This window comes from Rhipicephalus sanguineus, unplaced genomic scaffold, assembly GCF_013339695.2.
Source record: "Rhipicephalus sanguineus isolate Rsan-2018 unplaced genomic scaffold, BIME_Rsan_1.4 Seq546, whole genome shotgun sequence".
NCBI classification, from domain to species: domain Eukaryota; kingdom Metazoa; phylum Arthropoda; class Arachnida; order Ixodida; family Ixodidae; genus Rhipicephalus; species Rhipicephalus sanguineus.
In genome coordinates this window covers 14,441-86,529 of record NW_023615484.1, presented here as the reverse complement: position 1 = coordinate 86,529, position 72,089 = coordinate 14,441, and the positions used below count along the sequence as shown (strand labels likewise).

General features: G+C 46.9%; 1 protein-coding gene across 1 annotated transcript; it reads right to left on the bottom strand.

Annotated features, from left to right (window-relative positions):
• Positions 1–22,694: 22,694 nt before the first annotated feature.
• Positions 22,695–55,134, bottom strand: LOC119377700 (formin-2-like). Its single transcript, XM_049411630.1, is given in 20 exon segments — positions 22,695–25,043; positions 29,574–29,676; positions 30,643–30,791; positions 31,358–31,506; positions 34,800–34,920; positions 36,240–36,299; positions 36,386–36,459; positions 37,155–37,212; positions 37,785–38,009; positions 38,676–38,737; positions 40,067–40,154; positions 41,132–41,267; positions 42,417–42,537; positions 45,898–46,312; positions 49,270–49,593; positions 51,761–51,853; positions 52,868–52,929; positions 54,269–54,413; positions 54,964–55,013; positions 55,016–55,134. Coding segments are annotated over 20 exon segments (2,619 nt in total). The 5' UTR covers position 55,134; the 3' UTR covers positions 22,695–24,977.
• Positions 55,135–72,089: the final 16,955 nt, after the last annotated feature.

Sequence of the window (72,089 nt, the reverse complement as noted above, 5' to 3'; positions counted from 1 at the left end):
GCTGCTTTTCATTTCTCTATCATCACATTTAGGAGACGAGTGCTTCAGACTTTGCGTTTGGTCACGTTAGCCTAAAGGAGTACTGACACGATTTTGAGGCACCCCAAAAGCGACATTTTTCGTTTCCGTGATGTGCACTATCAACGCCCTCCACACACGGGAGCCAGACAACACGTATAAAACATTTTACACTGACTTTAAAGTTTTCGTCACCCAGCGTGCGCAAGCCAGCCCCACCGCAATGGACATTATCTCGACGAGTCAACACAGTTCACTGGGTTGGCGAAGTCTGCGTCCTGCGCGCAGCCTACATCGCAGAAGTTTCAATACACGGTTACCGCAGGAAGTGCTTGACAAAAAAAAAAAAAAAAAAGACATGCTTGAGGCCATCACGCCTGTGTTTCTTACCCGAAGAAATAGTCATTAATCGCAATAGGTGAGAAAATAAAGCGAGTACCACTTAGCAAGCCACGGATTTTTAGTCCCAAAGTCATAAAAAAAACGCTTAAACATGCTACTAAGAACTAACATACACATCGCCCCGCCACGGTGGTCTAGTGGTTATGGCGCTCGACTGCTGACCCGAAGGTCGCGGGATCGAATCCCGGCCGCGGCGGCTGCATTTTCGATGGAGGCGAAAATGTTTGAGGCCCGTGTACTTAGATTTAGGTGCACGTTAAAGAACCCCAGGCGGTCGAAATTTCCGGAGCCCTCCACTACGGCGTCTCTCATAATCATATCTTGGTTTTGGGACGTTAAACCCCAAATATTATTATTATTAACATACACATCCCCTTGTGTCATCAAAAAAAATATGGAGCAAACTCTCGCTTTACGATTGTTACAAACAGGTGCTTACCCTTCACGTATCATTTATTCACGATTCATAAGTGAAATAAAGCCGGGTTGCCTTCGATGTGGGCTCCCGAGATGTAATTTACAAATATGCTGTGGCAATGCCCCATGCTGCGCGCGGCTGCAGGGTCTCCAGCCACTGAAGAAGAATGGACCACTCTCCTCACCAGTCCCCAAGAGGACGACCAACTTCGGGCTGTCCAGAGAGCCCACGACCTGGCCGTCGAGTTTAACCTCCCGGTCCCGTCGTGGACGCGGCCCGCGGACGAGCCCTGACTCGCTCTTCTCAGGACCAAATAAAGTTCAGTTCAGTTCAGTCAGCGAAGACAGTCATCTGCGGGCCGGGCCACCATTGAAAGGTCGATGCGCCGCATGCAGCTCACGTGCCGTGCGGCTTGAGACCGCTGATTTACAGCATTACAATGGGAGAGCACCCGCGGCTGCCCCTGCATTTGATATGTTTGACAGAAACGGTTGACGATTCCGTGCACTGTGCAGGAGCGGTAAGCTGTGCTTCATGGGTAGCATGTGTTCGGAAAAAGTTTGTTTCGACGTAGGACGCTATAAGAACACAGTGGGTACAGTGTTTATGCAGGAAGGACAGTAACGCATACAAATAACTAAGTACTACGTGCATGAATTTTTTTACAGAAATGTCAAAGTACACATTATGTCCATAACGCATGCTAATAAGAACTAACATACACACGTTTATCACAAACATATCTTCACACAATATACATGACTCAGTGAACATGCAGGCATATATGTGCAACAGATGTTATAGTGAATGTAATTTACGTAATTGTACAAGAACTCAAACTCAAACTAAAAAATTACGACACTGCAGAATGCCCAGATATTTTCCTGTATACCGAGAGCGTTGTGACACCTAGTATCTCTATGGTGGGGGACCATTGCAAAGTCAACGTGATGTTAATACGTCCGGCAGGGTTTCCAATGAATAAATACTGACTTTTGGCGAGTTTAAACGAGCACCGGAAATCACACCGAAGTGGGAAAAGGCATTCAGGACGTGCTGCAGTGACTGTTCGTTGTTTATGTACAGAGTAATATCATCGGCATATGCAGTTACTTTAACTTCAGTGCGGCCATGGAGGGATAAGCCACGAAGCTGTGGATCTCGTTCGATAGCCTTTAAAAAGGGTTCCAAGGCAAGGACGAATAAGACGGGGGAGAGAGGACAACCTTGACGGACTCCTCGTGTAACCTGGAATGGGCGGCTCTCGCGCGAATCTAGGAAAAGGGTACTCTCGGAGCTAGCGTACATAGCATGAATGAGGCGGATGAACTTGGTATTGGAAAACGGAACGCTTGTAAGACGTTGTATAAATAGGTATGTTCAACGAAATCAAAAGATTTTTCCTGATCTAAGGAAACCAGTAACCCCTGGGCGCATCGTCCAATGGTGTACTGTATTATGTCACGCGTGAACCAGGTATGACTATGAACAAAGTCCTTCAATGCTCTGCTATGAATGTCGCGGCCTGGAATGGAACAGACTTGGTGGGGAGCTATTAGCGATGGAAGAGACGGACTGGTGCGGCGTACCAGAATGTTAGCGAGGAGTTTGTAATCCACATTTAAAGGGCCCCTCACCAGGTTTGACAATTTTGAGCTGACGAGCGCAATGCATGCACTGGGCGTTCACGATTACGTCTGCCAAAATTTGCAACGCTACGCGCCACGTAAATGGGTCAAATTTCAAGCTGAACGCCGCTTGCCCTTCTTCTCGCGGCCGCGCGCCCAGAGAATGAGGGGATGACGTACATGAGAGAATGGCCCTACGTATATGGAAGTGCTGTGACGTCGTCTCTCTTCGTAGACGACTGTGCTCTGACGTCGCTAACAGTAGCACGTGACACTGCAATAATTATTTGACACACGTGTAGTTGGTGTAATTTGTTGCTTGATTGGATAAATAAAACTTGAGAGCAATAATGAAACACCCAAGCGGAATGTGCGTTTTCTGTTTTCATTTTAACTGCGAATCGCAGCGAGATTCGAGACTAATCTACCTCCGTTTCGCACGCGTTCGTGTTCTCGCGCTTTGCGCATCGTGCAGACGCCACCGTTAACAAAAACTAATTTTCTAGTGCGTTCCAGCACTCATTAGGCTCATTTATCCTCCCGCGTCTAACTAGATGTTCCTGCGGCACACCGCTAGTCTCGCGTCCGTAAAAATGTTGCAGCTTTCGTGCTCAGTAATAGGTTGAAAAGCCAAGTGATCGGCGAGGGTGCATTCGGCATAGCTTGCAGAGATGAAGCTCAAAGAACGCCGCCACAACACAGCTCGCGTCTCGGGGGCTCGGGCTGGTTCGGGCACGTCATGCGCTCGTGACATTTGTGCGCATGACGTGTTCATGCGTATGCGTTATGTGATCCTCCTGCTCGCGTGCCGAAGAGGGCAGGGAAGGGATTTGGCCTGCGAAGGCTACGCGGGGCGAGCGGCAAGGGTTTGCAGCTCGCCTCCTCGCATCATGGTTTCGCGCCGCTACAAATTATTGTTTTCTCAGCTTCTAACCGACCGATTAGAAATATTCTTGTGGCATAATGCTCTTAATTGGGCTCGCGACAACTTGCAATGTCTAACTAAAATTCTTTAGGTCACCTGGTGAGGGGCCCTTTAAAAAGGTGATGGGCGCCAATCTTCGGGTCGCGTGGGTTGGGAGTCTTTCTTGGGTATCAGTGTGATACGCCCGCTACGGTACGATACAGCAACACCGCGGTTTTACTGCTCATATGCCGACACAATTGCGGCACGGCTAGGTATACGTTATTTTCAAAAGCCGCCATTGTCGTTCCAGTTCATTCCGCAGATTTTATCCAAGTTTCTTACTAACGTTAAATTATTTACATACAACTTAAGAAGTGGTGGCGGTTTGCTTTTCGCTTGCTTGATATCCTTTAAGCTAAAAAAAAAAAAGATGAATACCTTTCTAAAGCTTAGAACGGCAGAAAGACGCGCTAGTTCACAAGTATTCATCACGAAGAATGGTGGGCGCGCAAAGATGGACCCAACGGAAGAGAACGCGACAACAAATTTAAACGCCGGAAATTAGCTGAACGCGACGCACAGTGGCGGGAAAGAATGTACACACAAACTCACCTGTGCGTGATTACCAAGTAAGAAGCGCCACTTGTCTATCGGTCAAAAATGCGGTATTACGCGAGAGATAACTCTCGCGTAATACACAACGCAAAGGACAAGGGACGGTTGAAAAGGAAACAGGACAGGCGCTGACTCGCAACTAAGATTAATCACATACGATCGGAATATATCGATCGGAACAAGACACGCGAGTCAGGGCCTGTCCCGTTCTCTTTTCAACCGTACCTTGTCGTTTGCGTTGTTCAACATGATGAAATATGCTTGCTGGCAAAACCTGAAGGCAAACTAGTGCAAGAGCGGAGACCCTTCGAGGTAGCGTATGCCATTATAGATTCTTTATTACAGGGTGCTTCAAGAAATGTTTCTGAAGATCATCAAAAATAAGGGAACTAGACTATTTGCTCACTGCCTTCATAATTACTTTTTTTCTGTGGTGTGAGACATCTTGAGATGACTAGACACAGCGATTACGACATCGTAAATGTTCTAACGTATCATATAATTAATGCTAGCGTCGATAATTGTGACCATTTTAGTGTCACTTCGAAACGCCCGCCTAAAATAATAATAAAATAATGCCCCACCGCAGTAGAGCGATTGAGATCACGTGCGCTCAAGTTGCGGTGACGTTGAAAGCGCTGTTTTCAAAACGGGGCCCTGTAAAGATGGAAACGATGTGGGGTGCTTCAGTATGAGTTAAGCTTGTTAAATGTGTCACCTCACGAAAAAGAAAAGCATTCCTGGCCTAAGCAGCGAGAACTGCCTTGAGAGCAGTCCGACAACAGAGCGAGAGGGTTGCTCGCCAGCTGCCAGTCGTGGTATTGTGTGTGCCCCGCAAGTCTTTTGTGGCGTCGACTCGTGGAACGTCACTATATTCTAGGCACTATATCATCACCAGTGTTGTATGCGTTACCGAAAAAAGTAACTAAATACGTTACTCGTTACGCTAAAGAAAAAGGAACGCGTTACCGCCCTGCGTTACCCCCCAAAAAAGTTAACGTGTTACCGTTACAGTTACCGAAAAAAGTAACGGACGTTACTTCTGCCGTTACCCCTTAGTCAGAAATCTTAATCAGTATGTCCTCGCCCCAAGAACCTACAATAGCAACTTTATACAACTCATATTTATATGTCACATTAAAGTTGTCACCCAAACAAAATTTACCCGAAATACTGGTTAAAGGGACACTAAAGACAAATAACAATTCATGTCAGAGTGAAAGCTCAATATATGACAACTTCTAAAACGGCAATATTATCAACAGCAGTGCCCTACTTACCGAGAAATTAAGCTAAATGTATCACATGACGAGCGCCACGAGTGGGACATTTTCGAAGTGATCCCGATGACGTATGAGAGTCTGCCTACAGTAAATCCCTAGTTATCAAACTAGCAGCAATAAAAAAAGAACCTTCCGTGCATCAAAATACGTAATAAAATTCTGTTTGTTCATTTCCGTTTGATTCATGGAAAAAAGGACCTCTGTGGCGTTGCCATGGGAAACGGCGCGCGTGGTTCAAAGGTTCCGTTTTCGCCGAACTGCGCTTCGCCCGGCGCCCTGCTTCGCTCACGCGGTCGCGTCTCAGTGGTAGTTTTGGGATCGCGTACTGCCGCGTGTGTTTTGCGCGCTCGTGAAAATCGCTCTGACAGAAAGTTCGACAAAATGCCGCATGCAACGACGCCGGCACTTCGAGCCCTCAGCAGCATATCGCGTTCATCGGGGCTCAAATCGCTGAATTCGAGCCCATCGTCGCGAGCCAATGTCTCGTTGTCAAATTCTCCGTCCATATCAATTGCGGCGATTGCGGCAAGCTTCGATGGCTTCGATGGCCGTTGTTGCTGCTGTGGGTCCCGCTACTTTCGCTCTGCTGCTACGAGTGTCGGCGGCCGCGCAGTAAAGGCGGACAACGTTGGGCACGGCAGCAGTGACGTATGAAAGTCGGATTTCAGGCGGGTGATTTGAAGTGCGCTAACGCGATGCGGACCACTAAAACGTGATTTTATTTCAAAATAAGCACTTCCTTAGCATAAAAGTAGCACTACGAGGTTTCTGGACCGCAATTTCAACAATCAACGTCGACTTAAATTTGTCTTTAGTGTCCCTTTAAACGAGAACAAGTTGCACAAATCTGCCGCGTCTTGGCAGTACTATAGTGGCCTAAAGTTGCCTGTATAGTTACATGTGATCGCTTCTAACTCTGTGGCTAGAGTTAGATAAACAGTGCTAGAGTAGTGCGGGAACAGTTTCCTAATGTAACTACAACCGCTGAATATAAGCAACAGCTGCGTTTCAAAACTTTGATCGGTGAGCTTGACTCGCTTATTAGCGAATACGTCCGCGCCTATGCTCACTAGGAGACGACGGACGCACTATATGGTACTCCTGTATTCACTTTAAGGAAGAGTTGGTGAACGCGCGGAATGCTTTCCTTGAGCCCGCTCATGGCGATGCCATGTGCAGGCAAAGGTATCGAGACAGTCGCTCATCTTCAGTTTTGCGATCACGTTCAGAAGGCACTTCCGAAGAAGTCATCCTCCTTTGCGCGGGAGCTCACACCGAGTATTGATGTCCACAAGCCGAGCAGGTCTCGACAGCTCGATTTGACGGTTACGAGGACAGCATTACAGTTCGCTTCATCGACAATCAACGACAACTTGAATCTCGATAGCAAGGTAGCCGAAACTATAGCAGATACATTCAATAACTTTCAGCAATTTGCTCCCTATTGCAATACCCCCCCCCCCCCCCCGCGCAAGAAAGAACCCCGTGCGGGGTCGTTTTGTCGCTTTGTCAACGCTTTGCGGGCCAAGAGCAGCCTGCCGCAGCGACAAAATAACGTCGGGCGAGCTCTGAGAAAGACGCTCCTACAAGACTAATGAATTTTGTGTGAGACTGCGAGGATAATAGGAATGAAAAGTAACGAGTAACGTGACACCTAACGTTACCGGAAAATGATAACGAAAGTACGTTACCCGTTAGAGTTCCGTAATAGTAACGAGTACGTTACTAAGTTACTGGAAAACGTAACGCGTTACCGGTAACGCCATTACTTGTAACGCGTTACCGCCAACACTGATCATCACACAGGGCCGCTATCTGCGTCACACGAGTGGCGATGTCGCGAGGTGCTGCCAACTCAGATGAGCACTCACGCTTACTTTAAAGCCAAATTAAAATATCTTAAAGGCATAATAATATCTACGTCTCAAAACCACGATATGATTACGAGAGACGCCGTAGTGGAGGGCTCTGGAAATTTCGACCACCTGGGGTTCTTTAACGTGCACCTAAATCTAAGCAGACGGGCCTCAAACATTTTCGCCTCCATCGAAAATGCAGCCGCCGCGGCCGGGATTCGATCCCGCGACCTTCGGGTCAGCAGTCGAGCGCCATAACCACTAGACCACCATGACGGGGCTCTCTTAAAGGCAACGTTCGCCACTAATAATCGGTCAGAAGAGCCCACGTGTACAAGACAATCAAAGAACACAAACATGTGGAGGTTTCAATTTTGGTGTCAGGGGTCCCTAAAAGAATGCAGTAATGTAGCGAAGCGTAATGGGTCGCCCTCTCGAGCGCTTTCTAGTGGGTCGTCCCCTTCGGCTTCGCTCCTCGCGCTCAGAGCCCGCTCTCTGTCTTGACTGTCGCCGTTGTGCTTCGTCGACTAGTGCTGTCAATAAACGCCTTTATAATTTGGTGGAGAGTGCTGCGCCGTCCAACCAGCTTCGGTCCGTTCGATGCCCCTGGCGCTTCGATCCCGTACCGTGCCCTCTACCATGCCTCAAGACGCCGCCCAGCAAACGCTTCCCCCTGTACCGACACCATGCTCCGGTTCCCCCCGCATCCGCGACCCTCCTATATTCACCGGCGCGGATGGCACTGACGTGGAGGACTGGCTCGCGATATACGAGCGCGTGAGCGTACCCAACAAATGGGATGAGGCAGGAACTGAGCAACCTGGTTTTCTACCTCGCGGGTGTGGCAAGCCTGTGGTACAACAACCACGCAACCGATTTCCTCATGTGGTCCGATTTCAAGACCGCCATCATCAACGTGTTTGGCCGACCTGCCGTACGTAAACTGCAAGCCGAACAGCGTTTACCGCCGTTTGTTGACGTCGCCTCCCATACTACGCCACTACGACCCTACGGCTCCTACAGAGGTACACACAGACGCTAGCGGTGTTGGCCTTGGCGCTGTCCTTGCGCAGCGCAAACCAGGGTTCCCTGAATATGTCGTGGCATATGCAAGTCGTACGCTTACTAAAGCCGAGACCAATTACACCGTCATCGAAAAGGAATGCCTGGCGATCATCTGGGCCCTTACGAAATTCCGACCTTATTTGTATGGTCGCCCATTTGATGTGATCACCGACCATCATGCACTATGCTGGTTGTCGTCACTGAAGGATCCCTCAGGTCGCCTCGCCCGCTGGGCACTTCGCCTGCAGGACTACGATATCCGCGTGCTGTACCGCAATGGACGCCAGCATGCTGACGCCGACACTCTCTCGCTCCCCCTTGCCTGACGACAATACCCATAGCTCAGTGTCTCACAATGCTGTTTCTTCTATCGACATTCACACCATCGCTACTGAACAGCGCAAGGATCACTGGATCGCCTCATTGATAGACTTGCTGACTGATCCATCGGCGACACCATCCACTCGCGCGTTGCGTCGTCAAGCCCACCATTTCGCCGTTCGCGACGACCTCCTCCACCGACGCAATTACGGCGACGGCCGCCAGTGGCTACTCGTAATACCCCGCAGTCTGCGTTCCGACATATGCGAATCGTTCCACTCTGATCCGCAGTGCGCACACTCTGGGGTATCGAAAACCTACCACCGCATTCGCCAACGGTACTTTTGGCGAGGGATGTACCGCTACGTGCAGAAGTTCGTTCGCTCCTGCATTGATTGTCAGCGCCGCAAAACATCAACGCACCTGTCGCCGGCAGTTCTGCAACCTCTGCCTTGCCCTGACCGGCCGTTCGGGCGCGTTGGCATAGACTTGTATGGACCACTTCCTCTAACGTCGGCTGGTAACCGCTGGGCCATCGTCGCTGTTGACCACCTTACGCGATACGCCGAAACTGCCGCCCTCCCAGCGGCTACAGCGCGCGATGTTGCTTCCTTCCTGCTTCACCGATTCATGCTGCGTCACGGTCCACCCCAGGAGCTGCTCAGCGATCGAGGTCGTGTCTTCTTGTCGGAAGTCGTCGAAGCCATCCTGAAAGAGTGCAACGTTGTTCACCGGAAAACTACTGCTTACCACCCGCAGACGAATGGCCTCACCGAACGCTTTAACCGCACGCTCGGCGACATGCTCTCGATGTACGTCGCCGCCGATCACACCAATTGGGATGCCATTCTGCCTTTCGTCACCTACGCCTATAATACCGCCCCTCAGAGCACTACTGGTTTCTCCCCCTTTTTCTTATTGTACGGCAGACACCCGTCGCACACAATCGACACAATCCTTCCATACAAGCCGGATCCGTCTGAGTGTGCGCCTATTTCTGCCACAGCCAGACTTGCTGAGGAGTGTCGGGAGCTTGCCAAGACGTTTACTACGCATGACCAAGAGCGGCAAAAGAGCATTCGCGGTGACACCACCACTTCTTCGCCCACGTTCAACCCTGGAGCACTCGTATGGCTCTCAGTCCCTACCACTGCACCTGGCCTCTCTTCCAAACTGCTGCCCAAGTACGACGGCCCCTACCGTGTCGTCGAACGCACATCCCCGGTCAACTACCTGACCGAGCCCATTGAACCATCTTCGGACATGCGCCGTCGAGGGCGCGACATTGTCAACGTCGAGCGCCTTAAGCCCTATCATGACCCGCTCATAGTGACAAGCAGTTAGGTCGCCAGGCGGCTCCCTTTTTCGTACCCGGGGTAATTGTAGCGAAGTGTTGTTAGTCTGTAATGGGTCGCCCTCTCGAGCGCTTTCTAGTGGGTCGTCCCCTTCGGCTCCGCTCCTCGCGCTCAGAGCCCGCGCTCTGTCTTGACTGTCGCCGTTGTGCTTCGTCGACTAGTGCTGTCAATAAACGCCTTTATAGTAATAACATTTTCGGGGTTCACTCACGCTTTACCACTACATTTTTTTAGGCTCTTGAGGACTTAGTATTTCAAGTGACTCAAAACAATAAACTGAAAATTTTCATATCAGTATATCCTTTAATTGATGTAAGTCCATTACTATAATCCCATTGCTACCAAGCCTGCACGCAGCGTACGTAATTTGTCGCGCGCATGCGCGTGAGGAACCGTCGTCGACATTCCTCGGGCTCCATGGCGCCGCCACTCCGCGCATTATTCAACGGGTCTCGCTACCGGCATTTCAAGCCAGCGGTGATGAGCCGGACGTCGCCAGCTTGGCGCCCGCGCGCGGTACTCTTTTTCCATGGTGGCCAGACCAGCCTGGCGGGGGTGAGGCAATTGCAACCACCGCGAGAGTACAGAGCGTACATAACGTATATCCTCGTGTTGTGGCCGCACCCGTGTAAAAGCCGCACCCAGTTTCTCTCAAAAAGTTACGTGGCGCGGCAGTTCGCCAACATTGTACAACATCTCACGGGAAGGTGGCCGAAAGCCAGACAATTTAAAGACATTTTTAGGTAACATGCCTTATAAACAGTTATGGAACAGTGGGAGGCACAACTCGACAGCTCGGACCTAGCACTTCTGAGTCGCGTTAATAATAATTGATGGGGTTTAACGTCCCAAAACCACGATATGGTTATGAGAGAGGCCTTCTGAGTCATGTTAGGCGAGCAGCGCAAGCCAGTGGGGTTCTGTACTTGGGGCCCCCCCAATATACTGAGCTCCCACTTTTCTACCCCTTCCATTAAATAACTTTTGTTCTTCCGTTTCCCCAAAAATATATATTCAAAATTTTGAAGGTACGAAATCATCAGGCGCCACGTAGAGTGCCCATTATGTGGATATTGGCTTCGAAGTGCACTGACACTATGATCGAAAAAGTTGATCTACGTTAACGCACTCATGAGTCAACTCACTCAGACTCAGATCGAGCTGTGAGTCCGAGTCTGAGTGAGTCCGGGTCAGTAATATTTTGGTGTATTTGAGTCCGAGAGAGTCCGGTTGAGGAAAGTTTTGGCGAGCCTGAGTCTGAGTGAGCCCTAAGCAAAAACGGGGAAAAAAAACTCACAGGGTCCCTTTTGTATTAGCCTAAGACGACTCGAAAGCGAAAGCCATCTTCTTTTTCTTCTCAGTTGATGCATTGATCCTACCACGACCCCATCCGAATGTTTTCTGCAGTTAACGTGGTTCTCGACAGCCTCCAGGATCGGAGGCATTGCAAGCTCTCTGCATCTCACCTGGCCTCTGCGATCGGCCCACCTTCGGCCAAACGACGATGTCGTGTGATGACGTCATCCTGTGATGCGTCACGTTATGTCAAATCATGATGACGTGGTAGTGACGTCGTGATGACGTACTAAATTTTGTCGATCTGTGGCGTCATCACGTGACAATATTTGTATCACTCGTCCTAGCGCCACCTACGGTCAATTTTCATGTTTGATGAGCCATCTAAGGCTTTCACGTTAAAGGGACACTAAAGAGAAACAATGAATTGGTTTAGATTGATAAAATGTGCTCGGAGAACTCTTGTAGTTTATTTCACCACCATAGGTTTATTATTAGAGGAGAAAACCAAGTTCAAAGTTTCATTTTTAAATTTCGCGCCGAACTTTGTAATTCGTGACGTAAAGGATTTCAAAGAGCATTTAACGTATTTTGGCGCCACTGGCTCGACGAAATTTCCACAAACTCGTTATGTCAAGTCTCTGGCCACCTCAGAGGACAATGTACTTCGATTTAGCCGATTAGGAAGTACGTAGACCCAAGCAGGCGCCGTCAAAATATGTGACTCACGGCAAATGGTGCGGGAATTCCAAAGTGGCGTCGCCACCTGTATTTTCTTTTTGCGCGTTTTCTCGCTTATTAAGCGCCTTCTCGCAGCAAGCGGGGTGTTTTTGGTATCGTGGAAGGCTACTTTACTAATGCGAGAAAAATAGTTTTGCTCTTTAGTGTCCCTTTAAATATATTCCTTGAGTGAGTCCGAGTGAGCTCCACACTTTTTGCCGACATACCCACGAGTATATACGGTATGCTACAGAAAAACTGTAGCGAGAGGAGGTCCCCGCTCGCGGAAGAAGAATAAACGCGTGATCCGCTAGTAGTAGTAGCAGCAGTGGCAGCGTCGACGTCGTACACACGCACACGCATCCGCCGCCGCGGAGGAACTTTCGGCGTCGGCACGAGAAGAAGCGACGCCACCACCACGATGAATGAGCGCCGCCGCCGCACCCAGAGAGGCTCCGAGGGTGCGGCACGGAGCTTCCCTTTTTCCTGGCGTGGGCACGCCGCTTAATCCGTCGGGAGGTATATGGCTCTGCGCGGAGTGGCGCTGCGCGGATATCGTCATTAGAGTTTGACTGTATAGTATGCTACCTTTAGGTAGCAGATGCGCATAGGTCTGGCTAGCAACCACAGCTATACGGTGAAGTCGCACTCCGTTTTTGCAGGCGACATGCCTACCGTGTCGCCGATTAACATGTCTGGCGGGTCGAAGACCGGCGATAAACATTGGCTGTCGATGGCTAGTGTTAATTCGGTTCGCTGCAGCGGCGGCATCATGTATGGTGAGTCATCCATGTATCATGGATGACTCTGGTGGCTTTTTATCACCATCCAGGCTACGGCCGCTTGAAAATAAATGCGAAACAGCAGAGAATGTAGATGCCGCATGTTCGCGTTTCTTTCCATCCCCACAGTACATACATTCATAGCTTCCGAATGCGCAAAAAAAAAAAGAAGAAGCGCGATACCCCGAGAGAAACAAAGGCGCTTGTCTTGTGTTGTTCTGGTATCGAGTATTTTTTGTTGTTGTTGTTGTTTTTTGCGCTTTCAGAAGCTATGGATCAGCACCAATTAGCCCGATCTCGGATGCTTGCTAAGATACACATGGGCGTGCTCACAAAGTGTGTGTGTGGGGGGGGGGGGGTGTAGCGCCCCCCAAATGATCTAAGGGGGTTACCAACTGCTCCATACCGTTGCTCAGTCGGACCTGTGTGTAGGGCCAGGAAAGCCCAGGACCAAAGGCAGGCCGCTGAGAGCAGCGTGTCGTCGCTTAATGTTGCTTTCTTATTTCAGACTCGGACAGAAGAAGAACCATGAATACATTATTGGATGAGGCTTAAGCTTCGCATTGAAGCGCAACGTGACAGCATTTCGGGCCACGTTCGCAATCGCCTCCTCAACCGCGGACTGCTCAAACCGTGCAGTGAGAAAAGCAGCGTGTAAGTACTCACATATTGGCGCATTACAGGGAGCCGGCTACAACGGAACAAAGAAGAAGGAAGGGATCAGCGCTTGGTCACTGTTCCTTTTTTCTTTGTCCCGTTGTAGCGCTGTCTACCCTAGTTCAATCGGTACCCGCCGGCACACAAGATTCTGAGTAGGAAACAAGCGGTGACCGGAAATTACCCGCATGGAACTTGATGCACGCAATGTATCCAGGGGCCTACGGGCGGCCGGAACTGCATGTTTTCACCACCGGACACGCGCAACAACCTGCGCCACATGGGCTGGAGTGCAAGAATCATCCGTACCTACATCACCCCTACGCGAAACGAAGAGAAGGAGCGGATATCCATGAAGAAGAATTCGAAGATCAGTGGGAGGCTTTGCTGGAGAAAAAGAACCTGGCAACCAGCTACGATTGGTGAACAGGGCTCGGGCAGCGGCAGCGATCCATGACTACCTGGACTGAGCAGGCTTACCTATGGCTGAACTACAAGAAGCGTTGTCAAAAATAAGGTTAATTTCTCTCTCTCTCTCTCTCTCCCCTATGGCGGCTACTGCAAGTACAGTTTACCCACTACGCCATAATTCACTATTTTCGAAGTAGCGAAGCTGAACCTGAGCTACCGTGGGCTAGAATATAAAACATTCTAGTACAGTGCAGTATATTTCAGTGCACTGTAGCTGAACCCTTTGTAATATGCGGGAATTTTCACACAATTCACTCCTTAAGGCCTCACCACACGCGCGCGTTGAAGCGCGTGTCGCGCAGCTTCGTGTAGCCGCGCGCCCTTTCCCTCCAGGGAAAGGGCGCGGCGGCGTGTCTACACGACACGCTGCAACGGCTATACGTGAGGTCAGGCCTTTACGCAATTCACGCGGTGTGACGCCTGGTGCGACTCTGTACGCTTCGGCCACCGCGATAGTCTCAAACACTGCAAAGTTTTGGGGAAAAACTAAATCTCGTTCACGCGCACTTCATTCAGCGCGTGCAAATCGGCGCACGGCCACTCCAAACCGCCGGACGGGCGCAGCTCCCGTCACCCTGCTCCCTCCGAGCGGCGGGCGGCCGACAGACTCTCGTGTGCCCGTAGAGTGCGCACTCTGGCACACGAACGGGGGACCACACCCTCGAATATCGAGCCCTGCCGCCACCGCATCAACGGTAGGGAAAGCGGATGAAGGAGGAAAAACAGAATATAATAACAATCGAAGAAGAAGAGATGGCGTCACACGCAAAAGAACAAAGAGAGGGAGAGAACGTGCGAAGAAAAATAGTCTAAATGAAGGAGAGGCTGCGGTGGTATTATAACTATGCGCTTGCTTGCTCTTGAAAGCGGCGGATCGCCGCCGCTGATAATGCGACGGGATACGCGCCGCACTACCTGCAGCGAGCGAATATGCGCAGCCCCTAATAGAGGGTGGGCCAACAATCGGGCTGCAGGAATACATCCCGGACGTAGTTCCCCGACGCGTCGCCGGCGCGATTCACATTGGCGCCGGCGCCACTATGTCGGCGAGCGCATCACTTTTTTTTTGTTTGTTATTTTTGCAGTTGTATATACTCTCTAACGTCTCAGGCCTGTTTTTCTCTTGAATATTCTTAGCGATCTTTTCTCCTCGCCTTTCTTAAAGGTACGTATTTTTGCTCACACCATGGTTTTACCGTGAAAGGTTAAACAAAAACAAATAAAGCGCATTCGGGCCGGACTCGAACAAAACACCGGAATTGAATTTTATAATATTGCATGTGTAGTACAGAACAAATATGTAATGCCAATAATATACATATACATATATAAAGAAATTGGCTTCACAAAATGTTACGCGGGATGTAAAGGGTTAAAGATATGCAAGCTCAAAGCAAAGAATTCAAAGCGAATAACATTAGTTGACTCACTGTGTTGAAAGCTCCGGCACGACGATTTTCACATCTATACTTGGCTAAAAAATGGTCGAAGTGCATGTCTCCATGGCGTTACACCAGACCATAACGCACAACTGAACGAATGAAAATTGAGCGGTAACCTAAAGAGACAAAGGTTAACCAAAAACAGTATGCTGTGCCAAGAAGCTTAGTCGAACAAGGTGGTGACCCGTGGTGCGGAGTGCCTCGGGGAATTCTGTTTTGTTGAATCCCCGTCAACCAAATTATCGCGATCAAATCATTATTCGGAAAATTGGAGAGGTATAACTTCCTCGAACAAAGCACTACTTCAAAAAAAAAAGAAAGAAAAAGAAATCAACTACAGCGTTTATCAAAGGGTGCCCCGTGCTACAACTGACCTGCCGAGGGGGCGAGAGGGGGGGGAGAGGAGGTGGGGACTCTTCGTTAAATATGGTGCCCCCCTCCCTTGACTTTAAGCCCTGCCTACACTACGGAAGTACATTTGCGTGAAAAATATTTTCAGACCACTGAATGAAGTTTGTAAACCGTACGAAAAAAAATTACGAATTTGAGAAAAATCTTCATTTTGGTTCAACTGTCCCCGCAATTTACACATGTGATGCTCCATTAAAAATCGGATTTATATCCCAACGTTCTTATATGGCAAGTTTTATCACTAAATTTTTTTTGCTTAAGGAAGAAAATAATTTCTGAAGGTCGCCATAGGCGGCAATGGGGAACTTCAATGAGGAAGCTGTCGTATAGTGATAAGTAGGGGAGCTGGCAGTCAATGGGGAAATTCAGAAACCATTTCCTTCCTTAAAACGACAATTGCAATTGCGCAAAAACGGGCGCCTTTTAACGACGGAGCTGTTGAAAAGGCCGATGGTAAGTCCGTGCAGAGCGAACGGAAAAACCTCATCACCGTGAACAGGCACGCGTTCTCTTCGTCCTCTTCTTCATCTTCGCACACAGAACACGGCGCCGATTTGTCCGGCATGGGATGCAATCACGTGGAGCAAAACTCTGAACAATAACACCGGGCCCGTGCCCCTACCCGAATTTTTTTTCCATGAATACAGAGCACAAAATGACACTCGACCCACTTATCTGTCCAGACCCAATGCGGATCAAGGTGCCCTCCGAAAAAAATTTCTGCCTACGCCGTACGGGAAGTGCCGGGACCTCGGTGATAATGAGTACGCGAGGTAGTGGACTGTTATAGTTGCGCGGCAAATACTCTCCAAATACTCGATTTTTCTTTTCTTAGATGTGAGTGTACGAGCGCTAGTGCACAGAGAGTAGCACGGGGGGGGGGGGGGGGGGGGGTTAATCATGAATGTTGGACGCGTGGCGCCACCTGTCGGAGCAGTATTGGGTAGTGCAAAGTCCGACTCCCTTGCAAAGTTTGCTGTGGAACCAGGTGCAAATAGCGAGGCGAAACAACGACTGAGCTAATATTGCGTGTGTTGCGCATTTAACACCGAGAAAGAGAGCTATGAATTTCTCTCCGCTAGTCGGACGCGCCACCGAACCGCCATGAAGTGCTTGCATGGGTCGCCGGATCACTCGCCAGAACGACGGCGAACACAAAAGCAGACGCGCTACGAGGAAAGCCGAAATCGACACTACTGTTGCGTTGTGAAAGAGCACGGACGCAAAAGGCTGAATAACAACGTTCAGTTTTACCGATTTCCATAGCTGTCGTACGAAGCAGAAAGAGCGCTAGCTGGGTACAGGCCTTTGCGAACGCGTTGGATAGGGAATTACTCGCGCGCTCCACAGCCGGTCGCACGAGAAAGTGTGACGATGTGGCTCAGCTGTTATGTTTTGCGTAGCCCTGACGGAGAACCGTGGTAACCTTGACTACGAAGCTCAGCAGAGCCTCTGACCGCGGTGCGTGCCGTGTAACACGGGTGAGCAGCTAGATGCAGACTGAAGGCGCGTGATAGATATCACGCCCGCCGCGACCTCCCACGCACGTATACGTTTTTGAAGGCTCAAAGTTCCGGTTTTAACTAGCAACGCCAACACGTGCGTCATAAAAGTAAATCGCAAAATGTTGGGCGCAAAACCTTCAGTTTCGTTTTGCCCATGGCCTCCGTGATTGCCGGAGCTAATCTCGGAGGCCACGGTTTTGCCTTTTGTTGTGTACCCCGCGAAAGTGGACACGCACGTATCCCCATTTGCAGTATATACAACGGAAGCAAACCGACAACAGAGCATTCGAGGGTGCGTAAAAAAAACAGTCCAACGCACAAGAAGCGAGAGCTGAAGGAAGAATGCAACTGAAAGGCGAAAGTCGCCGGGGCCATCGTCCGTGGGCGAGCTTTGTGCCACTGATCGTAAGATACATAGCTAACAAAATGTACTTCATCGCTTTGGCATTATGTAATACCCAAATTTAAAGCATTTAGGCGCTACAGAACGGACGTCGAAGGGCTTGCTTCGAACTCGATGTCGTGCGATGTTCGCTTGTACTTGCGAGTTACAGCGCGCCGAAATAATTGAAGCTTCTTTTGCATTGTACCCGCAGTTCGCTTTGAGACCTTTCTGCTTTTCTGAAGCGCTGATTGGCGGCAAGAAGCTTTTCAGGTCCTTGATTTTCAGGAAACCGTGCCTCGACACCCTCTATACAACAGAGGGGAGGGGGGGGGGGCAAGTCTGTTCCATAGCCTATTCAGTCGGACCTGTACCGTCATTCTTTAATGCAGTGTTATGGCCATGCAGGTTTTTTGCCATAACGGCTGCTGAGGACCAAGTCCCGTAGCCAGGAATTTTTCTCGGGGGGGGGGGGGGGGGGGCACTTTCTGAGAACCTTGACTATTTGAGGAAAACACCTATGTTAATTATTTATTTTTGGTAAAAAGACGTACTTCATCGATTTTTTTTTTGGGGGGGGGGGTGTCGTGCCCCTAGACCCCTCCCCCCGGCTGCGGGCCTGTGAGGACCCCTGATGTTGCATTGCATTGAGAACTGCTTACAATTCCCACCTATACCCTCGGAAAGCCGGGAATCGAAGGCAGGCCGTTGTGAGTAGCCCTTCATCGTTTCATTTTAATGCTTGCATGCAATGCGAAGCTTATGTTTCTTTCGCACTCGACGAATATAGGTGGGGGCACTCGGAAGGGGAGGCGGGGGGGTGAAAACTGCCCCCCCCCCCGTCCCAAATGGAGAACCCTCCGCATGCCTATATATGTAACCAGGATCACTTGTGTTCAAGAGCAGAAGCCCGCAGCAAAACCCTGGAAAGTTCTTACCTGTAGTTTCTGGGGGAGGGAAATTGGTCCTCCTGGCGACACCGCCGAGTTACGTAGGGAATGAATGTCCGAGGGGCTCCTTCATCCGCATTTACGGATGTGTTGGTCTCCCACGTCCACGGTTCGACACCCATCACAGCTTTTTCGGCTTCGCATGTTCGTTTCTTTCGCATCTCTATGCGTTGCGCGCGTTAGAACCTGGCGAAATGGCGCGCAAAAATAAACGTGACTCCCACGGGACCAGCTTCGACGTCATGACGTCACTACACGCTTCCAGGAAATGAAACCGAAACTGAAGGTATCTGAGGCTTGCTGAATGGCGTTTACGACTTTGATGTCGCAAACCTTCGATTGCGACAGCACTGCTTTAAAAAACGTTCGAGTTACAAGGTTTGATTTTAGAGAAGGCTCTGGCTAATAGGGAATATTCATAATGCTTGGTGCTCCGTAGTAGTGCTACGGCAGTACAGTGGCTACAGTGGCTAAACGGCAGCACTGGGCGCGTCCGCCATTTTTTTGTCGGGCGCCGACGCGGAATCGTCTGCTAGCGTCTCCATTAGGAGAGGCCATGGAGAGATTGAGCCAGGCACGTAGCCAGGATTTTTTTTCGGGGGGGGCCCAAGGCCTAATTGTTCGAAAGAAAGTCTTTCCATGGCAAAAACAAAAAAAAAAAAGTTGCCTGGGAATATAGAAGGCTGGAAAAATTTCGGGGGGGGCCCGGGCCCCCCGGGCCCCCCCCTTGCCTACGTGCCTGCATTGAGCCGCAGTCGTTCGAGAAGCTTTCGGACAAAAAAAAAAAAAATGCAGCTGTTTCTTTCGTCATTCAACGCCGAACGGTCAGGCGGACCTCATTGCGCTGCCACAAATCAACGAGAACTCAATATCGGAGCTCTGCGCGCTTCAAATCTCATTCGGACGGGCAGCTGCAAGAGGAGCACCGCTTCGCAAAGCTGATTTACCGCGGACGCGCGCAGCAGCGTCTGTGGCACTGCCTAGTGCCTACACACGTTTATATACGTAAATCATTGCTTTCGTCGATCTGCAACACCGTCAATAAGCTAATTTTGATCAACCATGCTCCTTCGCGCGTGGTGCGACGTCGGACAGCGTCTATTTTCAATGCATATATCTGATGTAGTGTTCTGCAAGTCTAGCTTATGTTGCATGCAGGCTAGCAACGAAATCGCACGCTGAAATAAGAAACCCAGGTTGAAGAGCGCTGTTCAGAACGGTGGTCATTTCCGAACCAAAGCACAGTGGCCAATCCTGTAGACGAAACAAGTTCGCATCGGTACATAAATTCTTTCCTTCGTTAGGCACGGCTTGGCTGGAGGCGGCGCGCGCCTCCAGACCGGCCGTGGTTCAGGTAACTGATAAATTCAATTAAATAATAGTGTACCTTGTTCCCGGCATTGTCAGGGCTTCCTCGTTGCCTGACAGCGCTCGAAGCATTGGAAAGTCTCGCAGAACGAAGATAAATTCCAGTAGCTAGGACCTGAAACGCTGCGATACGCGTCTGGTATCGTTTTCGCGCCCAACAAAACATGGCGGTTTGAGCCTATGGGTTTGTCGACAGACGTCGCTGTAAATATCCCTGCGGCTTTTTACCTCGTACCAAAACACAGTACGCAATCATGTTTGTATTCTGCGATCAGTAGCACGCACACACAGTTGGGGACAGTCGAACCCAGAACCTTGCACTGCTTCAAAATACAATTTGTAGGGTTTTACGCGCCAAAACCACTATGTGATTATGAGGCACGCCGTAGTGGAGGGCTCTGGAAAATTCGACCATCTGGTGTTTTTTGACATTGCACAGTATGGGCCTCTAGCATTTCGCCACCATCTAAATGCACCGGTATCGAACCCGCAACATTCCAGTCAGCAGCCAAGCACCGTAACCATTGTACCACCGTGGCTAACTACATAAATGTTAAGAAAGACTGATTCAGACACTATGCAAAGCGTGTAAAGAGCTTTATTTGTCTTTAAAATATTATAAATAAATATAAATTAAATAAATACATCTCGAAGGAATGAACGTCGTGCGTAAACAAAGAAAAGAAACAGTGGAATGTGCTTCTCGTCAAAGTCAATAAGTGCTGCCTTTAGAAACAAGAAAGCTTTCGTCACCCAAAGAGCTCGTGCAAGAAGAAGCTGTTACACAACTACATTCCCCAACCAAAACTGCCTGGCACCAAGTTAAAATAAAAAAGGTTCAGAGTAGAACATCTTTGGCAGAGTCCACCAACGTCTCGTCGAAACAGCCAGCCATACTATACATCGCAACATTTACACAAGCTTAAAACAGCTGCTGCAAGACAACTTTTGCGTACGATCAAAAATAGATCATCTAGAGCACGTCACTCATACACTACAAAATATCCCTTATAGTGGAATGCACTGTACAGTGTTAATAAGGGCCCTCATTTTGGGCTTTGAAGTTTTCGATTAAGTGGGGGAGTAAGAAGATCAAGCATTATTTTAATAGTACGAAGTCGCCGAGACGCAAATTTCACTAGTTCCCAAACTAAAATCTTCCAGTTAAAACTGTGTGAAGCAAAATGTTACCAAAGAGAACCAAAATCGGTGGGCTCCTGTAGGGCATGACAAGCCTCATCACCCTTAAGTGTGTGTTAAGTCGTGACGCTGTTCATTTTAACAGTTTGTAGTAGGGATAGGACTTTGACCTCCAGAAGTAATCTCTTCAGGGAAGAGCTATGTGCCAGTAAATTTTACCAAAAAAGAAAAATCAGCATTCACAACTCCTGGTGGTTAGAATAAACTGTCACTCTTAAGTGTACATTAAGCGCGATGCCACTTATAGCTTGTAGTAGAGGTAAGACATTTGACTTTACCAAATAATCTTTATCAGGGGAGAGCTGAGCAGCACCAACTTTTACAAAGGTAAATTGGATTTAGCACTTTTGCGTATCACAAACTTCATCACTCTTAAGTGTGCATTAAGCGTGCTTTTAGAAGCCGTCCCGGAGACGACACTACTTTTAAGATGAGAACAATAAACTGTGCTACTGTATCATTAAATGACTACAAATAACCCAATACCAGTTGTAATTCTTATCAAGTCAGTTAAATGTATGCATTAATTAATGAAAGAAATCTGGTCTCGCCCAGAAATGAAGGACCCTATTTACACTTAAAGTACCATTCAATGCCAAACCATTAACAAATACAAAATGAGGAAAATCCATAGGAGCACTTCACAGATGCCTCAGAATGATATGTCGGCCATTTGGGAAGTGGCCATGATGTGGTATTTCTCGTAGCAACAGTAACAGAGAACTCTGAACAACGTAAAGTGATCACAGTATAGGGGGCATGTACAAATTATATGGACAGAAACGTTTTCATACAAAAATGTAACTTTGATCGCATGCAATATGTCGCAGTATAGCAGTGAGAGTATTCTTGCAGATGTACTACAGGCATTTCTGACAAAAAGAATAAAAAAAAGCTGCTAGTGACAACGCTGCATTGAAACGAACCAAACCAAAACTGCAAAATTACAGAAGCTGTCGATTACGCAGAGTTAAACTTGGCGACACTTTCTCATTTGTGCATTCAATTTGATCTTATTAGTCAGACACAACTTGAGACATACAATAAATAGAATCCCTTCAATCTAGGCACATTTCAAACATAAAGCATCCTCTCAAAATATTTTAGAAGCACACATTTTTTGCGCACACATTTTGTTCTATTTAGGTTTTCCTCCTTTGATAGCGCTGTTAAAAACAGGCAACACCAGAAGCAGTAAAACACACTGAGAATTTTTCAGCCAGAAAGGCAAGTCTTTACAAATGTAGCAAAACTAAGCATGAACTCCAAAATCCATTCCAAAAACATTTTAACATGCAATTGGAACAAAAAAAAAACACACTTTTCACCTACAGACTGCTGGAAAAGACATTGTTCTGATTTTTATTCTAACAATCTTGGCCCGTGATAAGTCTGACAAGCACTCTCCTAAGATATAGAAAAAAGAATAATGAAGCATCACGTTTTTACTGGCTGTTGGTTCCGGTAGCTCAGATTACAGTCTTACGCTGGCATTTATAGCCCAATTGTAGATGTAGTGCTGCAAAAGGTTAGGAGATCTAAGCACTGGCAGATAATTAACAACGAATGCTTGCAGTGGCATTTCAAGGAGTTTCGTACTGCTTGACACTCTTGCCTGGCTGGCAGTTCAATCATCCAAAGAACGGACTGGATAGAAAATGTACTCTTTGACTGAGAAGTGTTGATAAGAAAAAGCTGCATTATCAAATGCACACATTCAGGCTACTTGAGTCTGAATAGATGAGACAGTCAAAATGAAGTTTGGTTAAGACTGAACAGATAAGGTAGCAATGGTTGAACTTCAAATAAGAAGTGCAGAATGTGGCACATTGTCCTTGAATAAACAGGCTTAATCAACACACGACCTCGTGCTCAAAAGTCACACACAGTGAACAAATGACATGCCTTTCGATCCTGCGCCAGCTTTGTCTAATACAGTATAACCTCGATATAACGAATATGAAAAATGAATACTTATAATAAGCACGCCCCTGAGACCCTGTTTTCATCACTTGTAGACACTGTCATTCGTCTTTAAGTGACAGAAATGTCAGTTACAACACAAAGCATGTGGCATCGTGTACCCATGACACACCTTGTCGCCATTTCTTTGAAGAGATGTGGCTACTACTTTGCAAGAATATGGTATAATTCTAAAACACTTCTAACATCATCAGATTGCACTGCGCACTGAAGTACCAACACAGGAGCGACTCCTTACTCTTATCTTGCCAGTCAGATAAGTAAAAATATTTCTATCCAAACGTGCTTGAAGAAATGACCACTTTGTGCACGTACACGGACCTGCAGCTGCCATTGATCATACCGTTTAACCTCGATATAACGAAAACGACTAAAACGAAGCATACTGTTGCCATTTAGACGGTGTCATGAGTAAACGTTTACATAATAAATTCTTTATTACAACGAAACTATTTTCGCGTCAGATGGACTTCGCTGTATCGAGGTTGACATGCGTGCCATTTTATAAAAGAACAGACTTCTTTTAGGCCCTTAAGAGAGCGACGAAAATTCAACTATGAAGAAGAAACTTGTCGCTAGTCTTTTCTCAAGCGTCAGTAGCATAGGCAGTTTTAAGCATGTAAAGCTTGGCGTGGATTTTGTGTCACACCAAGAAATGTACTTGGTGTGTAGTGTTAAAGATAGAAAATGCATGTTATATGGCCGACCGATGTTCTTGAGACAAAATTATGCCCTTAACCTAAGGTGTTTAGTAAATTACAGTTTAGTAAATGAAACAAAATGGTTCAGTCAAAATCCACACAAGAATCACGGGGCACTCCGTTAAATAACACCATAAGAATTTCAAAATAAAAATACTTCTAAATAATTTCTGAAAAGCAAGTCATATTTAATCTTGCATAACAGCCACTAACACAATACCACAGTTATTCTCCAACTGTTTATTTAAAAAAAAGATTTATAGCCTGAAGGTTTTGTCACATATTTGGTCATGATGAGTTCTCAACAAAGGGCACTGCCTTCTCCAAAGTGCACGAATGCACTGCCAAAGTAAATCCAAATTTCCCATCGAAAACTTCTGTATTCAGAGGAAAATTTCCGTACATCATCTACAACACGTTCTGTAAAAATCCTTACCCATGTTCTGTATCAATTGCATACTAGGTACTTCCACAACGACTACTTATACATTTGGCAACATTAATGAAATGCTCCCTACGCAGTTTTAAGTGTCCACTTGTTTCTCTTAATAAATCAAACTAGGGCTACGATAAAAGTCGTGCAATTAACCCACAGCCAACTGTGGCAACTTCCCCTATCACCGCTGATCGAGAACTTGCAGTAAATAATGAGTTTTCTTTTTTGTCTGCACCCGCTTTGTCAACCTTGCACTACCACTTCTGAGACATCTGCAAAAGCAAATCCTCAAAACATTTCCATTTGCCTCAGGATTCTTTCCGTATTCCAATCCTTTCACCCTTTGTCTCTGGTCAGTTACAGCAAATCTGATATTCCGTTCGCTGCGACCAGTGGTAAGAAATGAATAGAACTCACAGAAAGGAATCCTTACGCATTGCGGTCCCCCGTCTATTGCACCAATACGTGCACATCATATAAGGACAAACAAGAAAAACGGAAACAGTACCCTGGCTCATTCAGCCATCAGACGCATTCGACAAACTGAGATTCGCGATATCACGCAACCTCGCAGCAGCTGACGAACCATACCACCGCGAAAGTCGCCAGAAGACATACTACGCTTTACACGGAACAACGAACAACAACTGTGCGCACCACCCTAACGGTATTAATCTCTCGTTAAAAATAGTATGTCACACTATGTATATATGTATGTATACAATATACATAACTTGTATGCTCGCTCTTGCCGCACCGCGAGCTACAAAAATCAGATCTATTCTCGCAGATCGTTCAGTTTCTTTTAGGGTGCTCCGGGCGAAGGAAAGCTCTGTCCAAGTTGCTGCATCCGCTTTGTCATTTTTGCTTTCTGTGCAAAGAGAGAAAGTGAAATGCAAGACAGATCAGCACGCAAAGTGACATTATTAAATCAGATTTATTCATTTTCGTCATTTCCTCGCCTACCGAAGCTACGCGTGATGAATTCATTATTACAGAAGCCAAATTTTTAAATCTTACTTGAGTTAATGCGTTAATTTTGCGTTGATCTAAGATTAACCTGAGGTTGCAGTGTGAACATAGGTGTTTTACAGTCAAACCTCGTTAATACGTACCCGCTTTAAGCGTACTAACGGTTAAAACGTAGTTGCGATGAATCCCCGACTGAGTCTCATAGAGCCTGATGCATTCGCTGACCGCTTAAGCCGTAGTGCTTCGTCCTACGCCTACCGGTTAGTGCGTACCCTACGTACCGCGATAACTTTTTGTGCCATAAAATTTTACTGCGCCGCTGAACTTCCGGACCCCCCAAAGTGCCGCCAAAGGTTTTCCATCTTCGAGAAGTGCGTAGATCGGTCGATCGCTGATTCCGACTTCCGCGCGATTGCGACGACACTTTTGCGAGTAAGCAACCGGGAAAGAACGAAGGTGAGGCGGGCGGCCACCGAAGAACGTGCTAGCATGACTTATCGCCAACAACCTTATCACAATAAGTATCTTCAGATATCTGGTCGGGCTCGCGTGCGGCGCAGCACTACTTTAAGCCTACTACACGCTTTTAATAGGCGACAACCTGAACGCGCTGGGCCGCCGATCGCTGCCGCCTCGTTGTGCGGGGCCGTGTTCAAGCGCGCGCCGCTTTGTAGAAACGAAAGCAGCTCGCTGTTGCGGATTTGAGCGTTGCTGGTCGCGGGCGACGAGAAACCTCTTTGTATTGACGCTATCACGATAAACGCACGCGTACCTACAGCAAGCGTAGCGCTGTTGTAACCATACTGCACGCTTTTATTGGGCGACCACCCAAACGCGCTTCCGTCCGCTGCCAGCACCGCTAGAGCGTCGCAGAGTGCGCATCGCTTGCAGGAAGTTCGTCATCGCCGCCGGCGCGTTAACTGATCCAGCTACTCGCCGCATCTGTGCACGGTCGGAGCTAAGTGGGTACGAAGCACACTCCCACGACAAATGCGCGCGTGCAGTGCAGCAAGCAGCCCGGCAGTGACGGCGTGAGCCGAGAAGGCCAGGCGCTGCACGCAACTAGCCAGGAGACGATCGGCTCCACGCAGCCGTACCGCGTTTCACTGAAACTGTCAGTTTTCGTTTAGTAGCAGATCGCGGTACAGACGCACACACACATAGCCGACACTGTCCGTTCCATCGCTATGTCGGTCACTGCGTATACCGGACCCTGTAATAGTTCCGAAATGCTCCTTCGCGTCGCCACCGCGCGCTATCGGCACTACCGGACGGTCGTGCGAAAGTGCCAGAATCTTTTCTCCACTTTGGCAAAAACAAAGAAAAGGCTTTGCAACGGGTAGTTTAGGCAATATTTGCTGTGGCACTGTATATATTTCTTTGCTGGCGGCGATAGCATACGCGAGGAGATGCAAAATTTTACTTGGTGGTTAATAGACGTCAGACTCTGGAGTTTCCAAGATGTGTGGCGCCACCTGTCGGATAAGTATTGAGTAGTGCATAGACCGACTCTCTCACACAGTTTGCTATGGGACCAGGTGCAACTAGCGAGTGCGAAACAACGATTGAGCTTAATATCGCGTGTGTTTTGCGCATTTAGCACTCAGAACGAGAGCTGTGAATTGCTCTCCGCTAGTCGGACGCGCCACCGAACCGTCGTGAACTGCTTGTTGGATCACTCGCCTGAACGACGGCGAAAACAGCAGCAGACGAGAGCCCTCCGCACGCTACGAAGAAACTCCGCAACAGACGCACTGTTGCGTTGTGAATTGCCACGGACGTAAAAGACTGAATAACAACGTTTCAGTTTTACCGATTTCCATAGTTGTCGTACGAAGAAGAAAGGCGAGAGCGCTGGATACGGGCCGTTGCGAGCGTGTTGGGTAAGCGAAGTACCCGCGTTCTCCACAGCCGGTGGCATGAATGTGTGGCTCTGCGGTTGTTTGCGTAGCCCTGATGCAAAAACCGTGGTAACCTTGACTATGAAGCTCAGCAGAGGCTCTGACCGCGGTGCTTGTCGTGTAACACGAAGTCAGCAGCTAGAGACAGACTGGAGACGCGTGATACGCACACCGCGACGAGTTGGTCGTCACAACACAGCATCGCGGACGTATGTACGTTTTGAAGGCTCAGAGTTCTGGTTCTAACTAGCTAACACCACGTGCGTCATACAAGTAAATCGCAGAATGTTGGTCGTGACCCCCTTCAGGTTGTTTCGCCCGTGTCCTCCGCGGTTGCCGTAGCTATCTCGGAGGCCACGGTTTGCCTTTGGTTGTACCCCGCGGAAGTGGACACGCACGTATCCCCATTTGCAGTACATACAAACGGAAGACGACCATCAAGAGACCATTTGAGGATGCGTAATAAAACACTCCAATGCACAGGAAGCGAGGAGATGAATTAAGGGAGAATGCAACTGAAAAGGCGAAAATCGTCGGAGCCATTCGCCCCTGATGAACCGCGTTTTTACCACTGATCGTAAGATGCATAGCTAAGTAATTGATCGTGTATGTAGGTACTTTATCGCTGTGGCATACGTATATAACCGATTTTAACGCATTTAGGCTCTAGAGAACGGATGTCGGAGGGCTTGCCTCGAACTCGTGTCGTGTGATGCTCGCTTGTACTTGCGAGTTGCAGCGCGCGGGAATACTAAAACTTATTTTGCATTGTACTCGCAGTTCGCTTTGATCAGCTTCCGTTGTTTCTGAAGCGTGGATTGGCGGAAGAAGCTTTCCAGGTCCTTGATTTTCAGGAAACCGCGCCTCGACACCAACGAAAGAGGAGGGTTATATTGCGGCCTATGCACATTCGCTGCGGGCGGCTCTCTTTGCACTACCCAGTTAGTGCCAGGGCTACGATGAGGGCGCTGGTGGCGGTGTTTTTCGCAGCGCCTCCTGGGCAGAGTCTGACGTCTATGCGTACTACCGTTTAGTGCGTAGTTATGCGGCGTTCCCGGCAGGTACGCATTAACGAGGTTCCACTGTAGTACAAACCAGACGAGGACATGAAAAAGACAGATACAGTAACAGCTCGTTAATTCGCCATCCTTTAATTCAGAAAATCTCGTAATTCGGACGTGTCCTCTGGTGCCAGAAAGCCTATGCATTGTTTAACTCTCGTTAATTCGGTCATATTTGGCCGCAACCCGGTAAATTCGGATGATTTTCGCAGCGCGCAGAGCGCGAAGCGCCGCAAATGTGCGACGTAAAGGAACGAAAACGGCCTTTGTGGAAAATCAAAATTAGATGACGGCGCAGTGTGCATTGCCATCGTCATTAGCGCGAACCGTACGGTAACAATAGTAACGTCGTTTCGAGTTTATTTCAGGTTAGTGCGTTTAGGGTTAGTTAAGACATGAGGGTCTTGAGCCACGGTAGCATTGTGAACAAAGTTGCGAGGGGCGAAAATTGCGGCTTTCACATTGCTCTTATGCAAAGTAAATACAGGATTTACATGTTCATAAGAAAATGAAAATGTATTGACGTAATAGACATTTGTTTACTGTCTTTTTTTGATACTTTCGATAATTTGGAATTCGGTTAATTGATCGATTTTTTTCTGGTACCATGAAATCCGAATTAACGAGCTTCTTCTCTAACAGGGCCACAAGATGAAGGGCATAATAAGGACACGTAACTAAAGGGCCCTTCTGTTATTACGAGTCTTTCTTCTGTCCTCATCTTGTTTGGCCTTAACAAGTAACGACAGCACTTTGTCTTTCTTCTGCTCTTGTCTTGTTTGCGCTAAAGCGCTTATGATTGTGCAGTGTTGTGTAAATCCAGAAAAATCACAAGGTGGGACACATCTTGCCATGATGGCCATTTTGTTTTTATCAGTATTGGTTTAATTTCTAATCACATAAAATTAAAACCAAGTTGAAATACAGCAAAAACAAACATTATTTTAAAAAATAACACTACCATAGCCGAGCAATCGAGTTCGTACTTCAATGCTTCCACCAAATCGTCGAAACAAGTAACGGTAGCCGATTGAGGATTCTTTTATTTACTTCGCATTTTACAGTCCCGCATAATCAAAAGAGTGCGGCTTATCAACCTGCAGCATTTCAGAAAGCTTGTGCTCTACAGTAACTTTTGAAACAAAAAGCAGTTTTCACCTTTTTACTTCATTTCTGTTCATTGGAAGGGCTTCAGATCGCAGAGTTCATTTTATGGACAGCACGCGCTACACTTCTGTCAAGCAATTTAAGTATGATGTTTGAGAGATAAAATCTCAAAGGGGGGACACTTGCGAGGGATGTCCCCCTTAGCCTGAACACAAGGGGGGGGGGGGGTCAGGACTCCCCTGACCCTCCTCTTCGCCCCCCCCCCCCAATTAATTTACACCAGATCGATTGTGACGATCAAACCAGCTTACTCCGTGATTTTTGTTACAGTGAGATTAGGACAATCAGGCATGGGCTTACCAGGCCAGAGGGTCTGCTGCTCCGAACCTTCACCACCTCGGACATGACGCTAGATTTCTTGGCTTCCTGCAGGTCCTTGACCTTCTTCCTAGCTGCCTCAAGGCTATGGAAAGAAAACAAACAAAAAAAATCTATAAAATTACAGGGCCCTGCATGCGAGAACCTCATCATGATCATGGGGCACACTGTAGTGGGCGACTCTACATTAGTCACAAGCATCTGCGTGCTAATGAAGGAAGGGCAATTGATGAAGGGCTCGTTTCTGTCTGATGAAACCTAATGCCCTAGACCTAAATCTGATGAGCCTAATGAAACCAACAGGCAATGAGGCCAAGGAAAGTATAGCGGCATTATTTGTAGTCTTGAAACGTAATGTAGTAATTATGTAACAAACGTAGAAAAATTACATTGGATGAAAAGACAACTTGCCGCTGGTAGGGACTGCACCTACAATCTTCGGATAATGCATCTGATGCTCTACCAATCGAGCTGCACCAGTGTTTGTCCTCCCGCCCACTTTATTGGATTTTTCTGTGCACGCGAAGCTGGCAATGTTACCCAGCAAGGTGTCTTCTTGTCTACTTTGATTTCTTTACCTTTATATCATAATTACGACCTTATATTTAAAGACTACAAATTATGCCCCTATACTTTCCTTGGTATTCGTTCTGGTTTCATTAAGCACCTGTGCGTTTGTGTGTGCTTTGTATTTGCAGCTCAAGTTTATGTACAGCATTTTGCATACTTCATCCCTATCAACATGAGGCCAACATGGCTGAGCCCGACGCTGCAACGTTAAGCCCAGCAGTGCAAAGACAAGACAGCGTACGACATATTGTGGTAGGTACAAATAGAGAAGCGAAGCAGAGCGCCCTGGAGACAATGCTTTTACTGCAAAATTTGACATGCCGAAACAACAATGCCATAGCCACATCATCGAGCTTAGTGGCGAGACACCATAGCTGGTAAAAGTTGCAACGGCACATGCCGCGAAGCTTAGCTGATCTCCGACAATTTTAACTGAACGAGTTGTTCAGTGGCATCCTGCAGCTTCGCGAGCGCAGCTTACTCGAGCTTGATCTTGCGCTGAACCTCCTTCTTCCAGATGTTCTTGAAGTCGTTACAGAAAGGCACCCATGGAGTGAACAGCTCCTTCGGCCACTCAGACTCGTTCTTGGACTTGGGCTGCAGGAGGAAGTAGTCCTTGGTCCCAGAAACCTGGGAAAGGGAAGCAGCAGAGAACTCGAATGAGCGTCACCAGCACAGGCCATCAAAACGCACTAAAACCATTAAGCAACAGTACCGTATTTACACGATTATAAGTTGACTCAAATGTAGGTCGCACCGAACTCGCGCAGCACACTGCCAGCGTAAGAAGAAAAAAGTGGACGAAATGAACAGTAACAGAACACTTAAACATGACAAGTCTGCCCTTGCGTGTCCCATGAGCGTGTCCCAGATGCTTGAGAACGATGCAGGGAATGCGCACTAACCTTCACAGGTGCGTTAGACGGGCAGCCGCATTAAACCTAATTCGAGGGCTAATACAATCCCAGAATTAGAGTTCATGCACATCTCTGGAGGCTGCGTTCTTTGCGTTGAAGCGCATTCCGTCTCTCTCACGGGCGTCGTAAGTTGTGAAGCTCCACGACGTCAAAATGAAGTTACGGAAGAACTGGAAACAGGGGGCGCGCTGCTCGCCGAGCTCCAGCCAATCAACGCCGGCCGAAACGGACAGTCCATTCGATGGACACATCGAGAACAGCTCCGCAGCTAGCCGCCACTCACTTGATCCTGGTCTCCTCGAGGTTCTCCTCCTGCTCCTTCTGCTCCTGGTGTGCCTTCTGCAGGAACGTTGTCATCTGCTCCCTAAAAGGTTCCTGGTGCTCACTGTCCGAGTTATTCAGCACTTTCTGGACCTTGGTCTCGCAACCTGAGCAGGCAAGCAAGCACTACAGCTCTTCTATGACACCCCCTGACTTCACCGCTTGAAGTGCCAGACTGCTCTAACACCCGAACTCCTTGAAGGGATAGTGAAAACAATAATTTACTTCCGCTAGTAAATCACTTCTCTCCTAGAGTACCGAAAAGGACTCCTCTTGCTGACGATAAGGCTATGCTCATGGCAGCACCAATAAAGTACTACAAGAGGGAAGAGATGGGGGTAGCAAGTACACCTGGAAGTTCTCGCACCAACTCGCTGTCACATACGGGATACCTTTAAGGATGTTCCCACGCGCAAGCAAATGCATTTACAATGGGGATGATTTACGGAAAAACTCTTCGTGCAAGCCAGCATGCAGAGACACTTGGCACATCTTCACAAGAGGGCGTGCGAATATTCGAAACTTTCAAATAATGAATCGAATAGCATTCTATTCGATTCGGTACTTGAATCATATAGCGCATATTAGAAATAATGAATATTTTTCAAACAATAAGCACTGATGAAAAAAACCTGAAAGGAACAAAATGTTGGAACAGAGAGGGGTAACGTTTCTTGTTTTAATCATCGAATTGCCGAGATGCATGCCGCCCAAGGTTTTATGGAACTATCGACACTACATTCATCACAGGATAAAGGCGCTTTTGCTTAAAACTCTATCGTTGCCAAAGCGACAGAGTCATCAATCCACTATCTTCATGACATTCATAATGATGTTGACTCACAAATAGTTTAATATTTATATATCTCTTTTATTTAAAAGCTGTTGACAAAATGCCACATTGAATATCGCAATCACTCCTGTATTTAAACCTGCAGTTACAAATTATTTTTAAGGCTCAAGTTGCTGCTGTATACAAGCTTGCCTCAGTTTACATAATTGTGATACTTTTTGTCTGTTATAAGTTCTCGCAATGTTCCTTTATTAAAGCTTCTGAATATTTGCTTCAAATAAAATGCTGTAATTCTTAGGCAGTTTTGAAAATGGCTATATATTACCATTGTCACTAATCCCGTTAATGGGGACGGCAATCGCCAGGCGGATTCTAAGGGCTGGCGTCACGGCCCTCCGAAAACGCACCACGGAAGCGCGGACAATTTAGGGTTGGTCCTTTGGTGCTGCCAGCGAACGCCGGTTGTGGTCCAAAGGACCGAGTCAGAGCCGAGAGTTGACAACACAAACGAAAACGAAATATATTCTCAGTTAAGGCAATACAAATACCACAAACACGTGCACACTCGGCTGGTACCAGTTACAACTTCACAATATAATTCAGATGGTGTTTACACAACGGCAGCTAAACAAACAGATCACACGCTACGAATGCAATCGCATGCATTACAACTATTCAACGACAGTTAAAGTCCTGAATAGATACTGGCGTATCCAGTCCACAATACTTGGACAATAATCGAATGCTTCTCTTCAAGGAAACACTCACGCCAGCTCCAGCGTTGATCGTCGTAGCTCAACCGTCGTCGTGACTTGTCACGGCTCACACGGCGTCGTCATCCAATTCTTCCAAATTGACGATCGGCCGACCGCACACCATCATAACCACGTCTTCTTTGGCTAACGGAGCCACACTTCACATAACTTCACCATCACCGGGCCGACTGACTCGCTCACTCCTTCGCTGACTTGCCGACTCCCTTCACTGACCTACCGACTCCACTTCTTCTTGGCTGACTCCCTCACTGACTTCACTACCGTCGATTGCACGCTTTTATCCCTTCTCCCCCGGGTTCTAGAAGCGTCGGGATGTTTTCTTCTGCGTGCAGTACAGCTAAGCCTGGGGAAAGGGCGAGAGCTTTCTCGTAGGTTCGAATCGCGGCGGCATCGCTCGCGGATGCGTCCCCCCTTCCTTCCAGAACATCCAGGATTTGCCGGGCGTTTGATCGCGTCGTCTGCGCCTGGCTCGATTGGGTGAGGAGGATGCGGCGCGCCGGCGTCTTTTGATGCTTGTTTTTTCGTCTTTTCGCGCTTCTTGGCGAGCGGTTCGCGCCGTTCTGTCTCGTAGCAGTTGAAAGCGGCCTCGCGCGCGCTTTATAACCCGCTAATTTGTGACAACCATTCTCGGGATGCTTTGAAAATGGTTGCCTTACTATTCAAAAACTATTCGAATAGTACTTGATTCGTATTCGATTTGGTGTCGTCGATATTCGATATGTATTCGATTCGGTTCAAAATTTCACTATTCGCGCACCCCTACTTCACAATGCCAAGTGAATCTTCTAAAGTGGTTGTTCAAATGGATGAGCAAGAAGTTTGGAGTGTAGTGCAATTTGTTCTCAAAACTTCGCGTTCATGTCATGCTCAGGTGTCTGTGCTACATGCACAGACTGCGACAGATAACGATAGACAGCCTCTGCTGTAATTTCTTTTGTGCAGACGCATTACGTACCCCGTGAAGCGGAAAATCCGGTAAGCGTTATCGTTAAAGTTCGATGGCAAAGAGACTCGCATGACCAAGTGACGACGTCATGCGGAATTTGGCGCCCAATCCAAATACAGCATTCACCTAATTCGAGCACATGACAAAGTGGTCACGTCACGCAGCATAGCCACGTGACGACATCCTCCTTCTCCCCTAGGGCCTTTCTGTCCTCAATCCCCTTCCCTTACACAGAGTAGCATGTAGGCACCTTTATATACGCCGGCAAAATTGTTTTTCATTAAACAGCTTTTTCTCTCTCTCTCACTGTCGCATGGTTAAGTCGCATAGTCACATGACCACGGGATGATCATGTGAGAGTCATGTGAGATCATGCGAGTCATGCGAGAGTCAATTGAAGATTGGGAAGACCCAATTCAAGCACATGATCAGCAACCACACTGCAAGACAGTCACACGATGACGTGGCTATGTCGCGTGATTAAGTAGTGTGACGTGCGAGGTTAAAAAATTGAGTCACCTCAATCCGAGTACACGACCAGGTGATGACATCAGGTGGCAGTCATGTGACCAGACAAGAACATCAAGTTCGAAAGGCACACGATGAAGTGATGACATCGTGACACAATGTGACGTGACATATGGACGTCGATCAGTGCAGTCATTGCAATAAGTGCGGACATCGATACAGCTTACAAGGCCAGGCACGGCATGCTTACGCATTCAGTGCACGTGAGGAGGCTTCAGTGCCTCTCTAATCTTTTTTTTTTTTTTGGCTTTTTCCTAACTTTGAGAAAAACTCCAGCCCCCTACAAGAAACAAACACTGGGACAAGATGCCCCTTGTTGGCGCAGGTTGCAAACGCTCCTCAACAAAAGATACTCACTTTTGATCTGAGCATCGAGCTTCTTGAGGTCCGCCCTGATGTCATCGAAGTTCACGAGTCCAGCACGCTCCATGTCGGTCGGCTCAGGTAAAGGAAATTTCGCCTTCTCCTGGGAAACGTCCTGTATCAACAAGAAAACCATATGATGAAAAATTGCGAAAAATTGTTTTCTTTTCACAGACATTCCAATTTACAGGAGCCATCACTTTACTGTGAGACAGTCATCCAATCAAAACAAAGCCATACTCAAGTCTGGTTGTCTTAAGCGGTGCCACTAGACATACTGCAATTCAGGTCTGACAAATATAAACCCACAGAAGCAAAAATAAGATAAGACCCCTGGCATGTCAGTGAAAAATTAAGCTTTTTTTCCCTTGAATTCAATAAATATCATTCTAGACTCGTAGGTTGTCTAATGAACACGTTTCTTGAGTTTCGTTTTCTTTTACGATGTCTCCGACTGTAGCAAACACCCGTTAACATTTCCACATGAACTTTACTAATGTAGTTTGCAAGGGTTCCTCGTATTTGTTTTTATATCGTTCTAGAAGAACAATTTTCTGCTTGGTTTTACCAGGCAAATGAAAATCTCAACTACATAAGCTACAGTGGTGTAGTGCAAGGGGAAACCCCTTCACCACAAATTGCAATTTGTGTGTCTATACATAGGCATACAAAAACACATATATACAGTCAAACCTGGATACCATAGCCAACACTGATAGAACAAACTCTTGGTTATAATGAAGTAAATGAAAAATAAGTCGCGTCATTCATGCGGTGTTCCTAATATTCATCCATAACAAATTTTAGGGAAAAAATGAAGCTACTTTTGTGTCACATGTGACTTTGTTGTGACGAAGTTTGATTTACGTAAATACAGAGGCTGTACCCCTGGCAAGCTGCACGTTAAATGCATGCAGCAAGTCTTCACTCTTTAACCATGACGTATTCATGTTAATTCCTGCTCAGTACAAGCCACTAATTATGCAAAAGGCCCTTGTATATTATTTACGAAAATTTAATTAGAATTGTAACAATACTAACACAATCGCATGTCTCTGCTAACACATCTGAACAGATCCCAATCAAATATGACTACACACCGTTCGAATACAGTACATACGAATAACTATGCTAGATAACATCTTTCTTAAAACACATACGCTTAAGCAAGTTTGTGCAGATGCACCTACCAACAGTACACCAAACAGACGGTAATGGTGTATCTAACTACTGGCACAAATAAATGCCAGAGCATTAAAAAAAAAGCACAGCTTAACTACTGCACACAACGAAAACAGATCAGAGTGCATTCGGCACTGTACTTAACACTAACGGCACAGGGCTGCTCTGGAAGTAGCTGGAAGAGTACAAGAGATAGTTTTAAGTTATTAGCCATAAATTATTAGAAAGAAGGTAATATTTCAAAGCCCTTACCTCCTGGAACTTGCTTATATAGACTCGGACAATGTAATGAAGAAGAGTCAAAGAGTTGTCCTGCAAAACGGGAAATGGAAGCAACGTTAATCAGTTCACAGCTGATGGAATTACGCTAACGAGTTGGCGAGTGCCAGTCAACCAACCTTGCTCTTGACGTCCTTCAACTTGGCCAAGATCTCAAGGCCAAAGCCATCGGCTTGTCCACGACTCCTATTCCCTGCGACGCAAACGTTACGCAGCCGTTACACAATTTGCACATCATGCCGTAATAAACAGTCTACTGCAGGGAAAGGTGCGAGAGTACTAGGTACTTTGTTAAGACTGTCAAATGAATGAGTTTGTGGGGGTACACGTCTTAGCGTATTGAACAGCGCAAAAAAGAATGTCAAAGAAAAAGCTATGAACGCTCATGTTTCGAGCTTCATCTATTCGTTATTTTTTTCCCCGTGCATAATGTTGAAATAAGGAATTGATGACGTAATGAATGTAAAGGTGGGACACTGACCCACGCCTTAGTATTGTGTACAAGGGTGAAACTTGTACCAGCAAGAGCTTCAGCATATCACACACATACACAAACACAGAATAGACTGTTGCGCGAGTTGGTAATTTATCATGAAGAGAATGAGCGCAAAATAACTTGAAACAAGACAAAGGAGCCTACAGGACGAGTGCGCAAGTAACAACTGAAGGTTTTATTGAAGAAAACTCACTTTTGTAGGCAGCCAGAAACATGTGTTCACCACAAAGAACACAGACACACACACCTTCTATTCTAATCAAATACCACCTCCTTAATCAATTAGTGGACCGGCCACTCACCAATCTCAACTGTCACTTGAGACAATCTTGTATCTTTTAAATGCTATTTATAGCAACTGATTGATTGATTGATCAAGTTTAACATCTTACCTCCATTCATGTAGTTGCCTAGAGCTAATATAAGCCCAGGATTGTGCGCACTTCCTTGCTGTGTAGTAATGCCTGCAGCAGAGACATAAAAAAAAAGACAAAGGCCTTTTAAAGATGAAGTTGAGAGTAGGAGCATCCAATTGGGATGAAACGTACTAACAGAAATGATCCAGACTATAATTACTGTGGCCGTCGTACAGTGAGCAGGTAACTTACTGGTCTATAACAGTATCAGAATCGGTGCCAAGACAAAGGCAGGGTAGTCCGAAGATGGCAGAGAATCAAGGCAGTGGGATGAAATTAGGAGATTTCCAGAAATGTGTAAAAATTATCAGTTAGATCAAGACAATGGTGATTGGACACCTTAGCGAGAGGTCTTATTAATCATGCAGTGGAGAGAGGTTACACTTATGAGAATAATTACTTTGTGCACCGTAAATTGTTATAACGTGTACACACACGTCCTGAGCTAGAATTCCAAATAAAATCGTACATAACTTTCCACAAAGAATTCTTTCTGAAATAAAGTACTGTATTCTATCGGTCCACAGCACTTTATCTGGTTATTAATTAAATGCAACTTCGTTATGCTCCGAGTCGTTAACCTTCACTGCAATCTAGTGGCACTGCCTCCAAGATCCTTACCTCGCACGTCATCTTGAGGTTGTTCAGTTTGTTTTCGACGATGCTGATGGACTCCGTGTAGGTCGACTGGAACATGATGCATCCGACGCGGTCAGCATACTCCGGAATGCGAGACAGGTCCAACAGGAAGCGCTCCGGCTTGTCCAACGGAACTTCGGGTTTCAGCGCTAGGTGGTCCTGGATCAGCTTCAGCTCTTCGTTTGTAGGGCGCTGCATGGAGTACGCAGGAATGACAGATGCCCACAGGGGGTCTACCAGCGGACATCTACGGAGAACACTAATAATAAGAATTGTTGGGGTTTTGTGCCTTCAAATTACGATATGATTACGAGGGACGCCGTAGCAGAGGGCTCCGGAAATTTTGGTCATCTGGTGTTCTTTAACATGCACCTAAATCTGAGTACACGGGACTCTAGCATTTCGCTCCACCAAAATGCGGCCATCGCAGTCGGGATTCAATCCCGCGACCTTCGGGTCAGCGGTTCACCATTTTAACCACTACACGATCCTGCTGGGTCTTTGCAGAACACTGACTACAGTGAAAGGTTGACACTGCAAAACTTAAGTCTGAAGTTTCTACTTAACGAAGTACTTTTCATTTCCCATGGGCCTGCTGTAGTAAGAGTGGCCTTTGTGGCATTGCAGAAGCGTAATATACTAACGAATAAAACTTTTTAAATTCTTATTCAGTGCCACATGAAGTTCCCGTCACTGCGAAAAGACCAACAACATCATCGTAGCAGACGCTTGCATTCAACAATTCCGCGAGAAACGAGCACGACAAGTAAACAAACAGTTGTTTCCGCAAACAAGCTGCACTTTAACGAGCCACCTTTTGCATTCGAAACATAGAGGAGAATGAAAGAATAGGCTTACAATTTCGTACAGTGCTTGAAGGGTGTCCAAGCTCACAACTGATGTGTCAAAGTTGTAGATGGCTGTAAAAAACAACGATCACAAAGATACGTCACAACTGCAAAAGAGGCCAGAACAGTGCATGCCAACAGTGGGTGATGACATTTGATATAGGTGTAATCTTCCCATGTTTCAATCTCCAACGTACAAAAGGACCGAGTGAAGCATTACTACGTACAGTATATTCTCAGTAATTGGAAATCTCTAAAAATTGAATTGCTGCTTAGATGGAATTGCCTCTAATACGACTGGTCTCGTACTTGAAGTCAGCGTCCTTGTCCGTCTCTTAGTAAACGGAACTCCTGTTAAATGTAACAATTTCCTCGTTCCTTTATGTTCTGTTTAACCTTTTTAGTCCCAACTATGGAGAATTGTCCAATATATTGGACAACTCATTGTTGTCTGCTCCAACCCCAGCACCCACTATTTGCCGTTGAAAACTATATTTTTTAGTTTTTTTCAACGTCTACTAGCGCCCTATGTCAAGCGTGGGCAAAATCAATGCAGCGGCGGGCCTGAAATACTAGTCCAAAATGGCAGCGGTCAGCAGTGACGTGTTCTACGGCCGCACTCGTCAAACTACGTAATTTGTCTTGCATTTCTGTTGTTTGCTTACTTATCATTTTTAAGTACCTTATCATATTTAAGTACCTTTTAAGTACGTTATTTTTGCAGTGTTATTTGGTCCAGATGTCCAATATATTAAACAACAGGACCAAGTCAAGGCATGACGTCCAATATATTTGCATACAAACCACAACATACAACCCCATACACCACATACAAACCCTAACTTTTACTAAGCTAAGCTCTAACACTTTTGGCCTAGGTGGTCTATTCGAGCTATACTGAACTCTCTGAAAAAATTTGTGCACCTAACTTTAACCCAGGGCTCAGGCGGTTAATGAGAGTCTACTGCACTGCATGGCATCTGGGTGACTTGGTTTGTCTCGCAGACTGTTCTAATGGTGCACGGAATGAAGGTGGAAGGAAGCTGTCGCGAACCCACACATCCTGTCGTGCGTTTCATTTGGCCTCTGTCTTTCATGGTGTTGAGCGCGGTCAGCAGAACGTTTGAGACCCCGTTGCGAAAGTAGTGTCTTCGGTTTCGGTCATCAACAGCTCGACTCAACGAACTATGACCAGGTTCACATAAACAACGTTTACACGCTTGAAAGAGCCAACGGATGTCCTCATTCAGAAACAGCATACATATTGACGAACAGAGAAGAATGCACAGTTGGCCTTTTTCTGAAGCGCTGAGAAGACTTGTTTCCTCAGTCTCGTTTTTATTTTTTTTTTCCCACTTTTTTATTCCTAGGCAACAAAAACAGACTAATAACTTCACTTACCATTCTCCACATCGCATATTTCAAGGCGAAGACTCGATATCAGTATGCCAACGTTTTGTGAACGTTTCTGGTCGAGAAGCTTCGCCACCTATGAGGACAAAAAAAAATTACGTTCAAGGAAGCAATGTTGATTAAATTTACGAAAACTGAAATAAGGAAAGCATTTTAGGAGTGTTGCAGGAACATATGCGACACTACTTTTAAACATCAAACATCACAAGATTGAGTGCATGCCTTTAGAACTAAAACATGAACAAAAGCGCTTTGAATTAAAAATAAACATTGTGAGCACATGGATGTGGGCGCTGAACCACAATATTCCTGGGCTGTCCCAAAGCACCAACATCTGCTACCCACTACGTCCCATACATTTTTCTCCGTTTAACGTTTTGTCAGCAGTATCGAACTGCACCAAAGTGCTGTACAACTAACTTTGCAACCAACACGACTGTCACTCGATGCAAACGATACACAAAGCTTCGCTTTCATCAACTCCTGTAGTGCGAAGCATCTGCTGCCCTTCTTATGCACATTTTAAGGCGAGAGCCTCAAGTGTCCCGTTGCACAGCCCCTTCAGTGAAACACAGCGGGCGAATTAAGTGGCACAAAAACTAACTCACGTGACCTACATCACTAATGGAGTCATGCTGTGGTATCACTTGTGCCGTCATCATGACATCACAGATCGTTTTGAAATTTGTGACGACACTGTCATATCATATGATGACATCACGCGACATCATCAACTGACATCGTCACTTGGTAAAAGGCAGGCCAATCCAGGAGGTAGCGCAGCCCAATGCGAGCCACAAAAAGCTTCAGAGGAGGGGGCAATGCAATTGACTGAGAACATCAAGGTAATTTAATCTGTGCCTCTCACACTGCAGCTCTTTATGCAATGCAGGAAGTCTAGTCCCCGATTGTATAACTTAACGCGTGACCAAGTCTGCAAGAGGCTTCTACCTTAAAGTGTTACAGAGATGGCAACATGCTGGAGAGCTTTTTATGCCCGTATTATCACAGCTTGAAACGTCCGGACGTAGTAGTACGGTGACGTAGGGGTACCTGCTTAGTCTTTTCCTGGGCACTTTTCGTTTTTGCCGTGGGTTTCTTCTCCTGCACTTGCCTCGAGAACAAGTTTTCAAACTCCTCCCAGTCAGAAGGGGGAGTCTCCTCCAAGCTCTCCCACAGCGTCTTGTGTCTGGAACGAGACCGATTACCAAGATAGGTAACATAAACTGTATGAGACAGAGTAACAAAGAGCTGGGCTGGTTGGTAAGTATTCTGTTAAGAGAATGGGCGTGCAACACGGACACAAGAGAGAAGTCAAGAGAACAGAAATGCCAAGTAACAACTTAGCACGCAAGAACAAATACTAGTAATTGAAGAAGCCAAAGAAGCAGGACTGTTCAGGTAAGTAAGAGAACACTAAAAAGGCTCAGAGTACTAGAAATAATTTTAGAAGAACAGGGAGCTGAGCTAGTTGGTAGGTATTTATGTTAAAGACTGGGAGTGCGGACGTGGACACAAGACAGACATCAAGACAACACAAACACCGACTAGCAACTCTTGTTAGTTGTTAGTCAACACCAACTGACAGTTGTTAATCGGCGTTTGCACTGTCTTGACTTCTTTCTTGTGTCCACGTTTGCACACCCAGTCTTCTATGAGACGGTGGCTCTCAAGCACCAGAAAGCTGCCATCAGCACAATGATGACAGCAACAAGATTTCTCTACACACTGCACTTTTGAAATTAGCAAACACTTGATCTCCTAAGGATAAACACATTACTGCAAAGAAGTCGAGTCTTGTTAAAGGGAGTAGCTTCAGTGTAGAAGCACATGCATTATATTAAAGGAACTAAATTCTCTGGTTTTACGTGCCAAGACCAGGATACAATTATGATATACCAAAGTGGAGGACTCTCAGTTATTTTTAACCAACTGGATTTCTTTATCGTGCACATAAATCAAAGTACACAGGTGTTTTTGCACATCAACCCCATTAACGTGTGAGCCAAGCAGCACAGGTGGACCGTCATGTTCCAGACATGTGCAACATGGTGTTCAAACCAATTTTATTGCTCTGACAGGCTTGTAGAGGTCCAAGGCTACAGGTGGGCTGGTGCAAGCCGTCTACTAGATGTACTGTCTACCTAAATACTCTGCAGAGGAGATGCCTGCTAAACTGTGTCCTGCAATACAACTGATCTATTTGGTTTGACAGTCTGTAGAGGACCCCAATGATAAAGCACGGCTTATGCAAGCCGCCTATCAGATGTATTGTCAACTTAAACAAACTGAAAGAAAGATGTCTGCAAGAGAACTATACGCATGCTGCGATACATACTCTGCTGTCTTTTCTGGACTCGCCGGCGGAGCACCTTGTGGTTGCTTCGTTGTGGGCACTTGTATCCTCGTCACGTAGAGGGGCTTCATCAGCGCTTTCGGGTTCACGGGTTGCTTGCGGGCTGAACGAAATCGGGTTGCGTCGAGTCTGCTTTATTCTCAGGGTGAAGAAATGAACAATCCGAAAGAGGAAAGCAATGCAAATGCAGCATGAAGCAAGAGCAAGCGCAATGCACTGCCGGCGACGGCCAATAACATGCACGATACCAAGGAACGATAGTAATCCGCAACTGATCATGCTAAAGCCCTGTGGTTCTAATGCAACTGTGCTACGAGTGTTATAAATTTTCTTTGGGTGGTACTAGTGGTTTACACGCTTTACACCCTTGAGGGTGCATTTTGGTACATATTGCATTTTAAAATAAAATACACCCATCGGGTCCATTTATGAAATATGCCCTTTAGAGTATTTGATCCCAGCATACACCATCTAGAGCATTTTTATCACAAACACACCATTTATGGTGTACTTTGTCCCTGAATCATAGGTGTCATCTGTTTGGCTGTCACGTCCTTGCCGAACATTTGAAGGCTGCTACTTTCCTGCCACGAGTGCTATGCCAAGCCAAGAATGCGCACAGGATTTATGATCTGCATGTGCAGGGTGCACAGAGTTAAAGGAAAGGCCCATAAGACAAATGATTGCTTTCGTCGTACAGATGAGCTCTCAAGTGCGTAAACTCTCTTTCGAGAGAGTGCAAGTTGGGCCGATATCGAGATGGGCACGTGTCTGTGCATTGTAATGACTGTGGGTGTGAAGCGTTGTTCAAAGAGTGCACAGTGGTATATAGGAATGCCGATAAGACTACGAGAGAGATTGTGGAAGCCGCCCTGATCGCGAGGGCCGGTGATAGCTGTGTCAGCTGCCCGTCGGTGGCGCTGACTGCTAATGAATTAGCCTTTCTTGACGCGGCAGGTTTTCATGTGCGATGAGTAGAACTTTTGCGTGCGGATCTATTTATACTGTTGCTTTCGAAAATAAACAATCAGTTGAAAGTTGGCGCCTGTCCTGTTGTCTCTTCCTCGTCCGTGTGTGTTAGCACTGTGCCCCATTCTGAAGCATATAACCAACTCACGCAAAAAGTCACGTTGGCATCCCTACAGCTTGTCTTGCACAACAGTGCAAAGCAAGATGACTTGCCTAATTTATCATTTTACTCCCCTCAATAAGTGAATGCTGTGCTTGCAAATGGAACCTGTCACCTCATGCTCAGCATTGTTACAACATACCTATCGCTTCATTTGTTTTTAGAACAATACAGCATCACAACAGGTGTATTTCAGCAGCAAGCACACAGACAGCTCAATTCTCAAAAATTTCAACGATGCAAAAAGCAGAAGGTGTTGCTGGCCAGCAGCCATTACTTGGCAACTCACACGCTACAGTGCCACCTACTGAAGAGGATCGTTACAAGGTCCAGCAGAGTGAAAAAAGGAACGAGAAGTCTGTGGTGAGTGAACAGTATAACAACTCTCCAATGGCATGACAACTCAACATTTATTTGAATACAAGCCTAACTCCGGTAAACACACCAACAAAGATCTCTACACAGAGAATAAAGAGCAAATTTTCATGAGAAGTCATGTCAACATCGCATGTCATGTTACAATGTAGAATGTCGACGGGCAAACCCGAAACAAACAAAAAGGCACATCACACACAGGTGCGTGTGCATTTTCATTTATGCTTGGTTTGAACTTTTTACTTATGGATTACTAATGTTCCAAATCACCCATAAACTCGTATATATACATAAGGCAGATATGCTGCCATGACCTGTAATGATGGCCACACCAATATCAACAGATTAGCAAGCAGGCTAACAACGAATGAAATATTCGATTAGAGTTTACTTGGGATGATATTTTCAAATGACCACTTTCGGGCACGCGAATGCTTGCACGAGACTTCGTAAAACAAATGGTGCTTGACACATCAGCGCATACGCCCAACAGAGTTCTTGGCGGTGTTCCAAGCTCACTAATTACGCGTAAAGTCCCTAGATTTTTCCTTTTTACTTAAGAACCGACAACTGCCTCGTTTCACGGCCCTCTCTCACGCGCAGCTGGCGTCCGACGCCATTTTCTTCCTAACGTGGAAGATTTACAAAGCCACGTGCGTCTAAGTACATTAGCCACGCATCTTTCAGCGGACAATATGCTACCGTGACGAGCCTTTCTCCTCCCGTCAACCCCCTGTCATTAGTGAATGGGGGACGCGTTTCACCAGGTGCTGGAAAAGAGTTAGGAAGAACATGGCTACCGAAAACAAGCGTTAGCCAATGAGATTCGTCGCCAGCGCTTCAATGGTTGTCGGTACTTAAGAAAGAACAGGGAAAAATCTAGGGACTTTAATTACGCGCCAGCAACAGAAATGCTGTACGTGCCAACAGACAACTTTTGCATTTTCGTTTGGAACTATAGTTCTATTCAGCATGGATCGCGATGCCCACCACGATGAAGGGCTTCACTTTACCTAAACCACGGTGAATTTTGTTAGACATGTACAGTACTCATGGATTGAAACGCAAAAAATTAGGGCTAGGTAATGCATATACACTCAAACGTCGACACAACGAATTATCGGTTATAACGAAATAATTGAAGTAAAGCCTTGGTAATTAATAGATACAGTGGTTTAAATGTCGCTCATAACGAATTTTCAAATATAGAGAAGTTATTTTCATGTCAAATGCGACTGTTATATAATGAGGTTTAAGTGTACTTTTGTTTCCAGCATCTACAGCTCATGTCATATCGGCGTAATTTTGACCCGAACACTTACATCAGAGCCACAATTACTTTAAGTGGTCATTGGAATGACATGATGCGGTTATCACCTGCAATTGCTCATAGCAGTCGTTATAGTAAAAGAAAACAATGTTGCGTTTCAATACACGAGTGCTGTGCATTCACACCCAAATGAAAACCTGCAAAAGAAATAAGAACCGTCAGTTCAGCCTTCCTACTTGAAAGTTAGGCGTAGGTTCATCCCTTATACCAGAAATGAGGGAAATGAGTGCACTTTGGCCCTAAGGACTAAGCCTTCAAACGAATCACCACAGTGTCATACATACCAGCAAACCTGAAAAAAATAAAAGCTTGTCTTATAGAGCGTTTACATTTCTCTTATGGTATGACAGTACATCAAGGCGAGACGAATGCTGTCAATAGCCCGCAACATTTATCACAAGAACACAAGTACATTCTAGCCAAAGAAACAACACATGCACCATTTTTCATTACTAGGATAGTGAAAAGAAATGGGACACAAAAGGAAGACAATGAAGATACACACACAGCACCGTCTTCATTTCCCTTCTTGAGTCCTGTTCCTTTGTGCTACCATAGTAATAAAAAATATGCCATACAAACAAGGCCCGTTTTGCAAGTTTAATACACATGCATAATGTTGAGCTTACCTATGGCGTAGGCACTGTGCCAGCCACCCACAGGTGGCGCTGGCATCGGCACAGGTCCCAGTCCCGGCGGGGGAGGAGGAGGGGGTGCCGGGGAGCCGTGCACTGGCGCCATGAAAGAGGGGAGTGGGGGCGGCGGAGGGGGCGTGCCCATCATTCCTGGCAACGGGGGAGGGGGTGGGGGCGTGGCCATGCCGGAAAAGGGAGGTGGAGGCGGCGGCGGTGGAGGGGGCGTGGCCATGCCCGGGAACGGGGGTGGGGGAGGCGGGGGAGGAGGTGGAGTGCAGGAAAATGGCGGCGGAGGAGGAGGTGGTGGTGGCGGCGGAGGAGGGGGCGGAGGAGGCGGTGGCTCCGCCTGGGAGACTGTTATTGCAGTGGACGAGCTTCCAGCGCTCGTCACTATGACGGTGGGCGGGACCTGCAAAGAGCCACAAGGTGTGGCAATAAGCCTGGTGAACTTGAAATACGACTTTGTCACCAACTGTAAATGTAGCTTTTTTTTACAACCAAGCTGTCTTATACCACTGTTACATGGACAGACTTAACCACGGTTATGCTAACTATGGTTACAGCTAACAATAGAGGTAGCTACATGGCGAACGTAACCGCAGCTAGTCTCCTAACTGCGATTATTGCAAACCGAACTAGGCAAGCACTGTTTACCCCTCCCAAACAGAGAAGCTGACAAGATGGCCGACGAGTTGCGAGTGCACCAGCTATGAAGCGGCGTAAGTTAATCGGCAGCTTATGTGTTTGAGCATTCTCCCGTAACACGACTCCAGTCATGGAAAACGGGGTTCGCAGTGGAACGGCTAATAACAAAGATTATTCCATCCTCAGCGGGGGTGGCGAGAGGGTACAGCCCCACCGCTACATGTTTCTTGAAGGGAATTGCTTTGAAGGGAAACGCTGAATATGTAGTTCAAGGTGGGACAATTCTCAATACACTGTTGTGGAGGCTAGTGAAAGTGTAGAAGTGCTGTCTCATACCACGAAACTTGCCAAGGACGCGCCCAAACTTCTTGCTGACCACATGCTCAGCACGTGACGTCAGCTTGCTCAAATCAGCTAACTGAGCCTGTGTAGCAATGGCAAACCCACGTTTGCGTTAACTGCAGTTAATCCTGTAAGCATAGTTAACCATAAACCGCAGTTAAAGCTGCCGGTGTGACAGACGTATTAATTGTCTACCCCATGCCATCATTGTAGTAGCATAGTAGCAGTAGTCAGCGTCACGCAGGTCACATGACCAGAAGAGGGAGGGAATAATGAAATAAATAAAACGAAGTTATGATGATGATAATCGAGATGAGACTAAGCTCTCTCAGTCTACCCTCAAATACACTTGCACGCTTACAGCTTCGCTGTCCGATTGTTTTCATTGTGTGGAACTGGCCGAAATATTTTTAAACCTCTTTCTGAAACCTCGAAACTCGAGTTAGAACTGACAAAAGAAAACAAGGTTGGTTTGGGCAGATATCTTCGATCGCACACAAGCTCTTCACACTTTGTTTAGCAATGTACAGAAATCTTAACTTTTTCAAGAAAGGTAAACAAACGGAACTTTCATATACTTTGCACCAAATGAGACAAACAAAACTTGAACTCTTAATCATCCACTGAATTTATGCCCAGTTTCAAAACCCTGATGAAAACCAAGTTGTCATAGTGCTGAAAAGAAAGCGTTCAGCCCGAACATTTTGCGAACTAACCACCATCTAGCAAGCTGCCCAAGTCTCTGTGAGCATTCAGTCAACATCGTGCTTTTCTTCTTCATGAACACCAGCAACCTCTCTATGCCGCACGTGTCGAATCACCGCAGTTAACGCCCTCTGGTTGCCTCTGCAATGCTAACCCAAGCTTCTAGGAATGTCCCCCTGACCACAGAGTTTGCTACAATTCCTAGAGAGAACTCTGGCGTTGCAATCGTTCAGCCACCATGGGAATGATGGGTAGTGCACGGATTTACCTAATCTTCGTGTTTACGGCTTCGAACGCACTTGTGGCTTTGTTTATTGCTGTGTTTTGGCGATTCATTTCGGATAAAGAATGGACCGTTGTGAACTTCGTGACCAGATTTGAATTGGTGAGCCTAAAAAGGTTAAAGTGGTGCAGTAGAACTGCTGACTTTTGCTGAACTTCGTCTTGAGACAAAGCGGATGCTGGCGACACGGCGCCAAACAGAGCCAAAAGAACGAAGTTTAGACAAATACCCGCACTACCCATCATTCCCATGCTGGCTGAAGCGCCATGCGTTGCAGCCCCCATAGACACTATTGCCAGAGTTCCCTCTAGTGTATCTATAGAAAACTATGCCTACAGCTACCTTGTCCACCATAGTTTTAATGCTAATGTGAGACCTAGATATGTTTTCTCACACCAAGTGCTTTGACAATGCGGACATATCTACTACTAGCACAAAAACACACACAGGATGAGGTAAAAGACGGCAGACAGGACGTCTGCCATCCCGTCTGTCCTGTCTGCCTTTGTGTGTTTTTCGCGCTAGTAGATATGTCCGCAGTCAATATGCATCAACTAGCCCAACTCGCTTCTCTAATACTGCTTTGACACCTATGACCGATTGGCTACCGATGTCAATAGGCAGTTTCAAAGTAGGGTTCACCGAGTTTGTGTTGCTTGGGTACGTATGCTACATGTGAAATATAAGGTGCACACCCAAGAGGTTATCGTATGGTGCATGCATACTGGCGACAAATGCTAATGCAAAGCTTTGGGCACCTGGACACAGAAATCTGTGTCCATGTGCTTCGAGTTGCTGACTACCGTATTTACTCGAATCTAGGCTGGCGCCAATTCTAAGCCGACCCCCGAAATTCGCAAGGCCAGAAAAAAAAAAAAAAGAAACTTAATTATTGTACTCGAATCTATACTCGAATCTAAGCCGACTCCCCACTTTGCAGATCGTTTTTTCGAAAAAAACATCAGCTTAGAGTCGAATAAATACGGTAATTCGCCCTGGTGGTGTCAATGGCTAACATCCTGATTAGCTCAAATGGTAGAGCAACCAGCCCGGAAAGGCGTAGGTGCCAGCCGATCCCCGGACCACGACTAATTTTTCTTCAACTAAGGAGCTTTCCTTTCAGAGAAATCCGTATGGATTTCCTAGTGGCTTCGTGCTACAAAAAGGTGGTTGTCAATCATCCGCCCTTCCACCATCTTGCAGGATTCCAGAAAGGCAGTCATGCTAGATGGAAACCATCTAGCATGACTGCTTCTAACAGGCGAGAAGCAGGCGCTCCGAGATTTTGTGGGCGAAGCTGACATTTTTCTTTTCTTAGGTTGTAACCGTGCATAGTGGGAACTACGTGGTCAACAGCTGCTTTTAAGCAAAACCATTGCGCAGAAACTCACGACCTGCTCGTCCGTCTGGCATTCCTGGTGACATGCGTCGATGTGCGTCTGAGATTCCTGGGTCGCGTATTCTGCCTCGTCCGTCTGAACGATGCCCACCGCGAACCTCCACTGCGCCTGGACCCATTTATCACAGGTAGCCGGCGTGACGGTCTGCGCCTCGCAAGACCGCAGCACGGCCGAGAGGGTCTGCACCTCGCAGGAGCGCTGCGACACCGGCGCTGCCGCAGCGGTGGCGGGCGCCGGAGTTGCCTGGGGCGCGTCTATGTCTCGCGCCTTCCTGGTCAGTTCTTCGATGCCGGCCAGGGTTTGGTACTTGTCGATCTGCAGGAAAAAGAAAAGTTAGAAGGCAAGAACTACACTCAAACCTCATTATAACAAAGTTGCATCTGATATGAAAATAACTTCGTTATATCCAAAAATTCGTTACAAATGTATATTTGTAACACTATCTATGACAAGACTATTCTTCATTTACTTCGTTATAACCAACAATTCGTTACATCGAGGTTTGAGTGTATATCTCTCACAGAGAGTGAACGATTAAGTGTGCAAAAAACTGACACGTCAACACTTCTCAACATGAGGCACTAAGAAGCAGCCATGTGGTAAGAGACATATGGCAACACGTGCAACTTCGTCACATGAAATGTATATCAAAGCTCAGCAAGTCTACACAGTGCTTGAAGGGGCCCTGCAACATTTTTTGAGCATGGTCAGAAAACGTTCCCGACTGGTAGTCAAGGCTCCTGAGAAGATGTGAGCCAAACATAGCGCAGCATGTGGCCTGGAATTTGCAATTAATTTTCAAAGACAGCGCTTGCTCTTCTCTTGACAAATGATGTCATATTCCAAAATGACCGTGTCAAACACAAAGTCCACGGCCATTGGCCGATTTGAGCACTGTAAGCTGTTTAGTTAGCGCGGCCGCCACAGGATGTCGTGACGTGTCCATGATCACACTGAAGATAAGGCATGGGTTCAAAGAAAAAAAAGGAAGTGCTCAAGCTCATGATGCCCACTGACGAACGAACGTAGCTTCTTGCCCCCTTGTCATCCCCCCACCCCCTCCTGCGTAGCTTTCAGCAGACTAGTACGAAAGGAGAGCGAAAGCGCTTAAAGCACGAGACAAATACCCTAACTATATGCTCGTATTGACGGATTCTAAAGATTTTTGCGGCAGTCGATTTGTGAAGCAATAAACTCTTTAGTGAATTCACTAGATGATTTCTCAGAAAAGTGTTGCAGGGCCCTTTTAAGGTCTCCCTTTGCTCAAGGACGGAGGGTTGGAGGGATCGGGGTAGGGGGGGGGGTGCGTCCTACTTATGTATGAGTGAGCATCAGGAGAGGGAGAGTAAGTGTGCATGAATTGTTGGTCACCAGGCAAGGCCGGGGGGGGGGGGGGGTGGTTAATTTTGGTGAAGGGGCCAACCCACTCTCCTCTCATGACCTTTAAGCCTTCTTTTGCACTCTCCACTACATCCAAGTTCCCTAACACTATACCAGGCCTACTCTGCTGGCCATGCCCTTTATAAAAGTGCTTTATAAAAGTGCTTTATAAAAGTGCTAAAGTGCTCATGGACTGAAATGTGACATCAATAGTTTTTGTATAACTACTAATGGCATGCACATTTGCTAAAGGTACCCATGTCACGTCACTATGAATCTGGCCACTAAAGGCTCTGATGCAAATGTACAAGCCAATATTATGCCAATGTAACACAAACTAAAGATGGTTGAAATGAAAGCGTGTGCATTATTTGGCCCTAAATTGACCTAGTTCATTCTGTAAGTACTGTACCTTCTTAATACCGAGTACAACATTGCACACTGCTGCCACTGCCATGTAAGAACAAACCTTCGCGTAACTGCCCGCCTGATTCCGTACGAAATTAACGAACATTCTCCATGAACTGTTCAGGTTTAACGTCCCAAAACCATGATATGATTATGAGGGACACCGTAGTGGAGGGCTCCCTAAATTTACACCACCTGGGGTTCTTTAACATGCATCTAAATATAAGTACACGGGACTCGAGCATTTTTGCCTCCATCGAAAATGCACCTGCCGCGGCCGGGATTCGAACCCGCAACCTTCGGGTCAGCAGTCGCCATGAATATTCTTTAGTGCAGTGGAGAGATGGAAGATGAACTGACAAGACATGGACTTCAGCTTCTTATCCACCACATTTTCATCACCGTAGCAACCAGGTACTTCTGATCGAAATTACGACGCTGCCACAGTACTCACGGATATCGTTTTTTTGTATAAATCTGCTATGAGCAACTGCTCATGATTAACTGCATCATGTTGCTGCAAATATGGCCGCTAAAGGTAATGTTGGCTCTGATGTAAGTGTTCAAGTCAGAATTAATTACGCCGATATGACATGAACTGCAGACGCTGGAAACGAAAGTATATGCATTACTAAGCCCTAAATTTTTGCATTTCAATCCTTGAGTGCTGTATGTGAGAAAATATTGAACCCACCTCTTGCTCCAGGCGAACAACTTGGCCCTCATAGTCGGTCAGCCTGGCAGCCTGCTCCCCTCGCAGAGAGAACAGGGCCAACTCGTGCTCTTTCTGTCAAGTGGTAAAAAGAAAATAAAGACGAATAAGTTAAACGAGACGATATAAAAAATGAGGCATGTTTGCAGCAGCACGCGAACACTCACAGCGCCATCATTGCTTCGCGACGTCGCAGAGAGAACAGCAAAAATTTCAGTGCTCTCCGTTTTCCACCTCTGTCACCTAGTAAGCCCTCTGCGTACAGTCGAAAGCCTAAAAAAATTATACTCCGTTTGTATATCAGGTCCAAAGCTGTGGAACCTATGCAGGAAGTTTGGTCAGCAAAATGTGGAAGTTTGCAGGTCTCGCGCCTGTATTTAGTCATTGCAAACGTGGCCTCCGCGATTGGCTCCGGCTGTGCGCTACCGGAAGCAATCGCGGAGGCCATGATGCAAAAACAGAGAAGCTGCGTGATGAACAACCTATTGAACGCATAAATAACAGGGTTTTTTATTTCTAAGGCACAAAGCGTCTTCACTTGTCACTCAGCCTAAAACGAGAAAAAAAAAAATAATAATAATCCCATTACAGGTGGTAAAATCATGAAACTATTTCTTGGTGCGAACGCATCTACTGAAAAAAAATCTTGCTAGCTTCCATAGCATTTCACCTGATGTACAAAACTGAGTATAAATGACCTGTACGAAGGACAGTACCTTAAACCCATCCAATCCCACCCCGCTTGGAAACTCCACCTTACAGTGGTGGGTGAAGTGGTGGAGGGTCCGCCTCCAATGCAGGAGGTACCGGGTTCGATTCCAGTACCACAGGGCATCCGTCGGTCCTAATGGGGACAGGGGTATTCCAACCTGGTGCTCGGTGGCGTCGGAGAAGTCTACCTCTCCTTTCCGCTCTCTACTACGTAACATAATACTTGGTTTATCGAGGACTAAACATTAGTTAGAATATTTAAGCTTGTTTGCTCTTGCAGTGCCTTTATGAGCCTGCCAGAGCACAAACTTCACTGCTCCTGTGATGATAAACTTCAAGGGAGCATGCCTCGAGCTTAGAGAATTCAACGGAACAAACCTGAAGCTTCTCCAGCTCGTTCCGGTGGGCCTTTTTCAATCCCATGATCATCTGCTGTGCCTCTGCAGACCAAGTGACGACAAGAGCATTGTGACTTGGCATTAAGACGTTCACATCATACAAGCAATGCTGCATTGCATAAACAGTGCAACCCGCTGAAGCTAAAGTTCAGTGAAGGGCTGTTGTGTTTCAAGGGATTTTCATCGAGCTTGAGATTGTGACAAAGGTGGAACTTCGTTTATGCCGAAGGGTTCTGGATAGGCTTGTGCGAATAGTAAATTATAGGCTCAACGCGAATAGTGATTTGGTCTAATAATTTCGAATTGAATTCAAATAGTATATATCACATATGATAAAGAAAAATGAGCATATTTGTCATGACTAAACTAACCCGCAGAATATATTTTTTAAATTGAAACAAGGCATTGCAAATGTCATCCTTTTTGGTTCAAAGGAAGTGGAAGCAACTTTGAATAGTAGCAGGATTTGACTCTTGGTAGAACGCAAGTGATAACCTGTCAAATATCTTGAGTTTTAAAATTTACTATACTTTGAACACATAAGCCCGTGTAACAAGCTTACAAACTTAAAGAATGACTAATCGATGTGAGGGTAATACGTTCATTTAACCTTGAAGTGGGGCTTCACGGCAGTGCGGATTTTCCCTGGAAAGGTGTATTCACAGTATAGCACCGGTCCACTGCAGTGAAACGACCTTCACAGGGGGGTTACATGAAAACTAATATACACCTATTCGTTCTAATACTTCGAAATTTCCAATAATTTAATTCAAATCGAAGCGAATTTGAATACTGTAATATTCGTTCGAATATTCGAAGTGCTCGAACATTCGCACAAGCCCAGTTCTGGAGCCCTATTCAGAGACTCACTTTTGGCAACAGTGTCAGTTTGCACTATGCAGAATATCGCGTGCCCAATGAGTGAAGTGTAACTGACACTAGCGACAAGTGGCTGCGCGCAGATGACGTAATCACCGACACTGTGTTACATTACTGATGGGGGAGTAGTCGCGACAAAAGGCTACGCATACCCCTCTAAGCGGCAGAGAAGGGTGGGGAGGGCCGAGCGAGGAGCTGAAATCAGCCGAAATGATTGTTTTATCCCCTGTAACTTCACTATTACACCAGTTATTCACAAAATTCTTGCGGCAGCACATTCAAACCGTACAATGGAACATCGTCTTTTCGTAGCAAATTTTGCACTGCAGGGTTGTTTACTGGCCCTTTAACACTGAGAAATATGTCACACTGAAAAAATGAAACTTAAATGCTTGCAAACATTTACGCCAGCACATGCTTGCGAGAAAAGCTGCAAGAGCACTTTACACAAGAGCAATTTTCAAGAGCAGCTGCAACGACGAAACGGCTGCCACGACCTCACCTGCTTCTGTGTATCGAAGTCCAGGCCTGGCATCGCCTTCAGAGTCCGGCGGTGGCCAGTAGTCCGTGGTAAGTTTGCCGGGCACGACGTTGCTTGCTGGGCACGCCGGAACTTCCGAGTGTGTCCAGTAGTACATCAGATCAGGCTGTAGGTGAAGCGGTTGCGGACTTGTCATCTTGCAAACAACTCGATATTTTAATTACGATGTTATAATAGTGCCGCTTAACCATAGCCCTTTGCGACGAGCATTATGAACGACCATCTATAAGCGCATAAAATTTACATAATTTGATGCCAAGGTCCTGGAGATCAAATTTAAAGCAGGTGCAAGTGTTAGAGTAAATTATAGTTTATTTTGCAGCAATTCATTCTGATTACAGTGTAAATAATTACTGGATTATTGTACAGTCAGTCATGCTATATTTCATGCTGAACCGAATTCAATGACCCCCCTGAAATTACATGCGATAGTTATCTGCTGGCAGCTGGCATTCCTAAAAAAGTAAAAAAATATTTTGAAATGTTGAAAGTAGTATGTCATTTTGAATTATGCCCTAACACTATACAATGTTATTTTTCGAGCTCCCAACGATCAAAACAATGCATCTCTTGCTTTATCCATTTTCACTGAGAGTCTGTCGGTTCATCCCAGACGCACAGAAAGCAAAAGCCGCCGCTGGCGCAGTGAGACGCACCCGAAAGAGAGATTCGAGCGGGGCGTTCTCGTCCTCAATTTGGCGCAGCACCCAGCGGCCAGCAAGTGGGTGCAGAACTGAGCTGCCAGCAGCTTCAGGTCCTGCTTGGTCAGCAGGAACCGGAGGTAGTGGTCCTCCGGAAACGTGGTGCAGAACCAGTTGAGCAGCATCTGGCCTGCAACATTGGTGCAATGCGAGCTGTCAACATGCCAAAGTTGACACCTGTTGAGTTGGGAGGTAAAAGGATGCTTGGGACAGTTGGCTCATACCGAGGAAAGATAAAACAGCACAGAAAATATAACACATAGAAATCTATAAAAGGCAGAAGTTCAGGAAAAAAAATAGAAGCTTGAAGCTACGAAAGATTTGTGAACATGGGATGTCACTGGAGCCGACATTTCGACAAGCGGACTTTTCTTCAAGGTTGCAGCCTTGAAGAAGACAAGTCCGTTTGTCGAAGTGTAGGCTCCAGTGACATCCCATGTTCACGAATTCTTCAACACATAGAAAGACTTGCAGATACAACACCGTATCTATGAGTCTTTCTGTGTGTTCTGTCTGTCTTTAGCTGTTTTATCTTGCCTGTCAAATTTACCCACAGGATACACTATGGTACAAATAATATTCTGCGCTTGCACCTTGCATCATCGCACATTTGTGGGCCATACAGCTTAGTATTGCATTGGAACCATTTTGATCAAGCTTACTGTCATTGCCCTCATTCATTTCAGGTTATTGGTTACATATACGTAAGTTACATAATACTTATATCCAGTCGAGGGTACCAGAGTATAAATACTGAAGACAGGACCCTCTGTTAAAAATTGCAACAAATGTGAATTATAAAATTGGCAATAGATTAGCAGGCGGTTAACATGCAAGAACAGTTCAATATATGAAATAATGGAACATACCAATAAAATACAAACTACAAAGCAGTATAATGTGATATAAACTGCAATACAGTAAAAAATGTGCATAATAAAAACAAAAATGCAATGGCAAAGAAAAAAACAAGAAAAAGAACGAAATGCAACTCAACAGAAATGTGAAAAAATAACCTAAAAATGACATGTTAACTAAGATGAGCTATCAGAAATTAACAGAAAATACTTTATTGAAGCTTTGAAAGTATGAAAATGTTGGCAGAGCTTTAAGAGGCACAAATAAACTATTCCAAAATTGAATGGTAACAATTTGAGATGTTTTTTACCGTGCAATATCACCAATCATTCAAACCATGAGGGCCCGAAAGATACAATTAACACAGTAACCAATTACTCCAGGATTAATAGACGCTTCACATAATTTGCGAGTGTGCTCATCTGCACTGCACATTTGTCCAAATAAGTGTCTGCAATGTGTGCGTGACTGCGGTACAGCTGCCATGGTCCAAGGTCCGCGAAACCTCAGCACTTGGCATCACATGAAATTTGGTCACACTATAGCTGCCACTGTTGAAGTACCCATTCAGAAGCTCTAAGCCTGCATCCCACTGCACTGGTGTTAGTTCTTTAGGCATGAAAATAGCACAACTAGTGACAGGGACTTAGCACCATTTCTTTCCACACAAAAAAAAAGTCTGCGGTAGATTTTGATGTTCTGGCTTTCTGGGCAGGACCCCACTCCTATTGACGCTTTCCCATTGCTCTTAGATACCTCTCAATGTCAATCAATTCTGTTGACGCAGAAAGACCGTTCATTCGGTGACAGTGTCCTACAAGCATCCTTATCTTAGTGAAGAAGTCGCATCACCTGATGCTCAGCCCAGCAGTTTCCTTCAGTTTTAATTTAATGTAAGCATGTATGGAGACTCAAGGTGTTTAATAAATAAAAGGTTACATGTACAGCAAGCACAGATTCAAGTGAGATATCAAATATTTTTAGTATAACGACTTGTATGTGCAACTGCTCAAGATAACCACATGTCGCAACGAATCAGGTCTCAAGATAACGTTGGCTCTCATCTATAGGTTCGAGTCGAAATTGCGCCGATATGACCCGAACTGAGGACTGTAGAAACTAAAACATTTGCATTACTTAGCCCTAAATTGTCCTATTTCAATCCGTGATTACTGTACCTGATGTCTGTTCAATGTAGTAGCAGATTTTTGCAGATTCCTCTGTCTGCATTTGCAGAATTTGAAATTTTCCACTGCGTTAAGTTAAGGGCTCTAGTCATGAGTGAACACGCATTGTTATTCTTTCTCACCCATGACTGAACACACTTGAGGACGCTCTGTGTGTTGAAGCAAATGGACATCTACACTGTCTATACTGTCAAGTGCTTTGCCATGGTGCAATCAGATCAAAAGCAGGCCTGCTGGCTAGTTTGAGAGAAAACGTTGTGGTGTCTTCAGCTCTCAAACAAATGCCACAACCACACACATGGGTCCCACAGTTTTGAGTCTTTAACCGCTGTAGCATTAGTGCTATGCATAGGAAAAAGAGCGCAAAGGGAAACTTTGAGAAGTAGACACAAGACTAGCAGTGGACAGCACTAGTCCTGTGTCTACTTGTCCTTGCTTCATTTTGCACCGTTTTCCCTATGGATAAATACCAAGTGGCTTGCATTCAGACACTGTTAAGTTATTGTTATATCGCTGCTGCTGGTGGTGCTCATAAGAGCAACACACCTGAACAAAGCATTACGAATTACTATTTTGTATGTGTGCATGACTGAACCATGACTGAACAGTACTCACGGATTGAAACACAACACAGTTTTTTTGTTATAACGACTGCTATGAGTAACTGCTTGTGGTCACCGCATCATGTCGCTGCATATCCGACCGCTGAAGGTAATGTTGTGTCAGAGTCGAAATTACGCCGATGCAACACAAACTGTAGATGCTAGAAACAAAAGGATGTGCATTACTTAGCCATAAATTTTGTGTTTCAATCGGCGAGTACTGTATATACATAGTCATCCCCCGACACGTGCAGCTGCAAGCCAGGCTAACATCTTCGGTAATATCTATCCATATCTTTGCACTATGAAGCAGTGCTCGAGAGCTCTAGGCAGATTTGACCCCATTTGTACAGAGCTCGCAAGTAACCGGAATGTGTTATGCGCTGGAGCATAACTGAAGGTACAGTGTGCGCCACCAACCAGTCATCGCCAGAGCCTAACACATGCATCCGGTTTGGCGTGTTGTAAGTTGTACAGCCTGAATGACACTTGTCTAGAGCAGCCAGTCAGCTGCTTCAGCCACCGTTTTTTTTTTTTAACAAAAATATTCAGAGGCCGACGCTGTACTCATACCAAACAGTCATATTGCATTCTAGGTCTGATGCTATAATTCAAGAATGAATAGAATCTTGTAGCTAACGCGAGGCTGCAGCTGTGGATGGGGCCAGCACTGGACTGCTCTAGACAAGTGCGACTTGGACTGCACTCGCACAACGGACCTGATTGTAAATGAATGAGTCTCATGATGTGCAACGAGATTCGGATTGCTCCACAGCAAGAGTACACAGCAGGGGAGAGAGAGGAACTACATTTCGACACCAGGATTTTTGCATTCCTTGTCGAAGATACAAACTCCGATTTGTGTATGTCATCTTGCGAAACGTTTCGCCCAGACTTAAAGAGCGCTGCTAGGAACGAGTAATGTACGATTGCACAATGCATTATCCGAGAGCTTGGCTCATGATTTGCTCTGTCGTGTGAATACAGCTGTACGAGGAAATCGGCCTACTGCTACAAGTTGCTCCCGCTTTCTCAATTACGGTGCACACAGTATTTTCAGTTATGCATCAGGCACGTGCCTACATGTTCCCAATGATATGCATGACCTGTGCCACACACACAATGCAGTTTGCAAGCAAGCTATTACAGCACAGAGCGTGGATGAGTTGGTAATCCATTGTGAAGGGCATTTGCGCAAAAAAAACCCGGGACATGAGAGAAAAAGAACACGAGACAAGCGCACATTTCCAGTTGATAGTCTGCACTTGTCTCATGCAAGGTATGTGACTGGGCTAGTTGGTATTCCACGGCGACGTGAACAGTGCGTGAACACACAAGGACGAGTAACTGACGAGGACAACGCTAGTCCTCGTCGGTTACTCGTCCTTGTGTGTTTTACACGCTGTTCACGTCGACTTGTCTCATGTTTTCTTTCTTTCGTATTACTGGTTTTTCATGCAAATGCCCTTCACAACGAGCTATTAAGGACGCAAACACCAATGGCACTCGTTAAACAATTAGCACACTCTGCATTTCAAATGATTTTAGCCAGCCAAGACAAGGGGCTGCAAGTTATAACGGACACAAAAAGCAATCAGGCCAATAAGGGGGCGCAGGTATATATATACCTTCGAATTTTCGTAAATGCTGAAGTCGAGCTTTTCGGGAACCACTTTGGGCCGGTTCACTTTGGCCTCGATGGCGGCTCGCTCCAAGCGTCAGGGAGGCGACCTTACGAAGCACGTTACCGGCCAGAGGGGGCGCGTCATCGTACGCCGAATGCCGACGTCCACCACCACCACCCGCGGCACTGGAAACTTGGGCACTACCGGGCTTGGCGTCGCCACTTTCTCGCTGACCGCTGCCGCAGCCCGAAGGACAGCGCGCTCGAGGGCGCGAGAGAATTTGTGGAAGAACAACCTTGCGGTGCTGCGTCAACGTGAAAGTGGGCGCGGCGTAAGCCCGCCGCCGTGCTGTCGCTGCCGACGGTCGCTTTGTTGGCGTCGCCGCGACCCAGGACTCGTGCACGACGGTTGCGCGCGAGTAGAGGAGCGTCGTGGAGTCGGCTTCACTGTGAGACCGCACGCGCAGTCCGGAGGCCCTGTACGACGGTAGACCGCCGCCGCCGGTAACCCGCTGCCGCCCGCGCCATTCGGGGTGACGGGCGCCGAAGAAGGCGGGTGTTGAGGTCGCGGAAAGACGAAGTCTGGTGCGACTTCATCCCCGAACACGGTCGTATCGCTCGCGTTGCTCGGAGACCGCTGGGGCGGAGTCGTCGGCGTCCCGACGACTTCGACGCTCTCGGGACACCGCCGTTCTGGAGGTCGACGCATCACCAGCGACCACCACGCCGTCTTCGGACTCCGCCAGGTGCGAGACCGTGTCGACGTAGACCGATCCCGAGCCGAGCTCTCCGGACTCGATTCGCTCCTCTTCTTCGGGGTGGTGCCGTTCGCACTCGCAACCAACCACGTGAGATTCGGTGCCGTGACATTTTCCCTGAGCTACGGCGAAAGTCGTTCTTCTTGAGCGGCGGATGCGGGGCCGCCTTTTCTCGCAGGGCTGCGGAACGTCTTGCGTACCTTCCCCCTGACGACGTCGCGGCCCAACCGAAAACAAAACCGGGACTACCTTTTGGGCCGTCTCGGCCGACAAGCAGTCGCTCGAGCCCTTGGCTCTCTTCTCGGCGCTGCTGCTACTGCTCGACTTGTTGCCCAGCTGGCGTCTCCCACGGGCGCGGCAGCTGCCGCTTTCAAGGGGATCGACGGTGCGACGTCGTCACGGACCGCAAGCCGCCGCCTTCGGCGGCCGACGCATCACCTGCTCGCCGAGGCGGCGTCTCGCAGCAGACGCCCTACGCGGTTAGGCTTAGCGATCCTCCGCAATCGCTGGCCACCGAGACCACCGGCGCGGGGGTTCTCGTGGCTCGCGCCGGTGGCTACGCTTCGACTGGAACGAATCCGTTGTGACGACGACTGGTGTCGTCTGCTTTGGCGGCGTCGTCTGCTCCGAGGGAGGTTGCGTCGGGTTCTGATGGCGGCGCAATGCCGGCCTTTTCTTCTGGATGCTTATGGTTGTGCTTGCTGCTTTCATCGGACGGAGACGGCTGCCGGTCGCTTCTCGAGGAAAACCGAGCACCGCGGCGACGACGTACTACATTTCGCCGCCGCACGGTCTCGCTGCCCGCAAGCGACGGCTGCTTTTCCGGCGACGGTCGCAGTTCCAGCAGCACGTGAAGGGATAGCCGCGGCCGCTGCGAACTTCGCGATCTCGTCGCCGAAACGCTGGTGGCTGGCGTTGGGCGGTGGGAAGCGCCAGAAACGCCACTCGACAAATTCGCCCCGTTCGTCGGTCATGGGTCCAACCTGACGCCGCTGTGCGCGTCACGCCTCCACCTGCGAGCGATAAACACAAAACTCTCAAAAACCAGAAACCGCGTTGCAAACGTAGCCAGGCAGGCACGCCAGTCGCATGCGTACGCCGCGGTCCACCGTGGCCGCGGTGAAACACTGAGCTCTTCTGCCAGCGCAATCCGCGCGTTCTGTTTACACCACAAACGGAACTTTGACACTAGGCGCAGCGTGTGCTTATCTGATAAGAGCTGCACGGCTTTAGGAAAGACACGTCATGTGGAGGAAATGCGCAATCTGCGCATGGCCTTGACATATCGCACACATATAGCGGGTGATAACACGTTTACGAACACTGCCGCTCCATTAATTAATGATCCCGATAATACATATCGCGCAGCGCAATGCCACGATAACACGGAGGATATGTATATAGCATATCATATAGATGTGCTGTACGCCGTTAATTGGAATCACAGGCGTAGATCAGACCGAATCATAGATATCGTACGAAACACATGTATAAAGCGAATATCATACCGTAAAATGAAGCAACCCAGAACGGCCTCGCTATACCAGCGCTCCGATGCCTCACATCTTTCGTCTTTTTCTAAGCAGCCACACTATGTGAGCCGTAATTAAAAAGCTGCAGCCGAATCGAAGGCGGGGCGTACCTCTCGCAGTCGCAAGAAAAAGAAAGAAAGAAAACAAAATTGTGGGCGGCTACTAGAGCAATACAACGTGGGCGAGTGAAGGACCTTTAGCGCTTACCCGCCCATAACAAATTAATCCTCGATACCGTTAATCGAAAAAAAAAAGGGTGGGAAAAAGGTCAATTACTTTAGCACTCAGTACGCAATTAATGTATGACGATCGACTTTCTATAATGTCATACCACTTGCCTAGGCGAAATTTGCTAAACAAATTAAAGCAGAAATACAATTGTCAACACTGACGTACGGCGCTACTTTTAAACAATATTTTTTTTTCATGGCGTTACGTTGATTCGTCGCGTTTTTTTTTTTTTTTTTTTTTTTTTTTATCCCACTCGTTTTCGTGTGTAAAATAGCGTAGCAGACGGCAGGAAGAGCACCCGTCGCGGCCTGCTTGTCGAGAAATTAGTTTCCTTTCTAGACATGCTTTCGCCACGATGCATGTTTTTAAACCGATAACGAAATTTACATTCCAGGCAGACCAGTATAAAGTGTGTGCGTTGACAAAGACCTGGACGCTCCCCCTCTCTTCTTTCTCCAACTCGCCAAACACGCGATTTGCCCAATTTACCAGCATACAAAACACACAAGGCTAACTCTGCCAACGCGAGCGACGGTCGGCGACTAAGTTTACATACCACTGCAGGATTGCGCGTGCAATCGGTCGAACTGCACAGTACATGCTGTCAGCGCGTTTTAGAACGGGCTGCGGAAATCTAAATTCGAGGCTGCCTGCCGAAGCAGCGAGGAATATTCGGGCATTTTCTCGCGTCTCGCGGTCCACAAACTTTTGAAGCTAACTGTCCGTAACTGTCAGAAACCGCTGCAGCGGCCAGGGTCACATAGCTGTCACATAGATTTAGCTGCAGCAGATAGGTTGGCGCGCTGGCGCTCCATCGTAATGTTTGAGACGTTTCGAGATCGCGCAGCTTTTCTGCGCACGGCTGGCTGTACCACGTACCGCGTCGTTACGCTCGAAGAAATCCACAACAAACTCACCTGTTGCGCTTTGTCAACTCCACGTGCATGGTCGTCGCTGTCTCGCCGCGTGACACACGGACGCGTGACACAAAACGCAACTTTTCTTGCGTGCAGAGCGAACACAAAACAGAAAAACGCACGCAACTGGACCAAAATTTCTACAAAGCCGTGTACGGCCGACCGGCCAGGGCTAGACGTCGCTTTAACGTCGCTGTCCGGTTTCGCGGGTGAGAGGGGAAAATATGGCCGCCACCGGAGTGAAGTTGACCTTGCTTGAAACGAGAGGCACCCCCCCCCCCTGGCGTGATCTTTTGTCTCTACTTCGTGCGCTTACGCGAGGAAAAATAAAGTTGGCGCGACTCTTCGCGCTGCTGGCTTACCAGTTTGTGCTGTGAAGAGCAGTCTCTCCTTCCTTCTTCCCCTCGCCATTTTTGGGTTGGCGGTTGGAGCGGTTTTGGAGAGGTATGGATGCGCGAGACGCGGCGATGCGTTCGCTGCGGGCTTTGTTTCTTTCACTATTTTTTTTATTTTGCCGGCATCCTGCTGCACGGTCCGTCGTTTCATTCAAAGGCGGCCGCTCTAGCAGCGCTGTTGCGGAACCGTATTTGTGCGCGCGCGCGTGTGTGTGTGTGTGTATGTATGAGAGATAGAGAGAGCGGAATCACGATGTCACGGTGTCCGGTACGCAGCCAACGCAGCGTCGACGTTGTTTGTGGTCCTTGCGTATGGCGGAAGTCGTACGCGCGGTTGTTCCGCGCACTGCGCCTCGCCCGTCGTTTCTTTTTTCCTTTTTTCTTTCTTTTCCTTCTGTCCAGTCGGCCGTATCGCACGCGCCGTGCAAATTGACCGTGTACTTCCTTTCGGTATTTCACGCCCAGCCTAAGGGTGAGGTCAGAGGACGTTGCATCGATCGTGCGTAATAGAAGAGGCCCGGAGGTGCTGGTTTTGTCAAGAACCGTTAAACAAAAAAGAGCAAAAAAACAGCTCGTCTTTATAACATCCCGCTCGATCCGTATGACAGCTATCAAAGACCTTAGGCGTGCTACCGGAGGGGGGTGGGGTGAAGAGGCCGGTGGAGGGCTCTGCGGTGAAACTTCGCCCAAATGAAAATGATGCGATGACGTGTTTATCATGAGGGCCTGTCATTGGTCCCCCCTCCTGCCTCACCCGTGCGCCGGCCTATGCATTCATGTTAGCACTGACATGTTAGTGTTTCACATGTATGATGTGACCTGCTATTAGAACCTTGGGATTGCTAGCTAGTGCATCTCCCGCCTTGCTATGACTCTTTTTAGGATATCTTATTTGTTTTTCTCTTATGAAATAGCAGTTATATCGAGGTTGCATTTCGTGTCCTGACAAGTATTTCTTTAATGCATATGGTGCTGACCTGCAATGTTAGTTTCCTTGTTTCCTTTTTTTTTTAGGACGAAAGCCTTAGATCTCTGTTTGAAGATACGATTCGTCATTGCGGCATTAGCGTTACAAAAAAAAAAGAAAGAAACGAAAAAGTGAAGTTAGCGGAATATAAAGTGCCCGGTAATATACCTGCTCCCACGGAGGTTTTAAAAAAGAATTCACTTTAAAAGAAGAAAAAAGAAGACTCCTCGGCCACACCGGAAGTTTTCGCCTTCGAGCCACCCGAGGCGAATGCGTAGGGGATCCTGCGAGTACTTTTTTTTTTTTTTGCTGAACTCGATTCATTCCATTTTTTGTGCTTTGTATGTTCAACGAGCTTTTTTCCAACAAAGAAGGTTTTTTTTTTTAATCATCCTTTCCAACCAAGGAGGGGTTTCTAAAAAATCCTCCTCTTGCGCACGGGCACGAGAAGCGGGTTGACCTGCGAGGCTTGCGAGAATACGTGCGTTGGTCGAAGGGTCGCTTTCTGTGTGGAAACGCTCCAGCGGACTTTTAGATTTTGCATCTAGTTTTCCGAGCAAAAGTTCGTCCATAATAAACAAGTTTAGAGCGCAGCTCTTAGGCGCCCCGTTCCTGCGTTGAGCGGCGTTGGCCGTTCGTCGTAACCGGCGGGTGAACGAGGACGAAAAGAGAGCGAACGCGGAGGATGAAAGACGGCGATAGTGAGGAGAACGCGAGGAGGAGGGAACGACTGGTGAGACGACGGGTTCCGCGGCCCGCCACCCGCGGCCGCCACAGTAGTGCGAGCGTGCGAGCCGTCGTGCGGTCCGCTGATGACGTAATCACTAAGGTATCCGGCGAGGGCGTCCTCCGATACCACATATGGAAATAAAGCGCTGCATGAACGGAGCCTGTCTGCGGCGGCTGTTTGTGGAAAGCGCACACGCGCTGCCATCCGCGCTCTCCCGGTGACCGAGGCAGTCGCGCCTCAGCCTATTGCAAAATCAAAACACCTAAACAGCTGCGCTCGAGAATTCGCATTAGGCAGTATTGCAGTCGTCAGTAATTATTTTTCCTTACAAAATGCATAATCCGTGCAAAAGGATATAAAACGCGTACGCTGCGAGTGGAATGCTTTAACAATGGTATTTACGCGCTGCAATGATCGAGGTTCTCGGGCGTAATATAGGGAGACGGTGAGGCCTTACCTGAGATAGCAAACACCAGCTGGCGCAACCAGAGGTGGGTGGGGGGTCTAAGCCCCCTCCCCCCTCCAGAAAAAAAAATTCTGGTGACGCCCCTGTGCCTAAAATATGACATTTGGCTTAGCAATGATGCCCACACTATATCTGATAAAATTTCCCCGAATTTTTTTTTAATTTTTGCATGTGTATATATACACGCGCACATATACACGCGCACATTTCCCGTCGGCTATCTCCCTCTGGAATACCTTACCTAATGATATTGTGTGTTGTACCACCATTGACTCATTCATGAACCTCATACAGTGTATAGAATTTGCACCATGAATTTTTGACAATGTACGTTTTTTTTTTCACGTATCCATGTACCCATTCCTGCATGGGCCGTGGAAAGGCCTCCAGTTATACAAATAAAAAAATAAACCATGTCACGTGTGGCCATACCCGCGTAACACGGCCCTTGGGATAGGGGTACGCGCCACAGGTGATCACGGCATATATCAACCCAGGAACAAGCGAGAATATACCGGAAATCTTAAAGCGAAAGTGGTTAAGGAGCTCGTGTCGCAGAAACTCCGGTGGCGGCATTGACAGTGTTGTCGAGTGGAAAATCCCGACTGGAAGGCAAAAGTAAGAATCACAACTCGAGACTCAGGCATTCTGCATGACAGTCAGGTATTCTACCCACAGCGCCACGGTACTGCTTCAAAATTCTTGGCAAAAAGACCCTACACAACGCGTCATGTCCATGGGCGTCCGGTGGGAGGTACAAGGGGGGGAATGGCGGCTAACATTTTTCTATGCTGCAAGCAATAAGCTACACAGCTCGATTAGCACACATCAGGTTCTGGCCTTCAGAATTACCATTCAATTTCGCACGTTACAAGCTATCGACTGATCTGCCTGTCATGTCACGGCAGTGAAAGAAAGGCTGCCAGTGCTAAATTACCCCCCCCCCCCCCATCCCCCCTCTGCGGATGCACCTCAATGCAAAAAGTTCTGCGGACGCTCTTGGTCACGTCGGGGGGCAACGCCAGTTGTGGTTTGCAGTGTTGGCTGCCCGCTTGACACATTTACTACGCAATCTATAGTCAAGCGTTGCTCGAATACGCCGACGAACACTACTTATCATATATGCACATCATCGAACCGTAGCGTGCACTACTTGGCGATAAAGCTTGAATCTCTCTGCTCTAACCGCCAACTATTACGTCGGACCATGAGCTACACGCCAATGTAGTCGTTATTAATGAAAAACAATTTTCGAAGGAGTACCTTACCACTTGTTGCGGCTAAAGCCCCATAGGAAAAGAAAATGGTTGGTTATATCTTACGGAGCTCAAACGTCCCAAAGAAGCTCAGACTACGACAGACGTCATAGAGCGGAGAGTTACCGGATAATTTCGACTACCTGGGATTCTGTGTTTAGAAAACGTTCGGTGACGCTTAACGAACATTGCTCACAGTGACGATGCAACTATAGTCGGTTACAACCTGAGAATAAAAATTCCGGCAGATCCCACACGGTTGTGGGAATCGGTTTCACGCGAAGCAGTCAGCGAATAGCAGCCAGTGCCGGATTTTCCGCTTTGAGCCTAGCTTTATAGTACTACAGGTGGATCGATGTCACTGTGTGTAAGTTTAGTAGTTGTGCACATATCGTGACCTTGTAAGGCATGTCACATGCCTGCAAGGTCACGATTGCGAACGAATATAGTTCATTAAGAACTATTCGTTTTAATCGACAGTAATCAGTTTTAGTAATAATTGATATCTTTAAAATCAGAGTTATAACCGTCCAATTTTTGCCGAGATTCTCCCGAGTGGATAAACCCAGTATTTCTTGGAGCATCACTATCATCATCATCGCGAGACACAGCGACGCTAGCGACGCCGACGGCGATATTCCTCCAGGGGTGTCCTACACAGTTAAAGTGTTCTAGAAAGGGGTAGTGGGCTGATGGAGGCCGTGCACTGACGCACTTTATGTCTCACCTGGTAGATGGCGCCACCACCACCTGCAATGTAAGCGACGCGTTGCTGCCCTCAGCGCAAAGGTTAGTTTGCCAGCGCTTCAAGCACAAACTACTCTTGTGCAACCCCTGTACATAGCCATTTTCGTTGCTTTTTTTTCTTTTGCGTGAGCATATTCTTGCTTTGGCCGTTGTTCTGGCGCATGAAGTATCGCTAAACATGAGCGCGTCATCAGCGGGCGCCGGATGCAATATATGCTGTAAACCGCCAGTTTTGTATTGCAGGAGCGAGCTCTCGCTTAAAAAAAAAAAAGATCTCGCAGTTTTATTGCGTTTAGATAATTAATAATTTATGGGGTTTTACGTGCCAGAACCACTTTCTGATTATGAAGCACGCCGTAGTGGAGGACTGCGGAAAATTTCGACCACCTGGGGTTCTTTAACGTGCACTGACATCGATTGCCTTTAGATTAAAAGGAGACTAATATTTTCATACTAGCGTTTGTACTCGGTAGTCTCTTTAGTGAGGTCATACTCTCACTAAATAAAACAATATTACTACAAACTTAAGCACCTTACGCGCTCTCAGTTGATATATTCTCCTGAAAAGTGCAAGATAATGTGTGGGAGTGCACAGCAGGAAAGACCTATCCTAATCATGCCCAAGAAATAAAAGACCGAAAGTAAGGGTAGACCATGCAATCAGATTTTGCTTCTTGAAGACCCCTCACATGCTGGAAATTATATTTGTGTAAGAAATTGCATGCAAACACCGCTATCAGTTGAGTGCAAAATTCAGTTAGCAATTCTGCTGACACTATAGTATGCCTAAAAGGTTCATATGCACTCTTTTCTACAGAACTATTTGTCCGCACTCTTGTATTTAGAAAAATGAATTTGTAATGAAGGTGTGGAAAAATGTAGACAACAATCGTTTGCGGAAATAAGTGAAAAGTTTATTTGGTGGGGCAGCTGCACAATGACCTTATATACTCCACAAAAGCCATGCGTATCAATCACTTTCATTTTTTTTTTGCAAAGTGAAAACAGATGGAAAAAAGCTGAAATAGCTTGAAGAGGGCCTCGCCCCATTCTGTACTTATCAGCGTGTGCGGCAAAAAAGCATGTCTCCTAAAACAGCCCAATAGATGCTAGAAAAATACTCACAAAGAGACGCTAAATATTTCAATAGCATACTTAGCATAGCATAAATTTAAAAAGTTCACAAAAGCACATGAATACTCACACATATTGTTCACACAATAAGTGAAGACACTGAATCAGAAGAAATACTAAAAAAATGACAAATAATAGACACATTTCCATTCAAACACATGCATTTTTATGCAGATCTACTGACGTTCTGGTAGATCATATTAATCGCACTGTTGATGGTACGCCAAGGACCAAAGCCACCATTCACAATTGAATTAAGGGTTTATTGCTATAGTATGCATGGCGAGTGGCAATTAACATACTATCTTGCTTGTTTTTCAAATCTGGCATTTTCTTGTATTTGGGTCAGTAAACAGAAAAGAATCTTCAGAGAAGATTCATACTTCAAGTTTAACCTACACTTGTAAAATCTAAAGCGCAGGAACAATAATAAATTTAAAAAATCTTCTATAGCAAGGAAAAAAATTTAAGTGCAGCGGCTTATCTTGAAGTGCTTTGCTTTTTGGCGTTTGCCTGCTCTGTCTGTGTTTAGCCCCTTAATGTAAAAATGAAGTCGCGTAACAACATAGAATTGCATTATTTATTGAGAGAGCATTGAGGCATGGCTTCGGCACCCAACATCTTGCCAAAGCCTTGCTTTCACAATGGTCAGCACATCTAAAATGCTGCCTGCACGGAGTTCTTCACATGAAAAGCAGCCCGTGAACAAGCCTTGCTACCAATCTACATTATTCACAACTACAGGAACTGAAAAATGAAACGTATTGACGAAGCAATGCTCGGCCGAAAACCTGCAGCAACGACGAAACACAGCAGCAGCCCTACAGCAGCGGGGCGAAGGCGCGAAGGCTCCCATTGCTGACGATGGTAGCGCCGCCACGCGGGCACTCAGGAAAACGAAAACTCGTTTACATTTTTTGCGCCGCGGCAACGTACCCTCTCCCCGGAGAGTGGGCTCACTACCCAATATTCTAGAACACTATAACACAGTTTCGAAAATCTCTGGGGTCCAGCAACTAACGCTAAGAACACTCAAGGCGAAAACTATTGCGCATTCATTAAAGCTTATTCATCGGCCTTGTTTTCAGTTTTTTTTTTACATCACCACTGGTTCTGCGTGCTACGATGGCACGTAAGAACGAATGTGGCAAGTTTTGATACGTACCAGTGAGACACATTACGCAATTACACAGATGAACTTTTTTAACTGTTTTTTTTTGCAGCGGCTAGTAATGCCTCATACACTAAAGAGCCGACAACGTGGGAAAAAATGGGAGGCAGTCCTGTTCAGCTCGACCATCGAGGACCACCAAGCCCTCGCGTAAAAAGCTAGGGCGGCGGCCTTGAGCCAACCGAATCCCGGAATGAGGATCCGACCGCCCTTCCACTAATTCCTTTTCCCTTCCAATAAAATGTTTTTCATAACCATCATCTTGAACACCTCTTTACACCTCTTCTTTATCACCCATAGCTTCACGCTTACGCGAGGACAGACGTGAGCGCGCAGCTCTCACGCCTCGAGCCCCACTTCATTAGCTAGCTTTCTTTCTCATCTACTAGCGTTGATTCCTTCGGAGGAGGAGGAAAAAAACTCCACAGGGTCCCTTCTGCATTCACCCAAGACGACTCGCAAGCGAAAGCTGCCTTCTTTTTATTGCGATAGCAATTATATGGACACTCTCGGCTGATTTTTGCAATCGCCGTCGCCGTCATTCCCCGGACATAGAGTTAATACACTGACTATAGGGGAAAAAGCTGGGCCCCGAGACCGCTAACCACAAGAACGCTGACATCTTGGAACGTTGTCATCTATGGTTGTCATTCTTGCCATCACATATAATCCTAAAGAAGCATCTGCACAATTAAAAACGTGGGGCTATTGTTTTGTGTTTATTGTGAATACTTTGGTAAGAGGACGGTGAACGAGCGTCGGCGTCATGTCGTTCGGCGTGCGGTGCCGAATTTGAAGTGCGCGGGCTCCCGGTGATGATGATCGGCGTGTGGGGCCGAAAGTGAAATGTGGCGTGATGGTGATTGGTGTGAGGGCCGACGAAGAAAAGCGCGCGTGGTTCGCGGGCCACGGAATCGTGCAGCTCGAGCTACGAAGTCGAACGGACAGGATATATTCCCTAAAAACGCGAAGTTATTTCCTTGGAATGTACTGAATGGACTTTTTCAAGATCACTTAAATCAGATTAGCACGACTGTTGTGATAGCAATTGATGCTTCGCAGTGTGAGGAAAAGGCCGGTGTTGGAATTTTTTTCCACACACCTAAACTGGTCCTTTTCTGTAAGACTCCCTGATCATACACCAATATTTTTGGCTGAATTCTTAGCTGTCATTTTGGCCCTGCGTAAACTTCCCGTCTCCATAACTTCAGTGGCTATAGTAACCGATTCATTATCATTGTGTTCTGCTTTAACAACCCCAGCTGAATCACATACTCTGAGATTATTGCGCGCACTTGGTCCACAGATTTGCGAAACCTGCGGTTAGTATGGGTTCTGGGGCATAAAGGGATAGTATTGAATGAAGTTGCGGACACTTTGGCAAAGGCTTCCCTTGCAGGCCCAGTCCTTGACCTACTTCCAGTTACGGCGTTCGTCGCTGCGGCCAGATTTAGAAAGCACGCTTTATCATTGCTTACTCCTCGTCTCGCTTCATCACCAGCTTTTCAACACCTTCAGTTCCCTTGGAGCAGAAAATGGTGTAAAACAAGGCAGATAGAAGTAGCAATGAAAAGATTGCGCTGTAGGATCCCAGCTCTTAATTTATACATGCACAGAGCTGGTCTGGCGATCTCTCCTACATGTTCCTTTTGCAATGAGGCAGAAACAATCGAACATTTCTTGCTGGAATGCCGACGTTTTTCCTCTCTCAGAAAACGAACAATTGAAATTGTAATGCGGCACCTTGATCTGCCAGTTACTTCAACTATACTGTTATCATTTGGGGCTTCTGTGCTGGGGCACTCGGACGGGAATATATGCAGTGCTATCGAAAAATTCATATGCGAATCAAATCGTCTTATTCGACACATCAACCGCTAATAATTTTTAAAATTGTCATAATGACATAAACAATTTTGGCCATTTGCAGGTTATGCAACACGGTCTAATAAAAACTAAAATTCAAAAAAAAAAAAGACGCTCATTCTATTGATACAGTAACGTCTATTAGCTCTTAAAATTTTCAGACTTTATGATCCGCCCGACTCTTGGCCGATCCCCCTGAGTGGGTAGGTGCCATCATCCAAGGAGCATCATCATCATCAGGAGCTCTGTTCCATCGCAGCCTCCTGAGCCTGCTTGTACTGTGGCCGCGCTCTGCTCTTTTCCGCCTGAGCCGACGTCTACTGCGGACGCTCGCCTCGAGTCTCCGGCCTTGTCCCGTCCCTGCGTGGTGTGCTACACCCTGACCTTTAACGGTGAGTGCGCGTGCCTCATGGCTTGGTCGATAGACTTATACCCGTGTTACACAGGCAAGTTAACCGCAGTTACGACCAACCACGGTTCGCCGATGTTACACGGCGCACAAGCGTTCTCGGTTAGAGCGGACTTGCTTTGGCGTGAATGGCTCTGTGTCTGGCGGCCGCCCGGCGTTCAACTCAGCTGTTATGCCGCGTCCACTTTCGCATTCCTTGAGGTGCTCCGTAGATGACGCAAATGGTTCGTG